The sequence below is a fragment of the Ornithodoros turicata genome, chromosome 1 (genome assembly GCF_037126465.1).
Source record: "Ornithodoros turicata isolate Travis chromosome 1, ASM3712646v1, whole genome shotgun sequence".
Classification (NCBI taxonomy): Eukaryota; Metazoa; Arthropoda; class Arachnida; order Ixodida; family Argasidae; genus Ornithodoros; species Ornithodoros turicata.
In genome coordinates this window covers 159430413-159490450 of record NC_088201.1, presented here as the reverse complement: position 1 = coordinate 159490450, position 60038 = coordinate 159430413, and the positions used below count along the sequence as shown (strand labels likewise).

The 60038-nt window shown below is 43.9% G+C and overlaps 1 protein-coding gene and 1 long non-coding RNA gene across 2 annotated transcripts; one reads left to right on the top strand and one right to left on the bottom strand.

Annotated features, from left to right (window-relative positions):
* Positions 1-16152: 16152 nt before the first annotated feature.
* On the bottom strand, positions 16153-26167 carry LOC135378704 (uncharacterized). Its single transcript, XR_010418542.1, has 3 exons — positions 26067-26167; positions 21868-22041; positions 16153-19530 (listed from the first exon to the last, which is right to left on the bottom strand). It is a non-coding gene; the product is annotated as an uncharacterized LOC135378704 (long non-coding RNA).
* Positions 26168-33118: 6951 nt separating this feature from the next.
* Positions 33119-58826, top strand: LOC135378703 (uncharacterized). Its single transcript, XM_064611798.1, has 3 exons — positions 33119-33226; positions 56471-56875; positions 58568-58826. The coding sequence occupies exons 1-3, from the start codon at positions 33133-33135 to the stop codon at positions 58771-58773; spliced, it is 705 nt and encodes a 234-aa protein (XP_064467868.1). The 5' UTR covers positions 33119-33132; the 3' UTR covers positions 58774-58826.
* Positions 58827-60038: the final 1212 nt, after the last annotated feature.

Genomic DNA, 60038 nt, shown 5'->3' with positions numbered 1-60038 from the left:
TGGGCCAGGGACCAAGCAATTTCGAGAGGGAGAAGGGGCGAGAGTCCAGCTGACTAAGAGACTCGGAGAGTGCGGTTCGAGAAGGTTGCTAGTGAGGGCAATGAAGAAGAATCTCCTCCAGATCCTGTAGAGCACCACAGTGGCAGCAGGTGGGAGAGTCAACTTGTCTCAAGCGGTAACGCCACTAAGCCGTAAAGGCCACATCGAGTCGCATTCGGTGGATTAATGGAGTGTCTTGACGAGAGGGTGTTTCGTGGCATGCACAAAGCGAGCGATGGATCAACTCTGCTCAACATGGATGGGGGAGAATGTCGGTTGTCCATTGGCAGGAAGCCAGGGGTGTCACGAGGCGTCGCAGAATGGAACGACAGTCTCGATACGAGAGTGCTGCTTCTGCGCCGCTGTCGGCCTGCTCATTTCCCACGACACCACAATGGGCTGGAACCCACTGGAGAACTAGCCTGTGGCCTGCTGCTTAGAAAGTGTGGTAAGCCGTTAACACATCTGTGACCAGGGGTGCGGATGGGCCTCGTATGTCGGGATTTTCAATAGCTTGGAGCGCAGATATGGACTCTGTGAAGACTGCATTCCCGCGGGGTAAAATCAGCGATGTGTTGTAGAAAGAAAAGGATAGCATAGACTTCCGCAGCTGATGAGGAGGTCTGATGGGAAAGGCGTCGCCCTTGCACTACGCCTTCGGATGGTATGACGAATGCTGAGGCGGACTTGTTGTTTCGGGATGCAGATCATGAAAATGGGCTCGAAGGACCTGAGGGGTAGCCTGATCTCTTCTTTCGAGAATGTTCGGAAGGCTTACGAAAGTCGGCGATACCGGCGGTATAATGTCCTTAGATATGAAGCCAGTGAGAGTCTCGAATGTCCTCTCCGCTACTCGATAGAAGTCACTTTCAGGGCGGTATCGAATTTTCCTGAGGAGCGGGTGACGGGGAACGTGAGCTCACAAACGTAGGAAGTGCCGAGCCGTTTCATGTTCACGTAGAACCTCAACCAGTAGTTCACCGCTTCAGCCAGGACTTGCCGTGTTTCAGCCATTCTTAGAACTCCGAGGCATCGACGAAGGCTTCGAGCAAACAGGGACCGAAGGTTATTTAAATTTTTAAACTTCTTCCCCGTTTAAACTTCTTATTGTTGACGGTACACCAGGGTTTCCGTTTATGCTTACTGGAATTTGTAGGTAAGGTATGATTGCCGTTGTTCTCGGGATCGATCGGTACTGAAGTTTGAGTGAAGAATAAAAACTGAAACATCTTCAATTGAATGGCCCCACTTGCTGAAATGGCGCGAAACTGGAAGATTAGGTTTTTTCGTCACATCCGATCGGCGGTTATTGAACCTAGTCATAAAAGACGTTTTAGCCCGAACCACTGTGCTTGGCACGTGTTAGATTCGATTACATATAATACGTTAGAGGAGTTGCAGTCTAGATGAGCGTTGATTTTGACGTAAAAATTTGATTTTGTGCTCTAGACTGATTGGGTCATTCGCATTAATTTACAAATCTGGCATCTACGACCGTTCTATTGGAGGCCGCCCATTGGTGAATTTTCTGGTTCGGTTACTTTAGAACGAAGTAGGCTGTCTTGTAAGGTGCGTGCACGCCTGTAAGTGACACGAGGCGGTTCAGGCGTGTCACCTACAGGCGTTCACGCAACGCACTAATGCGCTTAGTTTATTCACTATGCTGGGATACGTGATCAGTCGTTACAAATGTGATTAAAAAGGGCAATGCTATGAAGGTATAAAATAAATATGATTATTAATGGATGAATTCATGAGATAAATACCACATCAGACAGGCCTTCCCCTGCATGCGAACGGCATAATAGAATGTAAAAAAAAATGCAGGCCGAACAAATTGGGTGTGCAGTGTGTTGACAAAAGACGACAAGACTTTTTCCATTCGTGACAGAGGTTGACAAGATGTTGAAGGTAAGTGTAGAACCCACGCAAATATTTCCTGCATAAATTTTCAGTTGAGTGGCTCGTGGGAAATCAATATTGTTCTCCACCATTGACCAGGTACAGTTGTAACAGCGTTGATCCAGCGCTATCTATCTACATACAACATTGTTCAACATTAGTCAACATTAGACGAAGTAGCTTCTACGTTACACCAAGGGTCGGTGTTGACTCGCAACATATTCTGTGAGAGCTTTTTTATTTCTTCTGTTGAACATGATGGAATTTTGAACTTATTTATTTAAAGATAGTTTGTAACATTTTGGTGCAAAAAATGGAGCTGTCACGCATTGTGAGACTGCCGGAAATGGCTGCTATTGCCACAAGAAATATGTATTTTAACGTAAATAAATGTCATTGCTGTGATACTCGTAGCACATCCACAGAATATTAACTGGGGGATATTTGTGACGTCTCATGGCGGATATACAGCGGACGCTGTGAGCATGCACATCACATCTATGACGTGTGCGATCAATGTGGGAGATCTGTGGGATATTGATGGTTTTGCTGGAAATCAATATGGCCGAGACTGAGGCACGTCATCACAAAGTTTGGAAGTGCTTTTGCGGAGATAGTCAAGGTGCACCGGAAATAAGAACCTAGGTGTGCTCTTTTTCGTTGTTCATCGTTCGATCATTACCAATTTTGTGCGCCCATGAGTTCAACACTCAGGTGTGTTGATGATAAATGAATATGCTTTGAAAGGTATGTACTCGTGAGTGGTGAATAAAGTGATTTCTTGCTGCTGTCAACTGTTTTGTGTGGGTTCTTGCGGGTACTCATCAACCGTAGACATGAGCGGTTTTCTTTGCAGAACATTTCAGAAAACAAAAAGACTGCAGCATTTTCAAGATTGCCATAACCAGCATCAATGCAGCTCTCATATCATCATCAGCATCAAGACAGCTCTTATGTTAGCATCAGCCAGGGCAGCTGTGACGTTAGTATGACGTTAGTCAGAACATGGTCCCCCTGTATTGGTATCCTGTCAGCATTGCTGACACTTCATCGGAAATCAAGAGCTGCAACTACGATTCCGGCTATCATCGGTGTCTAGTTGCTGTTTCTGCTCTTGTCTGGCTTTTCTGGCTGTATTTCGACATCTATAGGCACCCTGATGCTTGAGTTAAGTTTCAACATCTGTGGGTCCAGAGTCATAGTCAATACTTTCCATCACGGTGTGAATGTTTGCATTGCAATGTGACCGGAATTAGTTACATTCAATTCAAAGTGAATTAGTTACATATCAGTTAAATGGTTCCGCAAAGAATGACTATTAACTACAAGGGAAGGTCCTGTAGTTCAGCCACAATGATCACGTCTTTGTCCGGCACACCGTCCAGAGAAAGCGCTCTCATTGCTTGTGAAGACCCGTCATCTCGCGAATCGTACATGTCACGGCTTCATTGCATTCGGCTACTTTGCGGGAAATTGGCCACTTACGGACTTCCATGACGCCGGAATTTGGGCGTTCACGACTTGGCTATTTTCTCTCTCGCTGCATTGAGGGTACTTCTTGGCGTTACTTTGGAGAACTCAGCATACCTTAAACAGAGTGAGAGTACAAGATAACAGGGGCTGCATAATGAAACTCAACCAGGTTGACTAAAGCGTTAACAGTAGCTACTCTGCGTTGCAAAATTTTCTTGGAATGCGCTCCAGACTACCCCTGCATTCTCTTTCAAAGCATTCCAGAATACCCTTAAGTTCTGTTTGAATGCGGTCCAGAATACACTTTGCGTCGCCTACCAGAAGGTAGCGTCTCCGCATCAGCTCGCTGTGTAAAGGGGCCCCCCAAATCCACCATTAAGAATAAACGTTTAAGAATAAAACAATCAAGAATAATCCGCTTAAAAAATACACGGTTAAAAATATATCTCCTAAAATAAACCGCTTACTATCCCCGCTTAGAGATCACCGTTTAATAATCGACCATCAAAAATAAACTTTCAAAATCCCCTCACCATCTAGCACGGAGGCGGATTGATTGCAATTTACGCCGAGTTATATCATGTTATGTTAGGTTAGTTTAGTTTGGTTTCAGTTAGTTTGGGATAGTTTAGGCTAGTTTGGCCCTGTGAGGTTAGGTTAAGCCCCTTGCTTGCAGTTCACCCTGATTTGGGCCATACCACATGACTCTAGCAACTGTAGGGTGGATTTGGGGGATTCTGAAATGATTTATTTTAATGATATATTCTTAACCGTGGATTTCTTAGCGTTTATATTTAAACGGGGATATTTCGGCGATTATTTGTGTGTTTATTTTTAAGCGTATATTCTGGGAGATATATTTTTAACAGTGGGTACTTACGCGTTTATTTTCGAAAGATTATTTTTAATGGTTTCAAATGGGATACACCACTGTAAAGTCGCCCACGATCAGGTTGGCTCGTGACTTAAACAAGCAGCTTATCATTGTACGAATCATCATCAAGTTTCTCTTGGGTTGGCTGTGACCGCTATGCTCGTTATGGTTCATTCGGTGGGCACGAAGAACGTGGAACTGAAACCACGTCGACACGACCCCGTTTCTTTTTCCTGATATATGGTATACCTAAAAAAATCAGCCCGAAGACTTTAATAATTGCTCAGTGTCCGATGCATGTGTTCTAGGACAACCTGAAGTTCCGTATTCATGGTTTCGCTCATAGTAGAAGAGCTCATCTTATTCCACGTGATGTTGTGATCTCAGAAGCCCTTCGTGTTGTGTTTTCTCTGTCCTCTGAGCGTTGCTCAGTGACCTTCAATATGCACACTGTGATATGATGCTACTAGAGTAACCCAGAAGACCAAGTAGGACGAACGGGCAGCTTTCGTGAAGCCGCAGCATGTAGACGCCCAGCGATGGTGCTGCCATTGCATTCCCCTGAAGGTTTTGTGTTGTCGTCTGCTGCGCGGTCGCTCTGTTCCTGCGATAATTCGCGTGGTTGTGCTGTTGAGACTGTTGTATTGGCATCTTTTTTTTTTTTTTTTTTTGCTTTCACTTCATTTCTCCACACCAATCAGTGAATACTGCGTTGGATGGCATGGACAGTCGACAAGGTATTTCTAAACAGGTAGCGTAACCCCCCATTGGCCCCTGCGCCATCAGAGTGACACCATGATAGGACCGTTAGAGTCATCCATCCGTTGCGCGAACTACTACGTTTCTAAATAAATGACGTCAAAGGTTACGTGAATAATAAGCAGTGCATATTTATTCATAGTACGTTTACATTCGTGCGCTTTGATTGCGTTGTATTCCCGTTCCTTTTTGTGACCGAACCATACTACTCACCAACGACAACAACACCAGACGAGAACAAAAAAAAAATATAAGTGATATCAGGTTTAACGGGCTTTTCGCATCCGGAACTGTGGTTACGAATCCAATACCAATTTGTTCGGTACAGTACCACGAGCTATTTGCCAAATTTTCCCCTTCCAAAACTGCCCGGATGATGAGAAATCGAATTTAAAAGATCGGGTTTCGTTTTGATCCTCGAAAGCGCCAGCGCCAACAACATCGTGTGACGCAAGGTGGAATCTGGCTAATCCGCTGTGAAGAACGCTGTCGTCTGCCCCCAAGTGTCGGGCTGCTTTGTTCTTACCTGCACTAGACCAGCACGTCGCCCGCGTTCACATGTGTGAGGTTCACTTTGTGACGCTGGGTCACTGGGTGACGCGGAAACTCATTGTGAATCGGGATAATCTCTACGCTTGCCTCGTTCGCGTGAGCTGCCGTTCGGAAACCGCAGCGTTCTCGGCTGCAGGAACACTTCCTTCGAAAACCTTGACGTTGATTTCGCACGCCTAAGAACAGCCAAACGAAGCGAAAGTTGGAAGCAGCTATATAAATAGCGGGTATCCAGATATCCAGATGAAGCAAGCAGTATTCGTGCTGTCCGCGGAGGCTCCTCGCATTTCGCCGATGATGCGTGGCTGGATGAGAACATCATGCAAGTACAACTTGGATTGACACAAAAAAGGAAATAACTAAAAATTGACGCCGTTCCGACATTGTTCTACGAACAAAGAGAGCCAGCAACTTCGACAGTAAGTCACAATGTTTACGTAGTTTCCTAATCGGATCTGTCACTCTTGCGCATGAGTAACTTAGGAGCAAACGACGAAATCGGAACAACATCGTATCCCCTGACCTACGATTAATAAATACATAAATAAAATAGAATAAACAAGTAAAAGAACGTGATGTCATTCATTGTCATTCACATGATGATGTCATTCAGGGGCCACGGCACGGCTAACGGAACATTGCACTCATCGTTTCTTTCAATTCAGGTTCTGCTTGTCGCCTCTACCTTGTCGCGATCAACGTGCCATTCCTCGGTGTTGTACCCACCGTTTCAAGCCGTCCTAACTACGGAGTGGATCGAGGAAACGTCTGTGCTGCGAGCTTCTACAACTACACCTATCGTCTGTCAACATTGGTCACAGTCTGGAACTTGTTTTCTACAAAAGGCGCACTGTATCTGGTTCCACTCGGGGCACGACATGGCTAACGGAACGTTGCACTTGCCGTTTCTTGCAATTCAGGTTAGTTACCTCCGGGGTGCTTACTCAGTCCGTACTAGTGACATTTTCCTGTTTGCTGTGCCGTGCACAGAGTACTACTCGCGACATGGTTGTCTGAAATCTCCAGCTCGTGGCCGACCGATCCCCCACCGACAGTGTTGCACGCGACGGACCTACACCACTCCCTTGTGTGAGGGAAGGCCGTGCGCGACCGTACGGAGCGCTTCGCCACCTATCGGGAGAGATGACCGTCCCATACGTCGGCCGTCCCGGCATCGTCTGCTAGCTATGTGTGCGGGAAAGAGATACAGGACTGAGAATAACAGAAGCTGCTGTAGGCTTTTTATTTTTATTTTTTTTCGAATGGAACCCTGGTGTTTGGACGGGACCACTGAGGTCATGCTTGTTTCGTGTTTCAAGAAATAATAAATGAGAAATACGAATGAATACTATCGAACTGATCAGAGGGCACTGATTATAAGCGACTGTGAAACCAGAGGTTGTTGGTGTTCAATGCGCACATTAAACATCAGAAAGCATGACATGCGTGATCTGATGTGTAATAATAATTCGAGACTTTACATTGGGAGACAACTGCGATCATAAACGAGGTCACAGTAGTTCACGCTATGAATTAATGTTGCTCACCTGAGGATTATGTGAGCTCAAAGCCCTTCGGTTCCTATTTTAATTATATTTCTTCACGGTTTAGATTTGCACTGTCGTTGTCCTTAAGAAGTGAATAGAAAAAAGTGTATTTCTTATTATGTCAGCCGCAAGGGACTGTCGAGGAAACAGACCAGGATAACCGGATTTCAAACACGGAACGACTGGTGTGGTCCCCCGAATCTCGGATCTCTTTGAATGCAGTCAGAGCCACCATTTAATAAAAACTATGAAGGAGCGCTGAAACAACTCTGCTCCATATTCTCTGCCATATCTTCAGTTGCCCCTGATGCCTGAGTTGCCTGTCTTTAATTCCTTTAAATACAGGTTCGTCTCTCTGCAGATGACCTGTTCGAAAGTGTTGCATGTCAGGAGCATGTTCCTCGTCTCTTCCCTGGGGTAGCCCTTTTTTTATATGTATCATATCTCATTGAGCGATCATCTTCCGCCTTATCATGTGCTCTGGCTTGCAGTCCGCCCAGAGCATTTGGATTAGCCACCCAAAATTTCGGCTAACACAAAACCTGGATGTTAACTTGTGTAACGGTACGGTTTTAAGATGGTTCGAAGAATCCCAGAGACCCAACGATGGGAGATCATCGGAATGTGCCGAGCCGGAATTACTCAAAAGGAAATTTCAGAAGAAATCGGCTGCTCTGTAGCCACGGTGAACCGTATAATTAATGCGTACCGAGATGAAGGGCGTATTAAGGATGCGCCTTGGAAGCATGCCCCGGAGTGACGTCGGCAGAAGGAGATGAACTTATACTGCAGAAAAGTCAGGAAGACCCCTTTAACACCGCAGCGGCTATAAAAAGGGAAAGCCGGCTCGCAGCCTCGACGAGAACCACCCAAAGGCGCTGAAGAGACAAAGGTCTGAAAAGTGGAGTGGCCGTGCAGAAGCCATTATTTTCTGCTAGCCATTCTCAAATACGGCTAGCGTATGCGAGAGAGCATTTACAATGGCGGGCAGAAGACTGGGCTGACATTGTCTTTTCGGACGAAGCAACGTTTTGCACAAGATGGAATCAGACACGTCGAGTTTGGCGTCCGCCACGGTCGAGGTAATGTAGTAAGTTCGTTCGTCGTGTTGCAGTTTGTTAAACATGAACGTGCAGCAGGCAAATAATGCAATGCATGCTGCTCTTTGCTCATTCCTATGCTTTTTATTCGCCGAAAGAAAAAAATAACGCTGAAAAACATGAAAGGGTCGCTAAATGGAAAATGGAGAGGACCTTCACTGCCTCTTTGCCTTTGTGTGTCGTTTTGACATGTTACTGATGCTACCTCAAACAAAGAGAAGAACAAACTGCCCAAAACAATATCCAGATTCATCCCTCGCTACGTATACCGTGTGCTGCAAAGTGGGCGCCAGTCTGTGTGGGGCTGCCTGTCGTCTCGAGGACTGGGGCCTCTGGTACGAATCGAAGGAAGGTTCTAGGCCCGTGCTTATGCTGACATCATCCAGGAGCACCTCGTTCCTCATGTTCTCGACGGTCCCTTTCCCGATGGATGTTTTATATATCAGCACGATAGGAGCCCCGTCCATATAGCATCAATCGTCCAACAAGAACTTGAAAGACTGGGGATTCAGCAAATGGACTGGCCACCCTACAGCCCTGATCTAAATATCATCGACAGCATCTGGGGCATCATGAAAGCTCAAGCCGCGTAGAGAGCCTCTTCGAACCTCGGATGCTCTATGGGAGCGTGAGTGGGAGAATCTCCGAAGTCACATGGGTCTGATCGACAACCTCTGCAGCTCTCTTCCAAGCCGAATGAGTGCAATAGTGGAAAACAACGGTGCGCCGACACGTTATTGACTGCCATGCATGTCAGCTGATAGAAGTAAAAACAAAAACAAAAAAGAGGCTCCAGTTTAAGCTATTGTATGTATGTGAAAGGAGTGTCATTTTTCATGGGTCCACACATGTCTCTTTCTTTCCCTTTTCTCGGGAGATCCTGGCAAGAAAATGCCAAAAGTAGATAATGAACTCTATGGCCGAAGTACTAGGCCAGTTTCAGTAGCTCATTTACACCTTAAGAAAACAGTTTAGCGATATTAATAAAATATCGTGTACCCTTTAATATGAAGTCCCATTCGCAAGGTTCACAGACTATAGCTTCCAACGTTGCTCTGGGCGGACAGCAAGCCACGTATAAAGGAAGAACACGTGATTAAGGGAATGATCATCACTGAGTCAGATATGATACATTTAAAAAATGGGCGACCCTACGGGTGAGTCGGGCAACATGCTCCTCACATCCGACACTTTCTAACAGGTCATCTGCAGAGAGACGATCCTGCATTTAAAGGAAGACTAAAAACATCAGCTGAAGTGCCCAGAAGAATAGAACGAAGAAAGACAAGTCATGCAGCTTTCATTTCGGTCGCACAAGCAATCCCCTGACCAGAGGTCAGGTCCATCAGGGTCAACTGAAGGTATGGCAGATAATATGGAGTACAGTTGTTTCAGCGCTCCTTCACAGTTTTTATTAAATGGTGGCTCTGACTGCATTCAAAGAGATCCGAGATTCGGGGGACCACCCCGAAAGTTCCGTATTTGAAAGCTGGTTATCGTGGTCTGTTTTCCTGTCAGCCCCTTGCGGCTGGTATAATAAGAAACACACTTTTTTATATTCACTTCTTAATGACAACGACAGTGCAAATCTAAACCGTGAAGAAATATAATTAAAATAGGATCCAAGGTGTTTCGACTCACATAAGTCTCAGGTGAGCAAAATTAATTCGTTGTAATAATAATTCGTAAGCAAAAGCGTTTATGATCGCAGTTGACTCCCAAAGTCACGAATTATTTGTACATATCAGATCACGCACCAATCGCCATGCTTTCTGGTGTTTAATGTGCAAATTGAACACCCGACAATCTCTGGTTTGACAGTCGCTTATCATCAGTGCCCTCTGATCAGTTCGATAGTATATGGTCCCGTCCAAACATCAGGGTTCCATTCGAAAAATAATAAAAAGCCTACAACAGCTTCTGTTATTCTCAGTCCTGTATCTCTTTCCTGCACACATCACTAGCAGACGACGCCCGGGCGGCTGCCGTATCGAGCGGTCATCTCTCCCGATAGGTGGCCGAGTGCTTCGTACACTTGACCTTCGGGAGAGGAAAATCAGTTGCGCTGCGCATGCGCCATCAGTGACGTCACCTGTCGTTCTTTGCCGCCGACTCGCCGTCTGCTGGCTTCGCGTGCACATGCGCTAGCAGACGGCGGTTTGCAAGAGGGTGCGATTTGTGGTAGTGGTGAAGCAAATTTGCCGAATATTTCGTTCATGTTCCTCACTAGACGCCCGTCGATGTTCACCAGGGGAGGGAACGTTTCAGTAACGCCTGCGAGTTGCATGTTGGGTTGAAAATTGTTCCACGGGCAGCTCTGTAACTACAGATGCAACAAGTGCAAGTCCACTTTTTCTAAGCTGCACTCTCTCAGCCCAGGCAACAGCAGCATCAGATGAATGTGCACAACTTCCGAGTGAATTCAGACGCACGAGTGCAGTTCTGAAGCTAGTAAGTACGTTTCATGCTCTGTTACACTAATGCACACATGACATTCGCGCTTAGTGCACTTATTTTGCAGGTGTTGCAGCCGATGATGCTGTTGCACAAAACGGCAGTCCGGTGCGTAATGTACACCGATACTTTCGAGTTCGACTAATTCTGAAAGAAGGAAGTCACAGTGTTCCAGCCTCAGAACATCAGTTCCCACCACCTTCGACTAATTCGGGTGGCGTGTTCGGACAATCTAATTGTATCACCTGTTTTATCGCAACACAGAAGTCGGTAAATATGTAAGAAATATCGTAGTTCCGACAATTGTCAGTAATCTTTAGTTGTATTTAATTATTCATATTATTTTCTACTTGTGTTTTTACTCAGAATTCCCATGCTGTATTCTTTACTGGGGACAACAAAATCAAACACATGAGAATTGTGTTAAAACTGAGGGCATTGCTTATTATTACTGATTTCAGATCTTCATGCATGGAGAAGAAATGTAGAAGGCAGCCAAGAGCCATTTTACAAAAGGCACAGGAACAAAAATATTGAAAGGTGGATGTTTAAAGTGTAGTTATATTTGTAACTTATAGGGTGCTCTTACAGAGAAGAACATCAAACGAGAAAGGTCCGTAAATAGATCCATAAGGTTCCGTCATGCGTGGGGCAACCTCCATTGATGATTCGTCTGCAACGTTCCAGACTGGCAAGGTTGCACGACATTACGAGACGTATGCTCCCGGGCTCCCCACCATCTCACTCATGATCAGAGCCGACAAATACGGCATAACCCAAATTTCCAAAGATTCTCTAAGAAGTGACATGCAGTTCAGAATTTGTATGACTACAACTCAACGTACAGTCCGAGACAAAAGTTCACGGCACTGGTGGGTTTCTTCATCGGAGCAGTCCCCTTCCAACTACCAGCAAGAGATCGAATCAGAAACGCGTAACCTCTCAGTATGTGTGTCCGTTCTTGTTTGATGTTAGGGTGTCACTCCCGTGGAGAAATGTGACACCGTGGTGTTGTAAACGTTTGTCCCAAGCCGTACATCGTACAACCCCAACAGCTAACAAACACTGCTCGGCAAGGTCAGAGTTCCAATTTGAGATCTTGCACCCTATTTCTTCCCAAAAAGCTGCTCTTGCAAAAAAGCTTAAGAAAGTCATTTGGTGACCTCCAGGATACAAAGACAAGTGCAGGCCATGAAAAAAATGTATAGTTCGACTTTGAAGACAGTAGTCAACATAAATATTTTTACCTCTGAGCGATGATTGCCCATTCAAGGCAGTAACAAGCTCATAGGTTCACTACATCATCTAAACTTCATCTGCCTGTTACAGCTCGTTTCTGTACAGAACCTCAACTTCAAGGTGCATGCCCTGTGCCATGGAAACAGAGGAGTGGTTACATGAACTGTCATTCATCGAGCATTTGTGAGGAGATTGTTAAAAAAATCAGTCAGACAGATGCGTTTCGGATGATTTTTTTTTAGTTTTCATATTTTTATTGTTGTTCCATGACAGTGTACACTGATTACTGATAAGAGGACTGAGAGGGCAAGCCCTGTTGAACCGTCCAAGACACAGTCAATGCAGATGTCTACAGAGTTTGAGGGGAATAGAAATACCAAGAACACATGCCAAGTATAAGAAACAATAGCAAAGATATTGCACAGCAGAGACGTGCAAATAATCAAAAAGTAATCGCATGTCGCCCTATGTATCAGCAAAAAAGTTCTGTTTGTTCGCGTTTTTGAAGGATGCCAGATTATTGTTGGAACAAACGTGTAGAGCAGTGTTTCTCAAACTGCGGTTCATGACCCCCAAATGAGCCTTGACTGGTCATGAGCCTTTTTCTGGGGATCATGGAGGGTCCAAGCAGACATGCGATATGCCTTGAGTCACACAGACCAACGTATTGATTTACTTGTATCAAGAAAGCAAATACATCCTACTCATTAGGATACATGATTTAATCAATCCTTGTTAAAAAAGATCAATAAACATTTTTAGTAGCTCTCTGTGTGGTTGATGTCTTTTAAATACGTCACAATATAAATGTATCTGCGTCATTGAAAAAAATAAATTTTTGGAAGGTGGGGTGAAGTAATGGTGGCGGGTCATGGTAGGTTTGGTGCTACTCAAAGGGGTCACATACTGGAAAAGTTTGAGAAACACTGGCATAGAGGGATGTGGTTACAAATTTGACAACTCAAGGACGAAAGGGAGAATGGACCGAAATTAGTGTGGAAAGTAGGAAACCAGAATTAAGTGTGCTCATGCCTGAGAGAAGGGTGTGGCATAATTGTGCATGGCTATCTGAAGTTGACTAGAAGGTGTGTAAAATAGCTAGTATATAACCTGAGCTACTTTATTCTTCACAGTCTGGGTGTATATTAAGGATGCGGAAAAGCAAATGAGACCGACCCATCAGGATCTAAAAAGAGAATAATCTGCAGTGCCCGCTTCTGGGTCAGGAGAAGGGGTTGAAGGTATATACAAGGTACATATAAATGGTAGCGAAGCTTGCATTGGCCACCACGTCTTCAAGGGCGGCCATGATAAAGACCGTCAGCGCCATCCATCCGTTGCGGGGCAAACTACAAATCCCGTCATAATGACGTCACCTTGTACGTCATCATTACGTATAGCGCGGGCCGGACGCTCGCGGGCGGGCGCCGCGCGCGCTGCGCGTTCCTTCCATCGCGATGTCGAGCCGCGGAATATTACGATCGCTGTTGAAAGCAAATCCAAGAGCAAAAACTCCTAAACAATTTGTAAACCGAGAAGAATCAACACAGGCGACATCCGTGCAACAAAGGACACAGGAGACCAGGAGGGGGCTTGTTTTCTTTTATCTCAGGTAAATTCACCATGCCGTTGTAAACAGTATAAATACCCACATGAGACAATTGATGTTCTGAGGCTGGAACACAGTGACTTTTCAGTGACTTCCATCTTTCATCATAAATACACACGACAAAATAATGTGCAAAATAACCAGTTAGACAGTCTATGCACTGAATAAACACGAAAGGATAATGTACAAATTCCAGCAAACACAGGTGGGGCCCAGGACCTTAATGTCCAATGCATGCTGCTATAGCTGCCCTGATGCACATCAGGAACTGTCCACATATCTCTCGTACAAAGAAGGTGGAAGTGAACATATTTGCACTTGAAGATCACATTATATGATATTTGCATACTGTGTCGTGCTATGTCTGTCCACAGTTTTTGGCATTAGCTCAGTTTAGAAGTCTGTGATACTTTATCTTGCAAAACAGCCACAATAATATTAGCTTCCAGCAATGACAACCTTATTCAGTCTGCACACACCTGGTTTATTTAGCCCAATGGTGGTGTCCTGACACCTGCCCATGTTTGTTTTAGAATAGAAAGTGGACCATTTGCACACGAAGCGTTCATGTGACTTCATTAGGTACTTCTCGTATGCCCATAACAAGAAGGGTAGGCACTTGTCCCGCTCACTGCCCTCAGCTTCAATCATGTGTCTTAGCATGGCCTTAAATGTCCGCACGACCATTGCTTTGTGGATGATCTGGTATCGAGAACCTCATTTCGACTCCCATTCTGGTCCCCAGTTCCTGAGTCAATTTGCTGGTAAAATTGGTACTTTGATCACAGCTGGTCATTTCAGGCGTTCCATATCTAGCGAATATCTCGATCAGAGCTTTGCACGTAGCCTTTGCAGTTCGATTTTTCAGAGGCACAACTTCAGGCGTCCTGCTACCAAGGTCTACAATGCTGGGTGTATATTTTTGTCCACGTGCTGAGAGTCGGTCCAAGGGCGCAATACAGTCAATAAAAACTACCTCAAGTGGATTCTCTGGTCGAATCGGAAGGGTTATCGGAACGCTGCCAGTTTCCTTACCCTTAGAAAACACCTGATAGGTGTGGGATGACTAACAGTATTTCTTAATATTCCATACCACAGACACGCAACGAACACGCTCTTTTCGGGTTGCTTTGTCATTTTCGTCGAAAAGTGGCCTCCTCATGGCGAGTCGTGTGGCAACGTAAGCACCCATGCCTTGAAAACCCGAGACGAGGTAGGGACAAAAACACACAAACACAAACACGGTCTCAGACCGTTTTGAGACCGTGTTTGTGTTTGTCTGTCTTTGTCCCTTCCTCGTCTTGGGTTTTCAAGTCATGGATCGTCACCACCAGCTCGCTTGCTACCTAACTTTCCTTTTGTTAACGTAAGCACCTCTTTCCAGCGTGCAATTGGCAATACTAGTTGCTTGCAAACACCCGACCCATTCCTTTGCTGGTGGAATTGAAGACCAATATCTACAACCATGCCGTGGGTTCCTCCTTTAGCCTGTTTCGATAGCTCCCTCAAAGTTCATGCGTCTCACAATCGACTCTATGGGTGGTTTGCAACTTCCTGTCAAAATGACGTAAGGGAAGAATTGCAATGCCACAGGGATTTCCGCTTGCGGAGAGTGCAATCCCCGTGGGAGAAAGCCATTTCTCCTAGGGACATTCCACGGACATACGAGTGGCCGGGGTCGGACCTTCCTTAGGACGTCGTTCACTGGCAACATCTGGATGTAACGCGGAGCTACGTTGATATGCGGTTCGTGCATGTGCCGCGGTACGCTATTTCACGTTACGAAAACAAAATGTAGAGACAGTCGATAGTACTACTAAGGCCACGAAGCTTTCAAAAGATTAGAGAAAATTTTTCCATGGAACAGTGATGCAAGCAAGCAATACTGCCCCACAACCGTTCGCAACCAAGCCAGACCGCCTTAACAGGAGAGGAGGCGCACTCCTGCCCCCTCCTCACGTAAGTACGTGGATTTGAAGAGAGCCCTGAAGGGAGACCTAATACTAGGACGTCTAGTTCAGAAGCTTCCGCGATTTCAAGAGTTCTGCTCGGTTCCGATACAAAAAAAGGGCGAGGTGTCTAAATTTACTTCGATTACACACAAAAACGTGATTAAAGTAAGAAAATGGGTGGAGTATTAATCCACCATCAGCTTAACGTCTGTGTTCGATTCAGTTGTTCGAGCGAAAGTTAAACTTCCGCACTGCTAAAAACTTCGCGTATCTGCCTCTCCCGCAAGAAATGCTCCGTATAACATCCCGTCAGGGACGTGATTTGTACAATCCTCGAAAGAACTGACATGGGATATCCAAATAGTGACGTCCATTTATGATGCACACAAGGATATCCGGTGGACAGCAATTTTCGTATATGGACATTGGGATCTATTTAGAACATCCACAGGATAAAGTGTTCCGTCTGGGTGTCGTCCAGAAGCTATATAGTACCCGTATCGGAACATGCTCACGAAGACCTGATGTAAAGCCTCTATACTGGCTCGTCTTCTGGTGGCAGGTGTGGCATTCGCCATCAGAAGCACACTTTTATTACACTACCTGTCAGAGTAATCTTTTGGAATGTAATAAAATACGTTCACAGCTGGAGTATTATGTTTCCACAATTTATTTCGTATTCTACATCATAACATGTTATAATACAAATCACAAATACACACACCTAAAAAGTATTTGAAAAAAAAAAAAACATACTGCCTTCCCCTGTGTGAAACATACCACGTATTATTCGGCAAACGTCCACAGTATAGTGTTCGAAAGCGACAAGGAAGAGAATATTGTCTCAAACGTGTATGACAGGCCCTATAACATGCGAAGATAGGAATAGAACGCAAGCCAGTGGGTATACATTGGGAAAAGCATTATCTGAGTTTTGGGAATACAATTATACAAAGAGAGCATCACGGAATAATATGATACCATAATATAAAGGGCTTTTGCGGAAAACACTTGAAGCAAATCCACACAGGTCATTTTGCTTGGTATTCGAATACACGCGAGCAACGTTTTTGAAACCAAATGAAATATATTCTGCCTTGAAGCACATGGATATGTTACGCTAAAACACAACCTAAGAACCTAACTGTCAGTTCCTTATTCGTATAGTTATAGAAAAGAACAAACCATTGAAAAACAAACAGCGTGTAGTTTGGGCTGCATCGCTAATCTGTCGGTCACTAAGAGAAGTTCATCTTACGGATTATCAAACGGTTGTCCGACTTGCCGCAGCAGTGCTTCAACCTCGTTCCGAAGCCTCTTCACTTCCTCGTCTTGAATTCTGAGCTCTTTCTGGTGTACTTCCTCTTGGTTTTGTCGTTCTTGTTTCTCACGATTGCACTCTTCACGAACCTGGCGGATTTCCACTTCCAGGCTGTTCACTTGCACCTTCATCTCATGCATACAAAACGTATGTTTCTCGAGCGTCATATGACGTTCCATTTCGTCATCGCCTGCCTTGAATGTACATCCCAAAGAGGCCATCTTGCAAAGCTTCGGTGTTTTGCGGCAACCGGCGCCATGTTCCTCTAAGCTGCCTCGTCTGATGTTCTCTTGGCTGCAGTACTGACACGTGACAGGGTAATCCTGACAGTCCCTGAAGTGATTCCCGATCTCGCAGACGAAATAGTTTCCGTGGCAGAAACGGCATTCCTTAGTACGTCTGGGACATTCCTCCGTCAAGTGTCTTGGCAAGTCGGTGTTAGGGATAATGGAAAAACACTCGTTGGGGCATTGCGTGGGGCGTCTAGGGCAGGTCCGGAGGTGGTCCACGCAGTTGCGAGCGATACCAGTCTGATATTTACAACCAAATTTTGAACCAGGGCACAGCAAGAGGTCTCCAGGAGGACGTTGTTCGTTAGTGAGCAAGCAGCTCCTGCAGATGAAGTCTTCTGCGGTGATGGACCTCCAGAGGTCGATGAAGGAACCTCCGCAATCTTGACAAATCTCCTCCAATACCAAAGACGGTGGAGGGGTGGAACGTACGGCGGACATTACAGCTGGGTGCAGTAATCTGACGGTATGCAACTTCAAGCAATGAGACGCAAGTGAACGTCTGGTTTCGACAATAAGAGCTAGAACTGGCTTCAAAGCAGCAGATACACAATATCGTATCAGTCGCTATGACAACAGATGGATTGCAGATATAGAGCATTGATGACAAAACCAAGCGTACACAAATATAACAAAGCCTTCACACCTATCACACACCTGAACAGGATAGCAAACGAAGCAATGCTACAAGTGGTCTAGTCTACGCCGGAGAAATTGATAAGGCGTGTCGCAAAGTCAAGTAGGTAAGGTAGGCTGTAACAAAACGACACAACGTCATGTTGTCTCTGCCACGTATTATTTACAACAACAATAATAATTGGGGGTTTATGGGTGTTTACGTCGCGAGACAACTGAGATCATGAGCCATGCCAGAGCAGTCGGTCTGTGTGAGCAGTGTCTTTTGTCCACCTGCGGGTTCTTTAACGTGCGATGAAAACTCCCCACATCGCACCCCGTATTTAACCGCCGTGCCTCGTGGAAGACGGCGTGTTTAAGCAACTTGTACGCTGCCTCCAAGTTGCTGGCGTCCTTGGCCGGGTTCGAACCCGCGATCTTGGGACCAGAAGGCGAACACGCTACCGACTGAGCCACCGAGGCCGGTGCATTATTTACGGTATTTGGCGGCAATTTGCACGAATGTATAATGTAGATACTATTTCACTACAATAGTAAACTATGCGAATAACATTATTTCGTCCCTCACGTCATCACCAGCAATGGGTAGAGTGTCGCCCCTGGCGATGAAATTCCCCATTGAATGTCCTGAAATAAAGTTGTTGTCGATGTAAAAACAAGTAGCGATGTTACTATAAATCACAAGGTACGCATGTTAGACTAATATATGGGCTTTAACTGCGAGTCGCTTGCCAGATAGCACACGAACGTATCAGTTGCACCTCCACCACGAATTACAGATCTAAGAATAACACCCAACTTCCTACCCACCCCCGAGTCCTGGATAGGCACTGTGCCCGAAAAAGTCAGACCCAACATAACGGGATCGTACAGCATATACCCCATACTAGCGAGGAACAAATAGGGAGCGTGCAGCAGGCTGACCACATGCTTGCTATACCAAGATCAGTCTGGATTTTTTGATAGATCGCTTCTTCTTTCTCGGGTGACCGCGATGTAACTAGTGCTTAGAGGAGTCTGCTACAAGCTTTCCTTTCTAGGGCTATGGCTTTGAGATTGAGTAGTAGAAATAAAAATTTAGTGGTGATTTAGCGGAAAATGCGAGAGAAATGCGTAAGCATGAAGCGCCTCTTCCGGATCTAGATTTCCGGTCTCCCCTGACTTCTGGTTGTCAACCTCCAGTCGATACTTGACTTCTGACCATTGACCATTTAATTAGCCTCAATTAGTTTGAATTACCCTTTAATTACTGTCACTTTCTCTTGAATTGACGTTAATTACCTTTAATTATACTTAATTACCTCCTGTAACTCGCGGTTACCTTCGGTAATCTTTAATTTCACTTAATCTTTCTCTTAATTGCATATATCTTAAATTCGTTACCTTGAAACTCAACGTTTGTTGCTTTAAATGCCCTTAATTACCATTAATTACTTTTAATTGCTCTTACTCTTAATTGCCTTCAACTACTTCCATTTACGTTTACCCTCTTATATGCCCTTTACATGTCCACTTATACTTCTGTCTCGGTGAGGCTTCATCATCTCATACGCAGACACACACCACACACACAGCTTTTTCTATTTTGACTCTCCCAATGCTAACGCATTAAAATGAAAGCATGTAGTAGAATGGCAGCAATATTTAATGATAATAGCTCTAGTGATGTCAATGTGCAGATGAATGATGCAGCGACCGAGGTCCTCCTCGTACGGCTCCTGCTTCTCAAGGATGTGACACCTTGCTATGCGATAGCTCAGGCTGCCGTGCTGTGCGTAATATTCTGGAATATAAGAACTTTTTGTACTGACCACGGTACTTCAAAGCTGATTGGTCACCTTTAATATACAATGTAGGTGTTCTTGTTTTGTCCCTACCGCAGGTGGACTTTTATGGCCCTGTGTTTTCAGGTTTTATGTTTTTTGAAAATCGGCGCTAAGAAATCACGTACACGATAAAGTACACTTCCGGGTAGGAAAAAAAAAAAACTTTTTAGATTGGCAGAAGGTGCGGAACAGCTGTGCTGCGTCTGCAATGGTTACAATGCTTCAGTGCCCTTCTTGACGTCTAAATTGGCATTGCTCCAAGTTCATTTACGGTTTTACCGGAAGTGACAATGATGCAAATCGGGGGATAAAAACCGGCGTTACCCGAAAAGAGAGGGCCCTTGCACGTGTCTCGCGCAAGCCAAAACACTTTATAATAATCCAATGGCATGAATAACAATGATGACAATAATGAATAGACATGTATGCAGATCAGCTGGTCCTCAAATCGGCTTGAGAAACGAGAAGGTAGACAGATAATATAATCAAAACGACCATGAAAGTATTTCGGCTACACTTTTAATGTGTATTCGTATTGGGAGCTAAAGAAGAATCCAGATGCAATCAGAAGTGCAGAGCAGAAGGGAAATTTATTAGAGATACGAGATCTGCATCCCTGAAGGCAAATCATTATTTTGTGCATCTTGATACATACCGGTGGTGGGGAAAGTGCTCGCCATTGTCGGCGTCAAAGCGGTGGGAAATGTCACGACTATCGCTCTCGGGGAATGTTCTGATCTTCTAAGGGAACTGTGCCGACATATGTCTGAAAGCGTTTGAGGAAAACCCAGGGAAAACCCCAGACAGCACAGCCGGCACCGACATTCGAACCCGGTTACGTCCCAGCCTCGACGTTACACAGCCAGCACGCTAACCACTGCGCCACGCGAACGGGCATTGATAATGACCGACGCATGCCTTGTAGCATCTGGACCGCTTTCAAGGACGCGCAATGATGAGGGGGAGGGGCGTTTGAATTTTGTGATGCAGTATGACACTCGTAGCTGCTGCTGTTTTTTTTTTTTTTCGTTCTCCTTCGCTTTTTTTTAGATTATCTGCCCTTTTTTAACCATGTTTTGGGAGATATTGCAAGTTCTTCGGGAGGTCATTGGGCGGTGCTGGGAAAAAATCTGTTGCCCTTATCGAATCAGTTTACGTAGATCAAAAGAAAAACAAAAACACAATCAATAACAATCAATTACAACGAAGGTTATGTGACGCGCAATCCACACAGTGACGCGTCATATTTTTTAAAGACAATAGCACAATAGCTTTCTTTTTTGCAGTTAATATTTCTGCACGACGTTCTGTTCTTTGATGACGTAAGCATCTGGACAATAATTGTTATTTTGTCTTTGTATACAGTACGGTAAAATAAACACAGACCCCATGAATGACATTCCGCCAGATATGGCCGCGAAGCAACTGTGGCTATGAGTGGCGAACCTCACTTTTTTACAGAACTATGAAGTCCTCCACGGATAAGCGCAGACTCAACCAAAACTATGCACGGTATCGCGATAGGAATAGTCGAAAAAAAATAGTAATAATTACGCTTTAGCCCCGCCGGCTTGATTTTCGCAAAGAAGCGCGCAGGAAATGTGCTTCTAGAGGAGGAGGTGTCTCCGCCTTCATTATTTTTGCCTTCTTTGTGATAAGACGGTTACCTAGTTCTCTTTTTGATAAGACGGTTGACACCAGCATCAAGGTCATCGCCTAGGTACGAAAGGAAAAACAAGAGGCGGGAACACTTCCTCCTCTCCCAGCACATTCCGTGCGCTCTTGTTTGCGACAATCAAGCAGGCGGGGCCAAAAGCGGAATTTTTACTCTTTTTTGTCGATTTCTGTTGCAATGCTGTGCATAGTTTTTGTTGGGTCTCTGGCTGTCCGTGGAGGACTTCATATTTGTGTAACAAAAAGTGAGGTTCACTTGGGAATTTTCAAAGTCCGATTGAAAAATAAATTTCCCTCAAGTAAAAACTTGTCAAAAGCCTTCCTAAATAGCGGAAAAAGTTCCCAGAAGGCAATTGCCGAAAGTTCCACAATCCTCCGGCGAGTACGTCGCCAGTTATCATTTTTTATCACCTTAGGTGAAACACCCTGCATCTGTAGCTGAAAAATTTACGAGACTGTCAGCGGAATGCGTGTCAGGTTCTCCAAACACAAGATCAAGGTCAGGTGATGTTACTAGAAGGAGCTGAAGAATCTCAAAACGAACGATGCTCAGTCAATTACAAAATTAACAACAACAAGAAAAAAAGCTATTATTTTATAGCACAGTAAGATTGACTTACATTTACACGTTTTCATGCATGCTTGACATGTGGCAAAATTATTGCCGTTTCCCCCACATCCTCCGTAGATAAATTTCAGGCAATCCAGAGATCTTGGATTGAAGTAGAACCTCGTGATTTTTGCCTTGCACGGGCCTTTAGCAGGAGCCATGTAGCAGGCATTGGGACGATCCGCTATTGGTACAAAGAAAATGAGGGGTCAAATAATAGAAGCAGCAATAGCTATATAGGGACCGTGCAGTAAAGTTTCGGAGGGGAGAAAGAAGCCGCACAGGAACGCCGACAAACGAGCAGCGGCCGTGTTTTGTTCGGGACAATCGTCCACATTTCGTTTGCTTCCCTTATCTGCTTTTACCTGAGTGGCAGGGAAGTCGGCAGTAAGAAAAAGGAGACATAGAGAGCGAGCGGACCACTGATCTCTATAGTAATAGGCTGGATAGCGGATTGAGGGTGCAACCGTACGGTCACCGCCGCCATCTTGCGAAGCTCAAAATATTGCCGTCCGCGACTCAGCTGCATATTCTGCATGCGCCTTTGCGTAGCATTTTTGTGGTGGCATGCCCGCCTGCTGTGGTTATGCGTGTACTGCCCGTACTGGCAAGATACCGGGGACGACATTTCACAACTAAGTAACTTAGTTTTACTAATAAATGTGATTTATTAGTCCACGAGCGGGGCGACAAAACGTTGCTGTTGAAGCATGTGCGCGGCACTTTGTGACTCGTGTCTCAAGATCTAAACGTTAAACTTTAAGCAGTACGTTATCTGGATAGAGTCATTGTGATAGTCCAGACTTCCTGCAGTTCACGGGTATGGTCTCGGCACGTAGCAGCCGTTGAAGTGCGCTTGTCAGGTGTGGCATCTACGGCTTAGTTTGTTTGTCACGGTATCGACGATTGCTTGCTTGGATCAGCCTTGTCATCCCTGCCGTAACTGATGGCATAAATTGTTCAATGCAAGTTCCCTCACAGCCGCCCAAAACATTTAAAAAAGTGTGTGGTGAATGTCAGGCGAAAGGACTGGACGCCGTCGAGAACATCACTAGTCTGCAGCAAACATTTTAAAGACAGGTGCTTCGACAGAACAGGGCAAACCGTTCGACTGAGGCCTGACGCTGTGCCCAACAAGTTCGACTTCCCAGAACACCTAAAGACAGTAATAATGCATACGTCATATGTAGAGGCCGGATTTACATGCACTAAAAGCTGGTTGAACACACATGCACGAAAAATTCATTAATCTTGCTCAAAATATGCACCTCTGGAAATTCACTTGCATGCATTTAGAACACGCAACAAATTCACTGGGGCAAAAGTATCTTACTTTATGCAGCGTACAAAAAGTATGCAGAGTCGAAAGCATAGATTGAGAAGTTACCAGTCAAAATGAACTCCCTACGAAGATACCGTGCGAAAAATGTAACTAAGTTAACAACGAAGTTATTCAGCCCGAAACGTAACTCGCAGTTACGGAGTTACTTAAAAAAAGAACGAGTTACTCCCACGTTACTTCTGACACAAAATAGCAGTGCAGCTACACTACACAGGTGCAGCTCGCGTGAGCAGTTGAGTTCGACCCTGAGTTGCCTGCGTTGAGTTTCTGATAATGTCCAACAATGCGAACGCTTTGCATCTTATTCCCTGTGGGCACACAATGGTTCAGCTTCATTTCAATAGCAGCGGTTCTTACTTCCTGAACAGAACACTGTCATTGACTGAACATCACGTTTTATGACATAAAATACCATGGAAGAACCAGAGAGAAAGCAAGAAAACAAGTGGACGTGAGTGAAAAGCGAATTAAAAGTAACTTGGAACTTAGCTTAAGTTACTTTGGCAAAGTTACCTGAAAAAGAAATGAGTTCCTCTGAAAGTTACCACGGCACAAAAGTAGAGAGTTAAGTTATAAGTTACCAAAAAAGGAACTTAGTTACAGTAATGAGTTGCCTCGAACTCTGGTTGAAAGTGTGTATTTGCATGAAAGTCTAGCCTCTATGAATCATGCTCCCTAGTTAGGAGTTTCAAGCGATGGTTGATTATTGGAATCAGTACTGAATGAAGGGCACCTTAAAGCTGCAACTAGTCCAATATATGAAAACACTCCTGAATTATGCATTCATATGCAGTTAAAAGCCACTCCATATTGGATAGGACAGTACTAAGATGGGCAAAAGCATATAAAGAAAAAAGTATTGCATGAAAATTTTGCCTAACGTACAAACTCGTATTAGTGGGACAAACAAGCACACCAGCCGCATGTCTCTTTGGTGCGTTCCAGCATGTTTACTTTACTTAGAGACAATAAATAATTTTTCAGCCTCGAATGTCTACTCTTTATTCTCCCTGCTTAAGTTTGCGACAATATATGTTTGAATTCAGCCCAAAGGAAAACAATGTGATCCGTCTGATCAAAGAAGTTTCCCAGTGCTACAGTAGTATTGGACTGTACCACCTTGCCAAGGAATGTAGAGAGAAGGTGACATCCAGGCCTCATCTGCGAAAGAAATTGTCAAGGTTGATCATATTCAACAACCAGTAATGCACTCTGCCCACTTACCTGGTTGACTGCTTCAAACTTGCTGTTGCAACTGGACTTGTGATACGTTGATGTTGGAGCTTTCACCACAAGACCTTGCTACTTAGCCTTTTTATGACTTATTCACTCTACCTGTAGTCATTTTGAACTGTCTTTACCGCCATTTACTTCCCCAGTGCACATATTTCTAGTCGATATGTTTTACCGTCATATAGCCTTTATATCACATAATATCATTCTAGTCCTTTGGAAGTGCTTTACGGAAGTGGAAGTGCTTTAATGCCGTACGGCATTTCGTGTCATAACTAGTCATATCTAAACTTCCTGTGCAAAGCATAATGTTTATACCCATGCATATTAAGGTGGTTACATAAACAAATGTACCAAACATTCCCTGGCATTCCACACCCCCGAGCAGAAAGGAAATGGGAGAAAGACGAGAAGCAACACGCTGACAGACGACAAAGGAAACATAACACAACAAATACAACACCACACAAAACCAGCAAATGACATAATCGAAGTTCAAAGTACAAAATTGGAACGACACGACCTCACACGAGTACAAAATAGACAGGAAATAACATGTATGTGACGGGATTTCACACAAAAAACGTAAGGAATCCAATCACGAGGGATTTCTGCAGCGATCCGTGGCAAAATTTTAGCGAAGCAGCAAGGGAAGCGCTCACAAACATCAAAACTTGTCACAGCTTACATGCATTCCAATGGGCTGTAATGGCTCTTTTGAGCACCGCAATATGGCGGCCGGTTGGCGTACCCTTTCCCGCGATACCCTCACCCATCCGCTATCCAGCCTTTATACATAGAGATCAGTGGAGCGGACAGTTTAAATTCTCGCACTTGTGGTGCTGCCGCCACAGTGTTCGGCGCGCCGCCTGGAGAAGCGTACGTCCCTCTACAGGTTGTCACAACGAAGTCGGACCACACTTAGAAAGAAAAAAAAGTGAGACGAAGCGTTTTGTCTTTGGCGTTTCTTGAGCGTTTGCGTTTTGTGAAACAACCTGGCCGACTTCAAGGGGAACTGTGCCGACATTCGCCTGAAAAGTTTGCCGGAAAACCCAGGGAAAACCTCGGACATCAGACCGGGTGGAAGGATTTGAACCCGCTACCTCTCAGTCTTGGTTACCACCAACGGAGGGATCCAAGTAACAGATTAAAATTGCTCTTTCGTCTACACCGTGCCTAATCTTTTTATTGACGGAATAATGTTCTTTATTTTACAACCACTTCTTTGACGTGATTTTTAAGAGAGCTTCGCAGACTGTTACCTAGAGAGAGAGAGAGAGAGAGGCCGATAAAAAACTAGACATGTGGGAATAGTAGTCGTAAAATACGAAGCGTATACGAAGTGAATAGATATATAATCGAATCAGTTATGTAATACAGCATAGGTACGGATATTCGGATGCATACACAATAGACGCATGCGGATCATCATGCGATGCAGCACTCACTTTGTTCCATATCTCTACTCCGACGCTTTTGTGCTTAGGAGTGGAGCTTCCGTATGATTCGAATCCATTCGGTTTGGAAGATACATTACTTCGATGCGAAGTTGGAATACAGAATTACGCATTCGATTCGGATTTCGAAAAATCCGATTCTTCGCAAAGCTCTAAAATAATGATAGCTTGACTCACCTGAAACCAAGCAAATAGTAAGAGCCACGAGAACGAATAGGTTCATGGTCACACGTTGGCTTCGAAGCATTTAACTGCGGATATCAGTTGTGTGAGTGTCTCGTGCACTTGGGTTTTTCCACGGTATCTGTACGCTGCAACAAACCTTGAAACAATAGCGAGTTTCATATAGTGTGCTTGTGCATGTCGGGCGTTGTTATTGGAATTCTTGTGCGAGCATGCCAGCCATTTTCCTTCTTCCACAAAAGCTGCCACGGCCTTGGCCTCCGAGATGAGAGTTGCACTGGCATGATTCTCGCCCAATGAACAGGTTTCGTGTTGTTTTATCGCCCGCTACAAGTTTCTTATTGACATTTTGGCTCAAATCAATATAATTAAAAATGAACTAATCAATTTCACTTAATTAACTAATTCATTGCAAACTGCAAACTTTGCTTTTCTCGTGTTTCACGCACTTGTGTTACGATGTCTTAGAATGAGTACTGCCTTGCTTGCCACAAAATATTCAAACCTGATATACCAGTTGTCACTTGTATGGAATGTGAATTAGCGTATCATTTAAATCCTTGTTCGGGACTCCGTTCCAAGCGACCAAACTGGAAGTGCCGCACATGCAAATCCAAAGACTCACGGAGACGGAACACTGATGAGACCATCGTGCCCGTGATAGATGATGAAGAACAAAGCGAGACAGATAGTATGGACGTATTGTCCAATAGCTGCAGTGAGGGGAAACAAGCGTCTAGTACCCACGAGCTGAGTGTTGATCAGAAGTTAGAAAATATTACAACCATGCTAGCAAAACTGATGCCTTTGTCGGGTGCTCTTCATGACCTTGCGTCGCTGAAAACGTCTATGACTGATATAGAACAAGCCGTACAACATATGTCAGACAAGTATGATCAGATACTGGGTCAGCTGTCAGGTCACGACAAAGAGATAAAGTCCCTAAAGCATCGGGTCGAAGCACTTGAAAAGCAGGCGGATAAATACGACGAAATAGAACAAGTAAAACATGAAATAAATAACCTCGAGCAACACAGTCGCCGGAACATAATCGAGATTCATGGGCTTCCCTACAAGGAAAGAGAGAATCTCCTGGAGAGAGTAGACAAATTAGGACAAGTCTTGGGTGCTCCCAGCCTTACTGCTGAGTCAGTAGATGCCATCCACAGAGTCCCATCGCGATCACAAAAAGTGCCTGCCGTCCTTGTTAAGTTTAGCAGGCGTGATACACGTGACCTTTGGATGCGGAAAAAGAAGTCACTGAGAACGCAAAAATTCGAAGATTGTGAGATATTTATAGATGATAATCTAACTGCGTCAAACAGAAGGCTTTTCAATGACGTCAGAAAACAAGCCAAAGAAATGCGACACCAGTTCGTGTGGCACAAGTATGGTATTACGTACGTTAGAAAAACAGGTTTGTCACCCGTGATTAGGATTGCTCACATTAGTGACATGGGCAAGATTAAGTAAAAAAAAAGGGGGGAAATTGTCTTTTTTTTTACCTTTGGTGTTATTATTATTTTTCTTTCTAGAAATGGATGGAAACGTGTCACTTCCTCTTAGTAGTGTTGTCGACAACATATCTAAAAAATGTTTCAATCTTTTCCACGTCAATACACAGTCACTCAAAAATAAAGTTTCTGAGCTTGAAATTCTGTTTGACAATGTACAAGATACCTTCGACATCGTCATGTTTACGGAGACATGGGGTAGAAATCCTGAAGACTATGAAACCTTCTTTCTAAATCGTACACATAAAAAAGGTGGAGGTGTGAGTATGCTGGTAAAGAACAACATTTCATGTACAATACTAAGTTAATACACTGTCATGTGCAATGATTTTGAGTTGTTAACGGTACGCTCGTCAAATCGCATCTTTAGTGTTTGTTATCGACCTCCCGGATTCGAGTACTGTAGAATTTTTTCGTTGCCTTGATCAGCTTCTGTCATTTGTAATAGAGCAAAAATGTACATGCTATCTCGGTGGTGATTTTAACATAGACCTATTGCAAAATTCCTCCCATAGCCAGGACTTTCAGTCTATACTCGCTACTTACGGTTTCTCAAACACCATATCGTTGCCTACGCGCATAACAAGGTCAACATCGAGTCTGTTAGATTTGTTTCTTACAAATACTAATATTGTATCAAAGTCTGGGGTCATAGACACGTCCATAAGTGACCATCTTCCAATATTTCTTTCTGTTAAGTACAGTGTTACGAGACAAAAAGAACACTACACTTTCCAATCGATCAGTGAAGATAGTATTAGACGATTTGTTGACATCGTCGCGGGTACAGACTGGGACTTTGTTCTCAATACATATCAACCTAATGAAGCCTACAGCTCTTTTTTCAAAAAGTTACTTGAGGTATACCACTCCTGCTTCCCTATGGCTACGAAAACATTGCGCAAAACCTATAGGAAGCCATGGATGACAACTAGTTTAATGAAAATTATACGGGAAAGAGACAAATTATATAAAATGTTTTTGAAAGATAGAACTGAAATCAATCACACTACATATAAGAATTTTAGGAATTACGCCACGGCGGCAATTAGACGTGCTAAGAAAGATTATTACGTGAGACTTTTCACTGACGAATCGAGAAGCAATATGTGGAGTGTCATTAACAAACTGCGAGGAAATGGTACAGGTCATGGCTCCGTCCACAGTGTTGTCCATGATAATACCATTTTAACAGGACAAGATATGGTTGAGGGCATAAACGCGTACTTTGCGAATCAATTTCCACCATCTTATCAATCAACACCAACACGAATGCATCCAGCACGTAGCAACTTAGTCATTATTTTTCTCTCCGGTTGATGCTAATGAAGTGTCCTCAACTATTGTTTCTCTGAAAAAAAGCAAGAGCTTGGATGTTTTCAACATGCAAATAGCGCCAATAAAAAGCGTAGCGAGCCGCATAGCACCCTGCTTATCGCATATTTTCAATCTCTGTTTTGAGCACGGAGTGTACCCAGCTGAAATGCAGATAGCCAAACTTTGTCTGATACATAAAGGGGGGGACACGCAGGTCATGTCCAACTACCGACCGATAAGCATTTTACCGGTACTGTCTAAGGTGTTTGAAAAAATAATATATATAAAAATGATCACTTTTGTTGATCGTCATTCTATCTTAACGCCAGCACAATATGGGTATCGAAAATTAAAATTCACTGAAAAAGCGCTTTTAAAAGTGAAGGAAATAGTAGCAAAAGGAATTGAGAACAAGCAGTTCACACTAGGGATTATAGCCGATTATTCCAAAGCCTTCGACTCGATAGATCACACAATTTTACTAAGTAAGCTTTCTTCCTACGGCATACGCGGACTTCCTTTAATGCTGTTAACGTCATATCTTAGCTGTAGGCTACAGTGCGTAGTTATAAATGACAAGAAGTCATCTTTCAAGCCCGTGAAATCCGGAGTTCCACAAGGCAGCTTGTTGGGCCCCTTTCTCTTTAACCTGTACGTAAATGATATTGTAGACGTGTGCTCAGAGACAAAGTTTGTAATGTATGCGGACGACACCAGCATGTTCTTCACGGGTAGGGACATCAGAGATGTTGTTGAGAAAGCTAATGCAGTACTTCTAAAGCTCTCTGAATGGTCAGATACAAACCGACTGCGGCTTAATCCAGCCAAAACCAAGGCAATCATTTTCAGATCTCGCAACCGAAGCTTCCAATTAACAAATTATATACTTTTATGTGGCGAAAAAGTTGAAGTAGTTGAAAAGGTTAAACTCCTAGGAGTGTATTTTACCGCCTTTCTAACTTGGGATGTTCACATTCAACATGTTCGGGCGAAGGCGTGCTCCAGTCTTGGACTAATATTTAAGTACAAATTCATCTTACCAGCCAACATTTTGACATTGTTATATCGTACGGTAATTGAACCGCATTTCAACTATTGTCTTCTTGTTTGGGGCACATCCTCGAAACACTCACTCTCCAAACTCTTACTGGTTCAGAAAAAATTCTTAAGGCTTTTAGAAAACTTACCTTATAGACCTACAACGTTAGGCTTGTTCACAAAACATTATATACCAAAAATTCACAACTTGTATAACTACAGACTTGCTCTAGGATATAAGAAAGCCATTAGAGAAAATGACAACGAGTTTCTAGACATGGCAAATTTGAAACGCGTGAGCCACGTCTATAGCTACCGCAATCCTTGTAGATACTCCTTTCTTCAATGTAGGACTTCCTATGGCTTTCAAACTTTGCAGTACAATCTAAGTAAGCTGCTAAATACATTTGACAATGACCTTACCAAAATATCCAAGTGTGAATTGTTAGGCTATTTTTGTGCATTAGAATAATGTTTTTGGCCGCTTCTTTTCATATTGAGCCGAATGCAGTACTTTCTACTTCTTGCTTTACTCATTAAACTTTTTAGTTGCAGTGCGAAAACTTTTTGAGTTGATTAAGTAACGAGAGTGTATGTTACAAATCATTATACTTATCATGTTTGTATTATCAAGTATATCAGCGTCACGTATTGTGCCTTCAGCTGTATATATGCATTGTCTTTGCTGATGGCGGGTGACTGAGGCCTCTGTCAAGTCCCTTAGAGACTTTTTTGCCTCAGCCTCCCCTTCACTTGTTTTCGTGAAGAAATAAATAAAATGAAATGAAATGAAATGAAATTAGAAAAGAAAAATAATCTGAGTTTCCTCGCAGTACTGGTAACACTATACAGTCCGTCTTTTTGGTGTCCGATGAACCATTTTTTAGAACTTTGGCTCATTTTTCGTGAAACACCCTGTATGAGAAATTCAGTTCATATTCTCGTTCTCAGATGAACAGATTATTTTCTCACTTTCTGTCTCGTGTCTGTGTTTATGAATCGTTTCTGAGAAGTTAATGCTCACTATAGCGGTTACGGCATCTCTAGGAAACAATATGCACGACTAAAATGTTACGTTGCAGATGTCCTCACTTTTCAGCACGCATTCTGCTAGGGAACATTATGTCACAGGAATATACTACGACACCTTGACTCTGCGGCAGGGTTGGAGGGTAACGTTTGGAGGCAGCATGTGACATAGTGTCTGTCCAATCACAGGGCTGGGGTAAGGGTGTATTCGTTGTTCGTTATGGCTCCCTGCATGGATCCACAAAAGAAACGGGGCGCTTCGTAACCTAGAGCCGTTTGCTGTAACCCCCTTTTTGGGAGAGGGTTGAATGAGCTCCCTCGATGGGATATAGGGGAAAGTGGGACATTGGGAAGCTGCGCAGACATCTTACCTGCTCGCATATCGTATTGTACAGTAAAAGGCAGTTGAAGGCACCGTAATTAAGGGGATGACACGTTTCGACGCCATTTTAGATAGACTACGTGCCCTTGACTATAGGCCGGCCCCAATGGTGCGTTTTTCTTGCGTAAATGCTGAGTTTCCACGCCCAGCGCGAAATTGTGTACATCGCAGCTGTTCCTATCGCGTGGTTCACTGCATCAGAGCAGGTTTCATATTTCACGCAGCAGTCAGTTCACGTTCCTCACTCCTCTTCCTTAGAACATCATACGACTGCCACCAGCACCAGTCAGTTCACGGGCGTCCATAGCAACCAGCCAGGGCGCAGCAAGTCACTTCTGGTTCTGATCTAGCATTCTACTTCGTTCTTTAACAATGGAGCTCTTACGAACAAGCTGAAGGACATCTCCAATTACAACAACTTCATTTACAAAGTTGCGCACACAAAAACAACAATTTCAGGACGGTAGAGGAAGGACTTCGTAAAGCACATACTCCAAACCCGCTGTCGACGCAGCAGCGGGATTTGCGCCCCATGCGGTTTGACAGGTGTATCTTTTCACGGTGCGTGGCCATGTAGAGTGCTATGCAGCGCGATATTCTCAGAAACACGCACCATGCGGGCCGGCCTTATCGTTTCACCTAGGAGACGCCGGCAAAGAGAGAGTGATCAGCACTGCAAAGGCGCGCATTCATATAGGCAGCTGTCAGCCATAATTATATTGATGTGCATCGGCATCAGCTCTTTCAGAGAAAAAGTACATTCTACAAAAAAGGAGTGATTCTACTCCTCTTGGGGACTAAATGCGTTGCCACTGAAAATAGTCCGTTTCAGGAGTAAATCCACGGGAGTAAATGAATGTTACAGAGTTGAGACTGCATTTCACGTTCTGTTCTAAGAGTCCCACGTGCAAAATTCGTGTGCATACATGAAAATACTTTGAATCAAACTGACAACAGTTATATATCGAGTGATATCAAAACCTTGCGACATAAATAGGGCACAATTTGCGAAGAAAGAAACGCTAACTATTTCTTACTTTGTATGGGAGGAAAAATTAAATTCTAATTTGGCTGAGTTATACAGCCTTATAACATAAAATTGACCAAGAGCACATACTTACGTAGACTGTTGCATTCGACTGTTGACCTCATCCCATAAACATTCATGTCGTTGTTTTTGTTGTCGTTGCATGCCGAAGACCATTCGCGAAGTTGAGTGACAATTTGCAGTACTGGGGAATACATGTCGGGGTTAGGGGAATAAATGGGGAGGAACTGCAGTCTAGAGGAGGAAAAGCTGCAGTTACTCCCCATTTGCTTCTTTTTTCTTCGTGTGTACTTGTGGTGGATGGCAATGTGAGGGAACCGAAGGTCAGTCCTCCAAACATTTTTCCTGAAGCGATGCAGCAGCCTGTTGAGTGCCTTCTGTAAATGCACAATACCCGGATGCATCACGTGTACTAGACTTCCCAAGCAACTGAAGAAATCACGCTGGAGTACGCCTCTATGTGTTAATCAATCGATGAAAGGCTAAAACACCTTCCAACGAATTTTGTTATCTTTTATTTGTCGCCTTGATACCGATATGCTTACGAAATGGACGTTGGGATAATGGGACAATTGTCTGTGAGATGTATGCCCTCTCGGCAATAAGATATACCTCTGTTCCTGATAACGCAGACCTCGTTCGCAGAAAACAGTGTAATCTCCAGAGAGCCAATTCAACTCTTATCGTTCCCACAGCCTATGATTCTGATTCTTTTATCGATGTCGTTTATGAATGCGGTTTCGGCTAGAAGGGATCAAAACTGCATCAGGAAGGAAGGCTTTCATGGATTCTATCCGATTGGTCATCGCGGCGCTGCTCCTTACAGGCTAGTGCATTTCATACAAATCATACTGCTCGAATATTATTTCGGCTGTAAGCAGGGGCGGATTTAACACTTCCGTATGGGGGGGGGGGGACACTTAATGTTCGGCCTGACCATATATACGCATAATTCATATCAGGCGGGACCAGCAGCCACAGGCAAGAGGGTATACTATGCAACAGGACTGCTTGCAAACGCCTTTCAGCGCGAACATTTTTATTTGCATGTCGTAACTCTTAGCAGACAAGAGAAAATGTAGAAATCACGTTACAAAAGAGAAAATTTAAATTAAAAATACAAATTGTTTGTTCCGCGTCACTAGGACAGATGGCGCATGCGACTAGAAACTAAAGGCCGATGAAAGCAGCGTGGTGGCATGTCTCCTTCGTGTGCCTTCAAAACTTTTGCTCGTTTAGACACCCCAGCCCGACAGAAGTGCAGCTATGACCAAACGGCTGAATAAGCAGGCTGCAGAGGGTATTAGCCGCAGGGATGAACCAAATAAAATTGAATGGTGCCTCTTGTCAGGTGTTCGCTCTTTTCGAATGGACGCTTCAGTTCTGTGTTATTACCTGGTGGCCCTGCTAAGCGTACATTCGGTACCCCGCAATTGACCTTCTCGTGTTGTGTCCTGCGATTGCGGTTCCCGGTTCTTTGGGCGCCGACTAGTGACAGGTCTTGTGCGGACAGTTAGGTGCGTCGCATTCACAATGGTTCAAGAAATCGTGGAACCCACAAAAACATAGGCCAGCAGAAATGCGATTTACGTGCATATGCACAATCCGTTTTCATAACCTGAAGAAGCAGCCTCGAGAGCACTCACTGGTCGGTTAGTGCTCGCAAAGTAAGGAGAGGTCTGTGTGAGTCGCCGAGCACATCGACTGGTAGAACGCTAAGTTCCCGAGCATATTGCGAAATAGTCACACTACAGTGGGTTTCACGCATCATGTCATTTGGACTTCGTACAAAAACGACTACATTACTTCATTACGAGCGATGTCCATGGCCAGTTTGACATCGATTTTTCATTTCTGTCGAGAAGATGCGGGGTTGACTAGCCAAATTTCGAAGCTGAATTGAAGGAATTGAAGTTACTTCAAATAAACTGAAAGAAAAATGACTACTGAAGATGACACATTTCTCTGTTGCCACAGAAGCAATTGAACCTCAATTTTTCCGCTGAACCAAACGTGTACGAAGACTAGACGACATGTGTCGTGAAAACCATTGCATTTTGATGTGGCGAGAGCGGCCTTGGTTTCATGGGAGGGGGGTGCCCCCCTCCCTTACCTCTAATCAGCCCCTGGCTGTATGAAAATGGGAAGCTACATTCTAAAAAGCCATTATTCCAAATGCGAAGATGAAACACATTTGGCTATTTGTGTAGTGCCATCGACAGGTTTAACTCGAACTATGTGGCGTATCGTGGTAGAGATAACAGCCGATTTATTCAGATTCTACCCTCGTGCTCTGGGATCATCTTACCGAATAAGAAATTGTGCTAGCACCCAACTGTAAGGAAGCTGATACAGCTTCAGCCAGCGCGTAAAGTAATTGTTACTTGAGAGCCTCGAGATAATGAGAAGAGGTCGTTTCGTCTTCCTCCCCCCCCCCCCCCCCAGACTTCCGTAGCTGTTTTTCTTCACAATAGAGAGAGTGTGGTTATGAATGAAACGGGCGGCCAAATGCCTCACGTGTTCCACCTCAAGTGCTGATATTCGCACGCAGACCCTTTTGAGGTCAGATTACGCGTGTTGGGTGATGTGGGGTAGCACAAAAGCGATACACAAGGGCTCAGTGTTGAAAAAGCGCGCATTTTCTGGCAAAGTTTGTTGATCAGATTGTGCTCATCCGCAGTCAAATCTCCCGGCGTCCTCTGGGATGTTGTGACGTTAGACCATTCAAGCACCTTTATTTGCCCAATAGTGTCGGCTACTACAGCGTTGTAGCAACGCGACCGGTCGATTGTTCCGCGTGTAACCAGCGGCGGATTCAGAAAAACAGGGTGGCGTGGGGTTGGTTCAACCTCGCCAAAGCATTAGATTAAAAAGTATGCTCACTCTGCGCGCTCGCGTTACCAGAAAGACGGATGCCGCGCGCTGCAACAGATATTGAGTGTGTTATACGGCGAAGTTCTCTTGACTGCTCATCGGATACCGCATTGCTTAATAGTCGCAGTTCAGTCTGGGAATTCCTGTAGAAAAATATGCGTTGCTAGTGCTAAGGCTCCACGTTTAACCCACAATGTAGAACATTTAGGTAACGCATTGCGGTGGCCGGAACAACAGGTCAATCAATTCCTAAAGGGAACGAAAGTTCTCTTCAATTCCCGAAAGTGATGGGTACGATATTTCCGGTTTCAAATAGATCACTCAGTTTAATCGGGAGGGTGTCGGAGTCGGTGGAGTAGCGATTTATGTAATGAGTGGAGCCAGCACTATGGCCACCCGTCACATATCCATGATGGTTTCCGAAGCTACGAATATGGGAGTCAAAACTTCTTTAGTACAGAAATCTGGAACATATATGTTTGGACATTTAGATGGTCTGTACGGATTAGGTTACCATTGGCTACATGAGGTGTCTTCTCATTGCAGTCTTGTAAAATACGGGCTCACCGCTCCTAAGGACACAGTGCTTTGCCTCCGATTACCTCACTGTACATATTCGGAGCATTGTCCAGTTTAATCCGTACCTAGCTAGTGCGGATAACGTGATACTGCTATCGTTCTAATGGGGAATTTCAACTTGGACTCCACGGTAAATGACTTTTACCCAACTTGGACTCCACTCTTATTTCATAAACGTCTTGAAAGGTTTGTGTCGGTTACAAGTCGTGTTATCCAAAGCACCAACCACTCTCGGCGGATCCTGCATGTATATGGTTTGCTTAGACATTTTGAATGATTCGGATTCAGTTACTGCATCTCGTACTCCTACCACCGCCCATTACTCGCGGCGTTTCCTAGTACCGCGCCTACGCTTCCAAGAAATAATGAGTGAAATATTTCGATTGATTTACTGATTGATTATTTAAAAGAAAACCAGGGAGAAATAATGAAATATTTCGACAATGTCATGGGTGCATAACTTTTAACGGTTCAGCGCTTTCTGCACAGCTTCGTTACAGCGAGACAAAGCAGTGCCTCAAACGTTCACGTCGCATGTATCTTCCCCATCTCGGTAGAATGGCCATGCATTCGCTCAGTAGTTTACTCAGAACTTCCTCCTTGGGGGCTCTTGGGTTCCACGGAAGGAGGAAAGGGGCCGAAGTAAGTCACACTATAAAGTCTAATCCATGTATTTCCATGCTATTTCCCCACAAATTGTGCACAAGGTCTCATTCAACGACAATGCTTCTCACGTTAACAGCAACCCACTTTTGTCCCGCGATAAATAGTTTTATCGCGACTGCCAAGTTCTTGTCATTATGGCGAGAAACGCGCACAATCTTGCCCTTCCAATGACATGAATGCGATCCTGATTATGAATTCGGTAGACAACCAGAAGCCATATCAAACTCTCGCCCGTGGCTGTGGTGGTGGTGATGGTGATGGTGAAAGGGCTTGCCGTTGTCGGCCTCACGTATGTGGGCAACGTCACGACTGACGCCCTGGGGAATGTGCGTCCTGGGCCGACTTCTAAGGGAACTGTGCCAACATATGTCTGAAAGCGTCTGAGGAAAACCCAGGAAAAACCCCAGACAGCACAGCCCGCACCCGGATTCGAACCCGGGTACCTCCCAGTCTCGACGCGACATGCTCGCTCGTGGCTGTTCCTTATCTTGTGGCACCCCCGCGACCAATGCAAGCGGATGAACAGGAATTTGAGCGCAAGGTAGTTGGGCGAAAGAGCGCATCCTTGCACTGCTCCGCGCAAGAAATTTGTAAACCGAAACTAGTTAATTACTCCAAAGATAATTGAAATTCGATGCATTTTTTTACGGGTTTGGCACTTTCTCGGAGTTCCCATCGCTACGGCTCGGGCGCGAAAGCCCAGCAAAGCAAAATAAAGCTGGAAATTTATTCCATTAACGAGCGCATGAAACCCAAAAGCTGAGTGGTCAGTTTGTGGCCGACGCATGAAGCATGCTAACAGACAAATAAATTTCCCGATATAATTACCGTTTTTGAATTATTCAGCCGGGAAATTTTCGTTAAACTCCCTGTATATCTGTCGAATCTGCAGCACATAATAAGGAAACCAAATAAATGTATAATCTAGAATGCTCATGACTTTCATTTACTATACAGCCCCACAGATAGTCCTTATGACAAAATATTTGTTCATGCTATAGAAATTCTATTCCATTTCTGTAGAAATATGTCAAAAGAGTCAACAGAGATTATACTGGAATTCTATAGATTTTATATGAAAAATTATTTGGAACTGCTTTGGAAAACTAATGGTCATTTGCGACAGACTTCCTTTTGACATTTCTCCAAAACATTTCAAAAGACATTTCTGCTCTGGACTTCCTTTAGACTTCATTTTGAAAGTCAGCATGCTTTGCTTTGGTCAGCTATTGAAAGTAATTTGCTTTTCTTTTTACTACTTCCTAGTTCCTCCCCCATGCACAAACTACGTTGTCTCTGGTTGACTTGGCCACAAATTTAATTCAATTCGCTGTGAAGGATTGAGGGTCAGGAACGTAAAATAACATGTGAACAGGTGTACTGTATTGAGTCACTGCATTTTCGCAAGCATTGACGCGAGGCTTTCTTGGTCTCCCGTAGGCTGGTGCTTGTCTACCTTCACCGTGTTCCTACAAGGAAAGCACAATTTTCACAATTTGTTTGAAAACATAGAATAGAATCCCTGAGTATATTCAAGTCTGTCCCTACCCCCATATGGGGACAAAGATGACCATTAGAGTGCCGAATACTTCACACTTACAAACACTTCCATAAATTAATTATGCACCAGTTATGCTACTCCATCATTGTGACAAATAGTGGAATAAACAAGTCCTCCAACTGTATTATGCGTCCTCTCTAAAAATACGGCCGGTGTCAACCATTAAGTACGCGATTGAAATCCTTTGTACACGCTCGGAAAATAAAAAGTTGAGCTGAGCGCAAACTCAGAACCACGTGCACTGCAGCTCCCTACATGCAGCAGCTACAAATACTTTTTTTTTATCTTATAGTTTTTATACTTTTATATGTTGAAATAAATAAACATTAGAAGACTCACATGTAGCAACAATATAAACGTCAATGCACCTTGTCGGAAATCCACTTGACGACGAATTTCTGTCCTCAAAAATCATCTACGCTTTGCAGTATCTGTAAACTCTCATCAACGTGCTGGAGGTTTTCGATCAGATAGACGTCCAGCATGCCCACATCCTGCCACTTCACACAAAGAAAAATCCACTTGAAACACAAAAAAAATTAAAAAAACGAACTTACCAGAGAACTTGTAAATGGCGCCACGACGCTATCAAGTAAACATGGCAAAGAACAGGCGAGGAAGGAGTGTCTTGGCTTGGATTTGAAAGCAAACAATGTTGCACGCCGTGATTCACTCTCATCAAGAACGAGGAATGGAGCAGGAAGGATGCACGCTAAAAATGACAATATTGAAGAAAGAAAGGAAGAAAGACATCATAATTGTAATTAACGGGATAATAATTAATGGAAGCGGAAACGCGAGCTTTTCCTTTTTTATAATGCAGCACAAATAAATATGAAGTACGGCCTTTCAGGAGTGCTCGCCGATCTGCCTTTGTCAGGGGGGGGGGGGGGTATGTTTATCCACGTTTTCGTTGCGCTTCTTCTTGCATAAGCTCTGCAACAACGTGAGACCTGGTGGTTGTTTGAGCATATATACTTGCAGAGGACTGGTCTTCAAAGAAAGACGACCGTATTTCTGCCCGTGTGCACATCGTGCGTTTGGCAGGCTTGTTACACGAGATATATATATTGTGCAGCATCATAGCGTGACCGCAATGAACGACGTAGGAATGTATCGTGACCATTCTGACCATATCTCTGGTCAGAAGATCGAGCGATCTGACCACATAAGTTATCTCGGTGTTATCCTGGATTGTACTTTGTCGTGGAGGTTACAAATCGACAGTGTGGCTCGAAAATTGAGAAAGTCCTGCCGTGCGCTGTTCTTGGCAAGACAGTTCTTTCCCTTGTATATCCTGAGACAGTTATATTTTGCCCTTTTCCAGTCCCATTTACTATACTGTATTACGTCCTGGAGCAACACCTGTGTGACCTACGTTGGTTGTTTATTCAAATTACAGAAGCGGGTCTTGAGAATAATAACTTATTCTGACCTTCGGACACACTCTGCTGGGCTCTTCTCTCAACTTAAAATTGTGCCACTTCCGGACCTTGCGCGTGAACGATGCTCTCTTTTAATCCATTCAGTCATAACCAGGGAAACACCATTCCAAAATGATATGTTCCGTATTTGCACTAGAAACAATAGAAGTGTGGTATTGCATCAATATACGCTATTTCGTCCAAATAATGTATACGGTACGAGATTAATTGCGTCTTTTGGTCCTAGGATTTGGAACCAACTGCCAACTGAGCTTAAAAATAGTAGATTTTTTGCTAAAGACTTGGATCTCAGTTGTGATGTGATGTGATGTGATCTCAGTTGTCTCGCGACGTAAACACCCAATTATTAAGTTAAAGACTTGAGACGCTATGTTGTTTCCACATCGTTGTATCTCGGTTGATATCAGGGCACCTGAATCTTCTATGTTTCGTTCTTTAATTGCAGTTTCTTAGTACACCACATATAATGGGTGTTCTTAACTAGCTATGCTATGGAATCGCTATTGTGGTGTCTGTTTTTTACTTCCATTGTATTTTGAATTTGAATAAACATACAAACAAACAAACATTTGAACTGCATTCGCTCAACCATTCGTCGGTTATATGAAAGTGGTCATTAGAGTTGCCCCGCACAAAAAGTGTTGGATGTAGTTTGTAGTGTGTTCTTTATCTCGTAGAGCGCATCGCGGGATGTAGATCGAGAGCTCTTATACTTATTTTTTGCATGTTTACTTAAGTGTGCGCATTGCTCTATACCACACACGCCATATTTCATTCATAATAGTTTCGCAAGTAAACACGTACGGGTCGATCTCATAGTGCTTTTGAGTTAGGCATAGTGTCTTCAAATCAGGATATATGTATCCTGTTTGCTGGGCCGAGCAGATGCTATTAAGGGTAGTGCAACATTTCCCACTTCTTGAACCATGCTAACGTTGCCAGAATAAGGAACATTACGCTGTGCTGTGTATTCCAAGTTGTCTCGCGATGTAAACCCACAATTTATTATATTGTGTACCCCATATATTTTTCATTTATTTATTTATTTATTTACTGGTCCATCAAGGGGCCTTTACGCCATTACATGAGAGAGTGAGCAACACACTGCACTGTACATCAAACAATGAACATAGACTAAAAAAAACAAGAAAGAAAACACAAAAAAAGACAGCAGACAGAAAAAGATTATAACAAGGTGAAAAGCAAAGAATATATCTACGTTAGAGAGCAATGATGTGCGTGTACATGGAGCGACAATGGTCAAGTGAACTCGGCGATTAATGCGTTGGTAAATTGGATATGATCCGTGAGTTCTGCAATATGCCGTGGGAGTCTATTCCAATCTGATGATGTTCGTTGAAAGAAGGATGCCTCGAATGATGTTGTACGTGACCGAGTTAGTAGTACCTTATGTTGATGGTCAACGCGGCAGGAAAGGTAAGAAGGGGAGCGGATGTAACTACTGCGGAGCGCGGGAGAGTGATAGAACTTGTGAAATAATGACAGCCGTTGAATCATGCGACGTGTTTTAAGGTCGGTGAGCTCAGCTCGGACCTTGAGTGAGGTTACGCTGGTGTAAGGTGAATATTGTTTGAAAAATAACCGGGCAGCCCGATTCTGGAAGGCTTCGATATTATTCGAAAGATACGTTTGGTGGGGATCCCATATGGCACTGGCATATTCGATCTTCGGGCGGACAAACGTGAGATATGCCAGCCGTTTGAGGTGTGGAGGTGCGTGAGTAATGTGTCACCGAAGATACCCAAGACTACGATTTGCATTAGAAAGAATGTTCGAGATGTGTGTGTTCCATGTTAGATCAGAGGAGAAATGCACTCCAAGGTATTTGTAGTTAGTAACGGTTTCTACAGGTGATCCACTTATGATATATGTAGTGGGTCATGATCGTTATTTTCGTGAAAACATCACATGTTTACATTTTGTGGGGTTAAGCGACATCTGCCAGGTTTCGCACCATTCGCCTATTTTATCCAAGTCTCTCTGTAAGGCTATATGGTCAGCTGTGGAATGGACTGTGCGATAGACGACGCAGTCATCTGCAAATAGGCGAATGTGCGATGAAACTGACTGTGGGAGATCATTAATATATATTAGAAACAACAAAAGTGCTAATACCGTACCCTGTGGGACACCAGAGGTGACATGCGCACATGAAGAGTAGTGGTTGTTAGCGTATACCGTCTGTGAGCGATCTGTTAAGAAGTTCTTAATCCATTGAAGTATAAGTGGGTGGAAGTGGAGCGCTGATAATTTTTTAAACAGCAATGAGTGTGATATCCTATCAAAGGCTTTTGATAGGTCGAGAAAGATAGCATCGCATTCAGTGTTGTTATCTAAAGCGAGGCTGATGTGATGCGTGAACGATGCAAGTTGGGTTTCGCAGGAAAAACCCTTTCGGAATCCGTGCTGATTGTGGAAGAAGAACTGGTTGCTTTCCAAGAACTGGATCACGTGTTTGCAGACGATATGCTTGCTCTATGAGTTTCGACGGGACGCTTGTTAGTGAAACTGGTCTGTAATTCGATGGAATGTGTGGGTCGCCTGCCTTAAAGATGGGAATGATTTTACCTGTCTTCCAGTCACGAGGAATGTCACCTGTCTCTAACGATTGCTGAAAGATAAATGACAGGAAGAGTGAGGATATGTCTCTGGTCTGTTTTAAGACTTTGATATTTATACTGTCAAGACCGCATGATGAGGTATTCTTAAGAGAGTCGATGAGTTTAGCGATACCATGCGGGCTGACGGATATACTCTCCATGGTGGGATATGGGGGCGCAGAGAGTTCTGTGGGCGCAGTTCTAGTGCAGTCACGCGTGAAGACGGAAGAGAAGAAGTTGTTAAATACATCCGCAGAGTCGCCCTCTGGCACTGGGTGTCCCTCAGAGTCAACCAGCTGGAGTTGTGAATTAGAACGTGGGTTTATGATTTTCCAGAACTTTCTAGGGTTATTGGCATAATCTTGGGGAGTTCAATATTGTAGAACGTTTCCCTTGCATTACGTAAGGAACGTCTGTATTTCTGAGCGATCAACCTGTAGCTGTTCCACAGGACGGGATTACCCAGAATGCGAGCCTGACGAAAAAGGCGTTGTTTTTTCTTTCGCAGCAAGTGTAAAGTGCGAGTGAACCAAAGAGCATCGGCTCGATTACGTATAGTCATGGTAGGTATATGAGTTTCCACTAAAGAGAGCAACTTTGTTTTGAAGGCAAACCAGTTATCTTCTACAGTACGACTCACACATTCCACCGAGAATCTATCATAAAAGTGGCGTAGTTCGTTCCGCATCGCATCAAAGTCACCTCTTGAATATAGGAGAATGCGTTTAACAGAGGTTGACCTATTGGTTCTCGGTATGGTCATCCTAGCGGTGATGATGCAGTGATCGCTAAGGCCATCGTCTATCGACAGGTTATTAAGAATTTCGGGTTGTGACGTCAGCAGAAGGTCTAGAGTGTGAGGCGCAAAAGGTGGATTCCTTGTTGGGGAAAGGATCATCTGTGTTAAGTTCAGGGTAAGGCACAGTTCGACGAAATTCTTATCATCGATGCTAGTACCGTGTGGTTCACTTGACGTCCAGTCAATGTTAGGATAGTTGAAATCCCCGAGTATGAGAAGGTGGTGACGTGGGAAACGATTAATGAGCGAAGCGGTTTCGTTGTGGAAAATGGTGGCAAATTCACGGTTACCTTGGGGGGGGGGGGGGGGTCGGTAGCACACACCAACAAGAAGAGATGGATGAGTACATTCTAGTCATACCCAGCACGTCTCTAAGTTACTGTCGACATGAATCATATGCGAGAGCAGATTAGACTTCACGGCCAGAAGTACGCCGCCTCCCCTCCCTGACACACGATCAGTACGATAAATAGTATATGCGGAAGATTGACGGAATATTTCGTGATCTCTAATATTCTGTGACAGCCACGTTTCTGTGATGGCAATGAGGTCAGGGTTGTGGTCGTCGATAGCAGAGGATAGAGCATCTACTTTTGACATCACACTACGTATGTTTGTGTAGAAAAACGAGAGACCAATGTCTTGTGGCAATATATTCAATTAGGCAGCACTTCCCATACCCGAATTTTTTTTGAACATGTGTTTAAATTGCACAACTGCTACTCCAGTAACTTTGCCACCAAATTAGTGAGTGACAAACGGTATATGTACTTTATCACAAATTTAATAACCTTGGTGGAAATGGTTGATGCTGTCCTCTGTCTTTTACGGTGCAATTCGTAGCAAAATACACAGAGTCCAAATGTTTTCCTTATCCACAAATGCCCTGTCAAAGCTGAAAGACCCTTATCAAAATGGGGAAGCCCGGGCTTGCTTGTCCAGAGAAACAAATATGAAACTGTAGCGCTCAACGTAAATAACTGCATGCTCAGCAACTAAGGCTGGTGGTGCCGAAGACCTAATATTTCTAGGTTAAAAGGAACAAAGGAGAAAAGACCACTGCGGCGTATTAATGTTGTTTCAAATGTAGAATACCACAAAATTTGTGAGAGTCAGTTGGTGTATTTAGTTATGGTTGGCCACCTCCTGCACCAGTTTTTAATAAGGTTCAATTGCGTTGCTACCAACCAGGACCTAAGCCTGACCTATGATCTAATAATAATAATAATATCTATCTACCTTCAACACTAGTTTGGTCTAGGTTTCGCACGTGGCTTCTAGTGAAATTCGAAGCTGCTCTGTAGAGCTGACACGAGACTTGCAGAGTAGATATTTTTTTATTTCTACTTTCCAAAGAACATGTAAAAAACAATGTGCTGTACCAACTGTATTCAAAGAAATACAAATATACTTCGTTTTAGCTATGTGCATGTTACCAGATTACAGGTGACTGATGACACACAATGGGCGTCAAGGGTGAGAACACAAGAATACTACCACTGCAGGCACTGTCCTGAAATTCCAGGTCACCGTTTGTCAGAAGGCAATGACCACACACAGCCTAAGCTCCTTATATATTGAGCTCCTTCCATTATTCTTTTTATTGACAGCATGTTGGTTGCCATCCAGTTCATGAAAGTCACCTTTATCGTTGAAAGAACGGTTCAGGAGTAAGCGAGCTGGTGATAGTGTCCATGATGGCGAGACCTGAAGAGGAGATACACAAAGGGACATACACACACTATGCTGAGACATTGTGTATGTCCCTTCCTATACCTCGTCTCAGGGTTTTTCGCTATGGACCTTCATGATGTTTCCTTCCGGAAACTTTCCCCTCTTTCGTGTTTTTTGTTTTGTTTTGCAATAAACCTATATTCCCCCCCCCGGAAACTTTACATATTTTTATGTAAAATTATGAAGGTACAACCAGGCGCTGTTAACAAATCACACTGTACTTTTCTTGAAACAAAATCCATAGAAGGTACATAGTCATCTTCAGCATTGCACACATCTATGGGACATGTTAAACACTTTGGAATGTCACAGACATGTCGTGGAGGCCGGTACATGATTAGTTGTGTTGAACAGACAACTATTTGTCATATTTTAGGCACAAAAAGCAGTTTTGGCACCTGCATGTTGAGGCAGATGCATCTCTACATACTTTGCCGTGACACAAATATATCAAGCAACAAATGTACTCTCTACTTTATTAGGTTATTAGTCAACACTGCCAAGAATGTGGGAACACAGTCTTGTACCGCCTACACTCTTCAAAATTACCTTCGCAAATGACACATTGTAGGTCAACGAGACTCTAGAATGATGTCCCTCCAGAATGATGTCCTCTTCCCCATTGGCTCAAAACATTTTTCTACTACTTTGCATAAGGTGAAGTTAGTACAAAAAACTTACACATTCCTTTTTTGAACAAATCAGTATTCAGAGCGTTACCATGCTGTGGTGAGCCTGCAGTGGTACAGCACACACTGTAAAAAATTCACCGTAGAACATGTCCCCCGTTCTAATGACAGTCTTCTCCAGTTTTTCACACTGCCATTTCCCGCAGTGCTTTATGGTATGACACAGTATTTCGAAATCTTTACTGAAGTTTACCAGTTGTAGCAGAAAAAGACACCGCTGTTTCCGATCACAGGACGCCAGCCATAAATGCTATACGGCAACAGTACAGCTGCTGTCTAGCAGTTGTTCGTGTTTGGACATAGTATGGTTCTTGGAGGGTAAATTCCATAGCTAAGATATTCAAACGTGAACAACTGTTAGATTACATGATGTAGAGTGCTGTATAGTACTATTTATGTCCCGTGTAATGTGACCAAAACAATATGTGCTTTTGCTCATGCTGCACAGCACAGGCGAAATGAGCTGCATGTGAGGATAACAACATGAAACCCGAAGCGCGGAGGAAAAGGCATGGCTTTACGATCTCTGTGTCAGTTGTTTCATGTTGTAATTGCGTACCAGCTCGCCTGTACCTGAGAATAGGTTTGATGCATTGTACACGCACCTTAGACATGCAGTGTGTAGTGTGTTGTGATAGTATTGCCACTGCCAATTGAAAAATGATGCTCCAGGTGGATTGTTTCCGTACAATCTTGAACTAACAATACCAAAGGGTAGGGCACCTGCGTGACAGGTTTACCTGGAAGTAAGAATGTAAATGTTAGCTAAAGTCATTGAATAATTAACATTATCAATATACTGCTGCAGATCATATCAACAATAGCACACAAGATGCTCCGATATGTTCTGCAGGAATGTCTCTGTGCTCGTAATATTAGTACAGCAGCTACAGAAAGGCACAAAACAAGTTTTTGTATACATGATACCACTTGAATTCAACATAAGCTTCTGCTGCATTGCCAGAACACAACAGAGGACAGATTTACCTTACTTCACCTGAGAAAAAGAATGTGCTGTTGCACACATGATGCTGTTTGAATGTAATCCTGAAACGTCTCGAAAAACATAATTTATGAACGAAACACATCAACTGGAAGATTTCGATTTACCTTACTCAAAACTGAGAAAAGGTGTGTGCTGTTGCACACATCATGCCCAAGAATTAGGGACAAAACGTAAAGCAGGCTTCACCTAAAACGGCTCCCATGGAGCCTGTGTATTCTGGAACGAAAAGCGTGTGCTACACATTCTGCTGGTAGCGCTTTGCATTCGTTCTCTAATGGCATCTTGCCTCTGCCAGGACAAAACTTTTGAGTAATTTTTTGGGCATGAATAGTGGCATCTTCAAGGTTCCATTCGGGTTCCAAAGTTTGAACCTGTAAAGGAGCCTTCAATAGCCGCACGAACGCGTAGCGGCGACGCCTACGTTCAAGGCCACGCGCAACCACAGGTTTGGGAATGGGCTCGTCGCAGAAGAGACTACAACAGATAAAGAAGACAAACAAGAAATAACAATACGAGGAGCAAAGATTTGTGTGTTACTTCACGTGGTAAGGGTATAGGATATAAAAAGCTAAAAACGTGACAGCTGTTAGGACAACTAACATCGTTGAGGTTGTAATAAAGAGCAAACGTGTGTACATTATGGCTGTTACGAAGTCTGTTGGTATCTGCTAAAGTGTGAGCAATCAAACAAAACATAAAATAAAGGTTTGGTCGGAGTGAACGGCACAACAAAAACAACAATAAATGATGACGATGAGACGGGGTGTTTCACCGCGGAGGTGCGTACCCTACCCAACTGGACGTGGAACATTATGTGAAGATGATGAAGGAATGATGAAAACAGAAGAAAGAACTAAAATGAACGGCAGAAAATAGACCAACGACAGCTTAAGACGAGACATGTCCTACTTTGCATAGGAAAATGCGATATCTGAGGTTCTACGTCAAACCGGTTTATCGAGGATAGGTTCATAATTATAGACACCAATGTGTCGGTCATTGAGAATGTACAATGACTCCAAGGGATTCGATGCTGTCATTCGGTCAATCTCTTATCTTCGAAAATTAGTGAAGGGGGGGGGGGGGGGGGTGATGGCAGGATAGGCTCGCCGTTGTTGGCCAAACAGAAGTGGGCGTCGTCACGACTATAGCAAAAAAAAAAGATAGAAATAAAGAGAAAGAACGCAAAAGAAAATTATAAGCTAATTAAGTATACCATTTTAGTTGGCCATCGAACACTGATGCGACCGGCTAGGAAAGATATCCGTGAGGCCAGGTATGTCAGGCGCCCAAACGGCACGTCCGGGGCTCTCATAAATTCTTAATAACAATTGTGGCACCTAACAAAGGACAACCTGTATATCCTCATATCCTCAGTGTTTCTATACTGACTCCCGGAAGAATTCGAGGCTCGTTCGAGTAGACCGAATGTACAATCCTATTTATGAAATAGCGCAAAAAAAAAAGGGCATGGTTGCAAAATTTGAGACATACACAAATAAAAGATTTGACTAAAATTGGCGAGCTAAAGTGTGCCTAACAAACCAACATTCAGTTTGCTTGTAGAAACAAGGTATTCTGAGGCACGATAGATCTATAAGTTGAGTGAATGTTGGCGTGGATATGTCGCGGTGACGTAGATGGTGTCGTCTAGACGAAAAAAATGCGAAGGCTCGGCAGTGCAGAGAACCTACGGATACGCATGTAAGATGTGGGAAGTAGGACAACCATGCACGCACGCGCATGACGCTGAACTACGAAACCGATCTATATATTCCGAAACTCCGAGTGGCTGGACACACCGTTTGTATAGACTGCGGTTTTGTTTCTCGCTCTCTCCTTTTTCCTTAATTTCTCTTTTTTTTGGGGGGGGGGGGGCGGGGGGCTTATTAATACCTGAAGACAATTTATGATACAGCTATATAGGATGTCACGCTTCCTCGCGAATGCAGGAGCCTGTCTAGGGAGGGAAGCGCAATTGTAAAAGGCGTGAATTAAAAACAATTAAAAACCCCCAGTGCTGGGTAGGACAAGGACAGAGGATAAAAGGACAAGGACCGGCACTGAACTGCAACCAAGTGAAGTTTATTTTTTTTTTCGAGCAAACCAGTGACACCCCTCTCACCCCGCAAAAACCGACCAAAAGAGAGCGCTATACAATTGTTTTTAATTCAATATGAACCAACCAGCCCAAACGCTTACTCTACTACATGTAAAAGGCGGTCACATGTTCCGTTTGTATTATAACACATTACTCTGCTCTCTTTTGACTACAATAATGCTCGTTGCCCTGTCAATGTCATCTGCATTTTTTAGATATTGTAGATTGTAGAAAAGTTAAGAAATCACGACTTTCTGGTGTTTTTGTTTGATTTGCGATTATCTGGCGACTTTCTGTTGTCGTCATCTCTCAAAATCTATCAAAATAAGCACAATTTCAGACAACGAAAAAAAAAAGAACATATCGTGCTGCGTTCCTGTCTTTCATTTTCCATATTTGATACAGCTACCGCCGTAGTGACTCAAATCTATCCCTATTGCAGCCTAATGCCGCGTGCGTTTCGACAGCCGTGCTCCTGGCTTTTCGTTTCGCCAGTGGAGAGGGTGCTAGCAGGTGTGCTGTCTTATCAGCGTATTTCTTCTGAAGATATACTATCTTGATCCAGCCGTCGTACATGCTCGCACTTTCAGCAGACTGCTTGGGAGTTGGGACTGTGTCGTTCGCTATCGCGTCGTTTTTCCTTCGTTCATCTTTGTTTCTGTAGGTGTGAAGAAAAGTTTATTGACTGGTTGATAAGCATCTGCGTGCACCACGTAAAAGTCAGTTGTGTAGCATCGACTGCTAGTACGTATGAGTTGAATAAATACGAATGAAGCACGATGAACATTTGATTTACACATAAAAGTTAGTGACGTCTTCATGTTGGGAAAAACTTCGCATGGCTGCATATGCGATCACAATGTCCTCCTTTTAACGTTGAAGCCAAAATAATGGGGGGTACTTCAAACCACATTACTCGAGCTGTGACGCAACATTTGCCACAGCTTGCCGTCGTCTGGATCTTTGGACGTCGTTCCCGATTTCCGTTCTTAGCTCACTTCGTGTCATAGAGTCCACATCTAACATGCGTGACACGCGCTGTTCGAGTACGAGTTCGACACTTAAACGGGGCTTCTTTCCTCTTGGATGCCACCTTCTACCAGTACGTGACGTCACGTTTCTGATATCTCCTAACCCGTAGCGCAGACGAATTTTCTTCTAACTTTAACATATTTTAGCCCGTCCCATGCTGCGTCCCATTTGTTTGTTCGCCGATGATGTAGGTTCTCTAACACACAATTTTTCTTTTCTAGTCCTTGGGTAGAAGGCCATCCTAGTCAGCGCTGCTGCATGTGGCTCATCGCGGCATGATGCGAAAAAACATGTATATACGGGGTCACGCTCTCCGGTCCGTACCCCTTGCATTTGTTTCCCAGATCTAGAAACATACTTAGGACGTTTAACGTTCCCTGACGCAGATCTTTCCCTGCAGTATCTTGCTCAAATTATTTTACCACACCTCTGAAAAGATCCCATGACTGTGCTAGTTCATCTCTGGTGTCCGAGGAGAGGACCGGGGTCGCAAAGCGTGGTATCAAGAAGTAAATCGACATTCTTTCCTGTTAATGATGTGAGTTTAGCAACTTTTTTGCTGTCAGTGAGCAGTCTGACGTTCGCGCCAGTTTCCTTTATAATGTCACGCATGTTAGATGTGGACTCTATGACGCGAGGTGAGCTAAGAACGGAAATCGGGAACGACGTCCAAACATCCAGACGACGGCAAGCTGTGGCAAATGTTGCGTCACAGCTCGAGTAATGTGGTTTGAAGTGCCCCCGATTATTTTGGCTTCAACGTTAAAAGGTGGACATTGTGATCGCAGATGCAGCCATGCGAAGTTTTTCCCAACATGAAGACGTCACTAACTCTTATGTGTAAATCAAATGTTCATCGTGCTTCATTCGTATTTATTCAACTCTTACGTACTAGCAATCGATGCTACACAACTGACTTTTACGTGGTGCACGCAGATGCTTATCAACCAGTCAATAAACTTTTCTTCACACCTACAGAAACAAAGATGAACGAAGGAAAAAAGACGCGATAGCGAACGACACAGTCCCAAGCAGTCTGCTGAAAGCGCGAGCATGTACGACGGCTGGATCAAGATAGTAAATCTTCAGAAGAAATACGCTGATAAGACAGCACACCTGCTAGCACCCTCTCCAATGACGAAAAGAAAAGCCAGGAGCACGGCTGTCGAAAAGCACGCGGCATTAGGCTGCAATAGGGATAGATTTGAGTCACTACGGCGTTAGCTGTATTAAGTATGGAAAATGAAAGACAGGAACGCAGCACGATATGTTCTTTTTTTTTTCGTTGTCTGAAATTGTGCTTATTTTGATAGATTTTGTGAGATGACGACAACAGAAAGTCGCAAGATAATCGCAAATCAAACAAAAACAACAGAAAGTCGTGATTTCTTAACTTTTTTGTAGTTTCGAGGTGAACGACATATCTACAGTATCTAAAAAATGCAGATGACATTGACAGGGCAACGAGCATTATTGTGGTCAAAAGATAGCAAAGTAATGTGTTATAATACAAACGGAACACGTGACCGCCTTTTACAATTGCACTTTCCTCCCTAGAGAGGCTCCTGCGTTCGCGAGGAAGCGTGACATCCTATATAGCTGTGTCATAATCGTGTTCAGGTATTGATAAGCCCCCCGCTCCCCCCCCCCACAAGAAAAATAAAGGAAAGAGGAGAGAGCGAGAAAGAAGAAACAAAACCGCAGTCTATACAAACGGTGTGTTCAGCCACTCGGAGTTTCGGAATATATGGATCGGTTTCATAGTTCAGCGTCATGCGTGTGCGTTCGGCGTCATGCGTCCTACTTCCCTCATCTTACATGCGTATCCGTAGGTTCTCTGGACTGCCGAGCCTTCAAGCCTTCATCATTTTTTTTTCGTCTAGACGACACCATCTACGTCACCGGGACATATCCACGTCAACATTCACTCAACTTATAGATCTATCGTGCCTCAGAATACCTTGTTTCTACAAGCAAACTGAATGTTGGTTTGTTAGGCACACTTTAGCCCGCCAGTTTTAGTCAAATCTTTTATTTTTGTATGTCTCAAATTTTGCAACAATGTCCAATTATTTTTTGTATTATTATTTTTTTGCGCTATTTCATAAATACGATTGTACATTCGGTCTACTCCAACGAGCCTCGAATTCTTCCGGGACACAGTATGGAAACATATGAGGATATACAGGTTGTCCTTTGTTAGGTGCCACAGTTGTTAAGAATTTATGAGAGCCCCGGACGTGCCGTTTGTGCGCCAGACATACCTGGCCTCACGGATATCTTTCCTAGCCGGTCGCATCAGTGTTCGATGGCTAACTAAAATGGTATACTTCATTAGCTTCACTAATTTTCAAAGATAAGAGATTGACCGAATGACAGCATCGAATCCCGTGGAGTCATTGTACAATCTCTATGACCGACACATTGAACCTATCCTCGATAAACCTGGTTTGACAACCCTAGCACATCGTAGAACCTCAGATATCACATTTTCCTGTGCAGAGTAGTACAAGTCGTCTTAAGCTGTCGTTGGTCCATTTTCTGCCGTTCATTTTAGTTCTTTCTTGTGTTTTCATCCGTCCTTCATCATCTTCACATAATGTTCCACGTGCAGTGGGGTAGGGTATGCACCTCCGCGGTGAAACACCCCGTCTCATCGTCATCATTTATTGTTGTTTTTGTTGTGCCGTTCACTCCGACCGCACCTTTATTTTATGTTTTGTTTGATTGCTCACAGTTTAGCAGACACCAACAGACTTCGTAACAGCCATAATGTACACACGTTTGCTCTTTATTACAACCTCAACGATGTTAGTTCTCCTAACAGCTGTCAAGTTTTTAGTTTTTTATATCCTATACCCTTACCACGTGAAGTAACACACAAATCTATGCTCCTCGTATTGTTATTTCTTGTTTGTCTTTTTTATCTGTTGTAGTCTCTTCTGCGGCGAGCCATTTCGCAAACCTGTGGTTGCGCGTGGCCTTGAACATAGGCTTCGCCGCTGCGCGTTCGTGCGGGTATTGAAGGCTCCTTTACAGGTTTAAACTTTGGAACCCGAATGGAACCTTGAAGATGCCACTATTCATGCCAAAAAAATTGCTCAAAAGTTTTCTCCTGGCAGAGGCAAGATGCCATTAGAGAACGAATGCAAAGCGCTGCCAGCAGAATATGTAGCACGCGCTTTTCGTTCCAGAATACACAGGCTCTATGGGAGCCGTTTGAGGTGAAGCCTGCTTTACGTTTTGTCCCTAATTCTTGGGCATGTGAAACTGCTTGAACTGCCTTTGAGCGCTCTGGAAGAACACCTTATTTGTGACCAAAACACAACAGCTGTGCCAACATTTTAATTCATACCTTACTCAAAACACACAAGACGTGCTGCCGTGCATAAGATACGATGATACTGCTTAAATGTACTCTGAAAGCGCTGAAGTAAGAACACAAACACTTCAGGCATGGTTGCTCTAAGCTAGCGAGCAACAGCAAGGGTATACGAATGAAAGAAGTCAAGCACAAGTGATGCAATGCACTTGATTCATGAGAAAATGAAATGTCTGAGTACCAGGCGTCACTGTTCCGTCAACAAAAACAGATAATCTTTGAATGGGCCTCTGGTTGGCACTGGTGACAGCCTTCAGCTTGAAACCCCGACTGTGATAGTTGAGACGTGGAGTGCAAGCTTTTCGGTGGTGCCAGAATGCCTGCGAAATCATTTAACAAATAAGTCAATTCCAAATCTGTACTGATAATACACCCGCTGCATGGGGCCTGATCTCTAAATGATAAAGCATTAACTGACAGATCGTATTTTTATTTTCTATGTGATGGCATTTGCACCGCATGACTGACTTATCTAACATTACGCGTCTTACCTTTATCTGCTGCCTAGTCCTGCCCCTGCAATCTCCTGCCGCAGATAAGGTTGGCACAGCATCCCGGACAAGACATCTTCGGCTTCGTGTGAAACAAGTTGTGCATTGCTTCCGTAACATTCGTATGAGCCAAATAAACAGATCAAATCGGTGCTTTCGAGGGTGTCACCCAGTCGGAGTTGTAATCGATTGTTGCAGTCAATAGCTTTTTCTCTAGCCTTTCGGAAAGTTCTGGTTTGAAACATTGGAACTGCATGCTGAAGTGTGGTCTTTGGTCTTCATAATTGGTCTTTGGACTACCTATTGACTGGTATTTTGAAAATGAAGAAACGGGAAGTCGAAAGGCAGTCAATAGATTTACTTTGGCGCGACCACTTCAGACTTTCAGAAAAGAGAAAGACCAAAGGCCGTCTATAGCAATTGTTTGTACCATTTTCTATAGGAAATCACATTCAAAAGAAAAGTCAAAGAAGCCAAAGAATCTCCAAAAGATGTCACTAGACAGGCAAATTTCATTTTCGTAAAGGGTTTTACGTTGCATGAAAAGCTTATGATTTTTTTTTGTTGCTGCGTTTTTTGTGGACCTTAGAACACAGCAGTAAACTGGCGCTGGCTTTTGCTTTCCTTGTTCCCTTATGCTGCTCATTCTCAGAGATTGCACGGCTTTGTTGTACAACTTCAAAGCCTGCAGCCTGTTTGCAAAGACTGAAGTCGTACAACTTCAAAGCCTGCTGTTTGTGGAATACTTTGAGGATGTCCTTTCGCGCATGAATTCCGTGATGAATTCATGAACGTGGGCGATTTTAATATAGATCTAATGAAGTCTATGAACCGTGATTATACCTCCCTCCTGGAACATTTTGGGTTGTGCGATATGATAAAAACACCAACAAGAACTTCTAGGAATTCTTCATCAATCATTGATCATGTTCTTACACGAGAGAATACCGCACCTACCTGCCGTGTTTTGGACTTTCCTATTAGTAGTGATCATCACTGTCATTCACGTCACGATTTTTGACACAAGTGTTGACGGTGTGCCTTCTGTGAAGTTTCCGTTAAGTATTAGCGTGCCTCAGGTATCTGTATTAGGTCTAATACTGTTTTCACTTTACGTTAACGATCTCCCACTGGTTTCTGATAAAATAGCAACATACATGTATGCCAATGACACTTGTTTATTTATTGGTTGAGAAAGTCGTTCAGAGGCAGCGCACATAATGTGTAGTGAAACTCAAAAACTCGCCGTTTGGTTTACAGTTAAACACCTGTCGGTGAATATGACCAAAACAAACAAAATGTGTTGTTTGTCACAAACCATCTATGAGCGACACAGCTGTCACATTTAACGGTCATATTTTTAAACAGACATAAGAAATCAAGTATTTAGGTGTAACTATTGATCCGTCTTTATCTTTGAAGTCGCACATCGATACATTTGTAAAAAGATATCGCGATCATGTCATGCAATGTTCCTCGCCCGGAGATGTTTTCCTCTATATATTTTGCGACAGCTGTGTTTTTCACTGATTCAGTCACATCTAATTTATTGTGTTGCAGCGTGGAGCAGTACGTATCCCTCCTACTTGCAATGTCTATAAACTACGGAAAAGTCACTGAGACTCGAGTTCGAGTTTCAAGTTCAAGTTTTTCCAGTCACCGGTCATCCTCTGTTGAACTCTTTCGCCAATAGGTGACCGCTACTTTCTAAGAATAATGGGAAAAGGGTCGACTTCCGTGTCTACGCTAGCAGATGACGCACGCTATCAGTGCTGGATGTGCATGTGCCTGGCTCTAAAACATCTTTAGAAAGCGGAAAGTCTGTGTCTAATAGTCTGTGTTTTTATGTGTGTGTACATAAGCAAATTTAACGACGGTGAGCACGCACGTAATGTAACATTGAGTGTAACGGCTACAACAAGCTAATTTCAATTGAGCGTCAGGAGTGTAAGCAGCGATTTTCAGCTGCAGCTGACAAACCGATTTTTAAAATTGTAATCTCAAAAATTCGTTTTTGATGTTCTGGATTTCATTTTCTTCGATACATTCATACGTAGGAGATGAACGCAGCATTAAAGTCGCTGTGCGAATACCTGGCCTTGTAGTCATGAAGGGAATAGTCAGCTCTTCACAACAGCATAACAGCCACCCATACTGCCACAGAAGGGAATGGGAAACCAATTTTAAACACGCAGCGATCACGAAGCGCCTTGCCAATCGCAACCTGCGAGGCGCTCGTCACGGAAGCGAGGACACCGACGTCATTTTCGCACGAAATTACCAGTGGCCTATTGAATGAGCTATCCTTCCCTGATCTTGTGCGTGCGTTGTTGTATCCTACTTATAATCTCAATTGTCACAAAAAATCTACCATTTGATAGCTCACTCTTTCAATAGTGTAATACTTTTATTAGGAGTGGCACTTTTCATTATTTAAAGCTATATGGACCAACAAGCATATATGGTACACCATTAATTGTTTGTTACGGTGCTAAGCTTTCGGACTCTCTGCCTGTTGAACTGAGACACAACAATCATTTAACAGAAGAGTTGAGAAGATATACTGTGATCACCTCCAGACACTTCAATTATGTATACATGTATCTCCTTTTCGCACCAAATGTTACCAAATGTAGAGAAGGTGATGTTCCTCTGCCTGAGTCCTGACCGGCGGTGATGGAATGTCCCAACGGGCAGATGTGCGTGGCCTCACACTAGGACGGTGCCGGCAGAACTGGCTGCCAGGCGCAATAGCGCGCGGCAGCACAGGCGCTTCGTCGTCGTCCACGGGCCGCCACATCACTCTCATCCGGAGACCCAGAGCGGTGCATGCGGTAGACGTCCGCGTTGATACCACGAAGAGGAGAATGAGGACGGCTCGTGGATGATGGATGACTGGACACATTATTATATATGCTGCGGCGTCTATTACTACCTTACGCTATTGATTCCGCTGCATATAACTTTTTTTCCCGTTTGTCCTGATGCTTATTAACTTCTTTTGGTGCGTCAGCCAATAAATGCTTCTAATTATGTAAAAGCTTGTCTTGTTGTGTTGCAAAGGTTAACATAACATATTTCGGTTATTAGGAGTATCTGCCGGCAGTACCGAAGACTCCAACTTGTTTCTGGACATCGTTCTGGAGGCTTTCCTTCCTGACCTTGTGAGAAACGCCTCCCAAGATCCTCTCCCGCTTGCCGATATTCGTTTTGACGTTGTCGACTATTACGTCCCCACCGACAGAACCACATTTGACTTCTCTGGTGGACGACTTATCGGGTTGGCCTCCAAGGTTCGCCGACATGGACACTGCACACGTCCAAGGCTGCTAGCTGAGAGAGTCACTCTGGAGTGCGAGCTGACATTAGACGGCGTGACCGTCACCTACAACGGGTCTTACAGAGCTCCCGGAAAGGACGGGAAGATGCAGAATATTTCTGTGGAGTTGATTGTGCTGAACACTTACGCCGTCGTACGAGTCGCCAGCAAAGAAGGTAAGTGTTGGAGGACCCATTAATGGGACGGTGGCATCCAGAAATCCATCTGTGAAACAGATACGACCGGCCGATGCCCACGACTAACTGTGCTCATATGTTAAATAAACGATACTTTTTAAAGATCAGCTCTGCTGCCGCAGAGGCTCCAGCCCACGCCACCTAGATACGGAAGGTCGGCTTAATGCCTCCCCTCCTTCCTTCTCTACGTGCATATATAAAGTCAGAATTCGTCTGCTACTGCGTGTCGCCGTTCCACGAATTGAAGAACTTGCAAAGGATCGTAACTAACTTGGAACCTCTAGACAAGAAGTGCAACACGCTTTCCTGAAAATCAGTCTTGATAAATATTTGGGACCGTTTTGCGCTTTATTTGAAAGATTTCCCATTTAGTACGCGTGGATGTTCAATCACTGCTCGCAGACGGGGGCGGTTTCTTTCCATGGCTACCACCGCTGAAAACACGTTCGTGATTGGCTACCGCAGTTGAAAACACGATCCTGATTAGCTGACTCTTAGTCGTTGCGTCACGTCGACGAGTAAGCAGGCTTTGTCTATCTAGGTGGTGTTACTCCAGCGGCGTGACGTCATTCCTTACCCTTTGTTGCACACTAGGAAGTGTGCCATTGCACATCATCAAGAACACTCCCATTGCTTTTCTGGGGCCTTTTTGTATATACAAAAACATACACACACACAAAAAACGCGAACGCTGAGAAACTTTTTTCGCAGCCGAGAAAAAAGTGGGACTAACTTGTCCCGTGAAGCAGCAACGGAACTTCTATGGAATGGGTCAGGGTCTGTCCCACGATCCACTTCAGGCCCTTTGAGTGGAGTTCAGGCCCCTACACTGAGAGTGGAACAATGCACACACCGCACAGCTACTTTGCAAAAAGCCTCTTCGGGCTCCTTTGCGCACAGGTTGCACCTAGGATGTGGCTTTTGCTATGATTTTATAAGGGGCATTACCAGCCTCAGGCACGCGAGTCATCGCGCCAAAAATTCTTCATTCTTATTTGATGTGGGGTGATGTCGTTCTGGTTCCTGTACCGGATGTTTTCCGTGGGTTTTCCTGTGACATTTAAAGACAGACGTCGGTAGAGTCCCCTGCGAAGTGGGCCCAGGACGCACGACTCCACCCGCAATAGTCATCACGTTGCGCGCCTCAGCGTGGCTGACTATCTGCAAGCCGTTCCATCATCAATACTACCTACGGTTGCACTTGCCATTGCACAGAACTTGTTCGTGGACAACGTCCTAGAAGGTTGCTCGTACGGTCACAAGTTGGTCACCTTAACTACCTACTGTACAAAATACAGACCGCTGTTAGGGGCACCCTGCACACATGTACGGGGCTGGACAAAAGTTTACGGAACATGCCTTCCTCAGAGTGACGCGCTAGCAGCGAATGGGACCGTACGAACTTACAGACACGTCCCTAGGTAACCCAGTCGCCTGTATGCAAGTCCGTACGGTGCTATGCATTGCTAGCGCGTCACTTTGACGAAGGAATGCTCTGGAGCATGTTTCGTAAACTTTTGTCCAGAACTCTACGTTACTCGTCCCTTTGACAGACTCGAGCATGAAAATCTGGCAGCGATGATAACCCTGCCATAAGCACCTTCTACGTCGAGCCCCACCTTTTACGGGAGTGATTTAATTTCATAATTGTTCTAAACTGTGCCATTTCAGATGACACTCCAGTGCTGAATAACTTCAGGATTCCAAAGGTGAACCTGAAGCTCAAAGATACAGGGTTCAGCGACTTCGCCCAGTCAGACAACGTGAGGCAGACACTCAGACGAAGCGTACAAAAGAAGCTCTCTTCTGTACTGTTTCAAAAATTCCGGAAGACCCTGGAGGAAGCATTACAAAGTGTGCTCATGCCTATTGCTTGAAAGAGATCGATCTGGAAAGGGTGTTGTATTTCAATAAAATCAAGCACCCATGTCTTGATGGAGGGATGGGGCACAATGTCCACCCTAAAATCAAATTTTCGCACCTTCTCCTGATGTTCACGCGCATTAATGACACCATTTGCTATGATGCCGCTTGATGATCAAATGTTCAGACGTTACGGCAACGATTTCATGCACATATATAATGTTACCGCGATGCTTCTATTTCAATGTTGGTGCAGTATTTGAAATGTTGCATTTTAGAAACGTTACGATTATGTTACTGAGGGAGTATTTTTTAATGCGAAGCATTCTTTAGCTAATAACACCGAGAAAGTGGTAAGTGTTCTGGCCAGAGCGTCGAACCGAAACGTTTTTTTTTTTGTTTGTTTCGGGTTCGGCCATGAAGGTTCGGTTCCAGTTCAGTTTCGGAGCTCACATATATCGGTTCGATTAACCGGTTCAGAGGCTGTAAACCGGTTCGGAACCGGTTGGAGGTTCTAATATGCCAGAAAATTAGGGGTTGCCACAAAAAATGATACAAGATGTCTTAGATGTCTTAGTTACTTTTTCTTATGCATTTGTTTCTGTTTTTCAAACAACAGCACTTTCTTTCATCCCTTCTCAGAGCAACTGCCGCCAATCTAGGCAGGCAGACCGCTCCAATGCCCACGACATCCCTCCCTCAGGATATGATTTAAATTGCAAAACAGAAATACAAAAAATGAAAAGATGCGCCTCGATTATAACGCTAACACGTCATCTGGAAGTGCAACGCATTTTTATGTAGCATGTTCATATGAAAAATGAACTATAGTCGCTATTGAAGAGTGATATTCAACAGTATATAGGAGCAACTTATTTATTTACACCTGCTAAGCAAGGCTTTCGCGCACGAGACTGCACTTCTTCGGTTTACAAAAATATGAACATGGTTCAGGCACATAGTATACTGGGTGTTTCACGAAAATCTCCCAGCTGAATAATTCGCGAACAGGTGGCGCCATCGAAGAAATTTCTCTTCGGTAGATATCCTTGGGACATCGACCATGAACTGAGTAGTGAGCGGCTCATTTGCATACGCTCACTAATTAAATAAACTTTTTAACTTTTACTTCGAACGCTTACGGAACCAGTGTTTTACGCATGGGGACCTTCAGCGAAAAATATTGCAAGGAAAAAGCCCCATCGGCACTTAGTGATTTTTTCGAGTAATTAATCGCTTTCGGTTCACATATTTCTTTCGCGGAGCAGTGCACCAATGC

Excerpts from the sequence above, each read along its gene's own strand:
- LOC135378703 (XM_064611798.1), top strand. The coding sequence starts at position 33,133 with ATGCGGTTTCGGCTAGAAGGGATCAAAACTGCATCAGGAAGGAAGGCT. Across the intron at positions 33,227-56,470 it reads CGCGGCGCTGCTCCTTACAG|GAGTATCTGCCGGCAGTACC; the intron begins GCTAGTGCATTT and ends TTCGGTTATTAG. Across the intron at positions 56,876-58,567 it reads ACGAGTCGCCAGCAAAGAAG|ATGACACTCCAGTGCTGAAT; the intron begins GTAAGTGTTGGA and ends GTGCCATTTCAG.